This window comes from Haematobia irritans, chromosome 4 (genome assembly GCF_050003625.1).
Source record: "Haematobia irritans isolate KBUSLIRL chromosome 4, ASM5000362v1, whole genome shotgun sequence".
NCBI lineage: Eukaryota > Metazoa > Arthropoda > Insecta > Diptera > Muscidae > Haematobia > Haematobia irritans.
Genome location: NC_134400.1, coordinates 75,879,957 through 75,940,904, shown reverse-complemented (window position 1 = coordinate 75,940,904; position 60,948 = coordinate 75,879,957). Strand labels below are relative to the sequence as shown.

At 34.6% G+C, this 60,948-nt stretch overlaps 2 protein-coding genes and 3 long non-coding RNA genes across 5 annotated transcripts; 3 read left to right on the top strand and 2 right to left on the bottom strand.

Annotated features, from left to right (window-relative positions):
* Positions 1-4,651: 4,651 nt before the first annotated feature.
* On the bottom strand, positions 4,652-5,034 carry LOC142232717 (uncharacterized). Its single transcript, XR_012721181.1, has 2 exons — positions 4,939-5,034; positions 4,652-4,871 (listed from the first exon to the last, which is right to left on the bottom strand). It is a non-coding gene; the product is annotated as an uncharacterized LOC142232717 (long non-coding RNA).
* A 1,194-nt stretch (positions 5,035-6,228) lies between these two features.
* LOC142235163 (uncharacterized) lies at positions 6,229-7,352 on the top strand. Its single transcript, XR_012721815.1, has 3 exons — positions 6,229-6,574; positions 6,639-6,744; positions 6,810-7,352. It is a non-coding gene; the product is annotated as an uncharacterized LOC142235163 (long non-coding RNA).
* A 3,351-nt stretch (positions 7,353-10,703) lies between these two features.
* LOC142236637 (uncharacterized) lies at positions 10,704-11,185 on the top strand. The gene is made up of 2 exons (XR_012722132.1): positions 10,704-10,930; positions 10,988-11,185. It is a non-coding gene; the product is annotated as an uncharacterized LOC142236637 (long non-coding RNA).
* Positions 11,186-15,584: 4,399 nt separating this feature from the next.
* LOC142235603 (uncharacterized) lies at positions 15,585-18,698 on the bottom strand. Its single transcript, XM_075306865.1, has 6 exons — positions 18,555-18,698; positions 17,048-18,109; positions 16,989-16,996; positions 16,194-16,642; positions 15,847-16,061; positions 15,585-15,599 (listed from the first exon to the last, which is right to left on the bottom strand). The coding sequence occupies exons 1-6, from the start codon at positions 18,696-18,698 to the stop codon at positions 15,585-15,587; spliced, it is 1,893 nt and encodes a 630-aa protein (XP_075162980.1).
* A 14,818-nt stretch (positions 18,699-33,516) lies between these two features.
* Positions 33,517-34,260, top strand: LOC142235602 (uncharacterized). Its single transcript, XM_075306864.1, has one exon. It carries the CDS (start codon positions 33,517-33,519, stop codon positions 34,258-34,260), a length of 744 nt encoding a protein of 247 aa, XP_075162979.1.
* Positions 34,261-60,948: the final 26,688 nt, after the last annotated feature.

The following is a 60,948-nucleotide window of genomic DNA, read 5'->3' as shown; positions in this document are numbered from 1 at the left end:
AAATACACGTATGAAGTACATTTTGTACTTTATGATATGCTGCCCCCCATCACAGTAGGATGGTTGTAGTGACATTTACGAGTCTGTGGTAGCGATGAAGATGAAATGGAACTTTGAAATGCTGGCAGGGTGGTGGTCAGGACACTATTTCCAGCGCTGAGGCCAGGAATGGACTTCGTACACAAAAGTGACAACGGAACTTGGTAGAGGACATCAATACCTACAATTTGGTATACCACATGTATCTGGAAAACGCCGAGTGTAGAACAAAATTTTCCAGAAACTGTTGGACGCACTGGTGGTCAAGACACTATTTCAAACGTTGAATAAATAAACATTAAACACGAAAAGGAAAACATAACTTAAAATGGGATTTAATAACTTAAATTCTTTCATATGTACAAAGATCATTTATTACATATTTACAATTAATATCATGTTTTTTCTTTTCAATAATTATTGTTATGACATGTCGATCGTGCAAAGGGTGCATATTTAAAGCACGTGTTTCGTAAGTTATCTTGGTAATGCGCTTTACAGATTATCAGTTATTCCGGACGACAGTACTCGTGTCGAACATATCCCATATATTGTGCACATTATAAGTTAGGTCCGAAGGCATAATCGATACTGCTGCATGTTTATGGGATCGATAACACATTTACCGATTATTTCGTCATCGCCGACATGTCGTACCGATCCGACACACTGTAAGATTCTTTACAAACACCGACATTCCGTCCGGAATAACTGATACACCCAGAAAAAAGTGCCTTCGAAACTAAAGGAAAAAATTTTCATCAATATAGTTTATCCATTTCATTTCCATTAAGGTACATTTTTGTGAAAAATAATAAAATTTACTCGTTTCAGTAAAAAAATGCTAAACTGTAAGCAGTTAGGAATAGTTCATTAACTAGAATAAGGCATGGAATTTTACTCATACTATTTTCTTCGCTGGGTATAAGAATTTACTACTGAAAAAGAAAATTTTATTCACCGATAACAAAGCATTCGTAAAAATAAACAAAAACCGAACTAAAGCCAAGTTTCCTCAAAATTAGTAAAATTTCTTATAAAATGATAATTGCGACTTCCTTTATAATAGAAAGTTTTTCATACATACGAACAACACTTGGCATAGAAAAATATTTTAGTTCATTCGTACTAAGAAGTATGCAATCCTTTCAAAACTTAAGGAAACACACTTGTTAGAATATAGGAAATTTTCCTAAATTTCTATTGTCTACCTGTAATCGATACCTGTCATCGTAATCGATGTGTTTGCGCGTGGGTGTAATCGATATATTTGCGCGTCGGTTGTTTTTTTAGTTGGAATCGCGTTGTTTTGGTATACGGAGAGATTGTTAAAAAATAATATGGTAAAATAATATAATAAATAACAAATAAAATATATAAAATATTTGTTATTTTAAATTAGTGAGAAAAATTTTCGTTTTTTTTAAATAAATCTATCAATGTTCGTGATAGTGTATAAAGAAAGAAAACACCAGCAGAATAACAACCCTTTCATTTGTCTTCATTTTGGAATCTTCAATTATCAGGTAATATTCAGTGACGCTAACCTTTTGCAACAAAAATGTTTTATGATTTTTTATATTTGTAGGTATTGAAATTGTAAAAGGAGGACAAAATCGTTAGGCAGCAACTTATTAAAAGTGAAAAGTGCAAGAAGAAGAAAAAGTGCGTTTTACAGTTGATAGTATCACACGGAAATTGGAAATAGTGGAATAATAAACTAATATTTCAAAGAGATTCGATGCTGTTGATTCTTAATAAATATATTCAATATATTAATAAAACATGTCTTTTATTGAAGATAAAATTGCTTATAGAAATAAATAAAATTGCATTTAAAAACGAAGGTAAGCAGTTCTAATTATGAAGTAAAAGTTTTACCACAAATGTGTAAGATTTGTCGAAATGAATGAAAAAATTTCAATAAAATCATTCCATATATGAATTCAAATTAGTTAAATTTTTTCATTCTGTAGTATAGTGGTATATAAATATAGGAAAATGTTAACTAATATATGGAATGCATTATTCCTAATTTCTACGAAAATCACATCGTTCAAACAAATAAAAATGTCTTTGGCGCTATACGAAGTTCAACTTTCTTCACAATGAGTTCATTTTAACTTAAAGAAGGGGTCACTTTTTTCTGGGTGTAGTCTGTAAAGCGCATAACTCTGCTAAAAGTGTTATAACACATAACAAAATGGCGGACTGGTGTATAACAGATTCCATGGCATATGTGTGTAAGGTAGTTGCACTTAAAGAGCTCATTACACATATTTTTGTTTTCATTAAAAATGTAGATTATTAATTGCACATAAAATAATAAATTGATTTATGGGTAGAATAAACTACATTCATTAAAAATGTAGATTATTAATCACACATAAAATAAATAAATTGATTTATAGGAAGAATAAAATACTTCCTGCGAAAATTGAACAAAATTGTACTTCACATTTTGAGATTTGGACAAAGCGTTGTTAAAACTAGGAAAATTTATTGCCTTGGTGTACTTTATAACTACAACTCAAGAAATTGTACTCTCTCATAGAAGAAAAACTGAACCAAATGTAAAGGAAAAACTATTAGCGCCAAATCATTACCATTTTTACCATACAGTAGTTCTTTCTGACAACTTTTGGGAACCGTACTAAAAATTCTTTTGCTTTAGTTCATATTGAACTTATATGTACGGTCATTGAACTTTATATCCACGTTTGGTTCATAAAATGTTTGATACATACTTAAAAAAAGTAAAAAATCATTGGGCTGTGGAAAATTTCCAAAACATAATAAAATTTAACTACAAACAAATAATTTCTTTGCACTACAAATAAGTTAAAAATAAGTTGTTTTGCTAAGACAGCTTAAATTTACAAATAAAAAAATTATTAACAATGTGAACGTAGTATGATTCTACGTTCACATTGTGATTGAAATCTTTCGTTTTCGAGAATTTTGCCTTTCAATACAAAAGTGAGATATCAAATTATATAAACATTCATATCTAGTGTGAACATAGTACAGTAGTACGTCCTCATTGCAATTTTACTTTTTCGAGATTTGCAAATAGCATTTTCATATTAATACTATGTTCACATTATATGTCTACTTACAATGGATTTCAGTTGAAATATCTACGGATTTCAGTAGTTTTGCAATTGGATTTCAACAAAATCCACTGCACTGTCATACACAATTGGTGATCACATCAGATGTAAAGTACAATGCCTATGTATCAATTGCAATCAATCAATGTATCAATTGCATTTTGTTCGTATTTTGCCAAAAATAAAAACTTCATGATGTGATCACCAATTGTGCATGACAGTGCAGTGGATTTTGTTGAAATCCAATTGCAAAACTACCGAAATCCGTAGATATTTCAACTGAAATCCATTGTAAGTAGACATATAATGTGAACATAGTATTAATATTAAAATGCTATTTGCAAATCTCGAAAAAGTAAAATTGCAATGAGGACGTACTACTGTACTATGTTCACACTAGATATGAATGTTTATATAATTTGATATCTCACTTTTGTATTGAAAGGCAAAATACTCGAAAACGAAAGATTTCAATCACAATGTGAACGTAGAATCATACTACGTTCACAATGTTTATAATTTTTTTATTTGTAAATTTAAGCTGTCTTAAGGCCGGTATGCACCTCTAGCGAAATTTTCGGTAGCAAAAAATTATTTAAGTCTACAACAAAAAAACAGGGCTGTGTACACAAATTTTAAACCAGCTAATCGCTTTTAAAAATTGTTAATATATGTTCCAAATATTCCTCAAATAAATTGTTTATTATTTACAGACCTTTTAAAACTTTTACGCACACAATGATTGTAATAAATTAAACGTTTGCTGCCAAAATATGCTTTTGACAACCCTGTTATTTTCATTAGAGGTGCGTACCAGCTTACGAAATTGAACGCTACCGAAAATTTCGTTAGCATAAATATCAATGCATTTCTTATGGGAATGAAATTTTTCGCTAGAGGTGCATACCGGCCTTTAGCAAAACAACTTATTTTTAACTTATTTGTAGTGCAAAGAAATTATTTGTTTGTAGTTAAATTTTATTATGTTTTGGAAATTTTAAACAGCCCAATGATTTTTTACTTGTTTTAAGTATGTATCAAACATTTTATGAACCAAACGTGGATATAAAGTTCAATGACCGTACATATAAGTTCAATATGAACTAAAGCAAAACAATTTTTTAGTACGGTTCCCAAAAGTTGTCAAAAAGAACTACTGTATGGTAAAAATGGTAATGATTTGGCGCTAATAGTTTTTCCTTTACATTTGGTTCAGTTTTTCTTCTATGAGAGAGTACAATTTCTTGAGTTGTAGTTATAACCCTGCCAACATTTTTTGAATTTGGGGGCGCTTCTGAGAATCCCCAGTACGTCGAAAACAATCATATACGATATCAAAAACTCGTCGGAAAAGCGCCGTCACTATTGAGAAGTTGTACCACGCCAAGTTACTACAAAAAGGTTTCGCATGAGTGCAATTATTAGGTGCCTTTATAGATCAATTTAGAACGACGCCAATAAGAGACCCTCCAAACAATCAGAAAAAGCACATTTTAAGATAGTGGTAAAAGAATCATTGTGGTCGAGTAAAACACGTTTGTTTAGATATTTATTAATTTGATTAATCATTTAAAAATTCTTTAAAATATAACATTTATACCACTATCACATCACATTTAACATAATTTTTTGCATTAATGATGATGTAGAGTTACAAGTAGCGAGTTACATGTTGCAGCGTCTATCAGCCAGTGTTTTTATTCGATGGAGGCAGCGTCTCTGTAAAATATTTGAAAAACAATCACTTTATTCCATTTGGAAAATCAAAAATTGTTCACCAATATACCTTTCACAATTTTAAGCGTAAAATCTATGTTTTCAGAACTTTATTTTCGTTTTTATTTAAATAAAATATAACAAGCTGGTTGCGCTTGGCGTTTCACAAAAAATAAAGTGGCTTTTGTAAAAGTAGTGATGGCAAAATACATGTATGAAGTACATTTTGTACTTTATGATATGCTGCCCCCCATCACAGTAGGATGGTTGTAGTGACATTTACGAGTCTGTGGTAGCGATGAAGATGAAATGGAACTTTGAAATGCTGGCAGGGAAAGTACACCAAGGCAATAAATTTTCCTAGTTTTAACAACGCTTTGTCCAAATCTCAAAATGTGAAGTACAATTTTGTTCAATTTTCGCAGGAAGTATTTTATTCTTCCTATAAATCAATTTATTTATTTTATGTGTGATTAATAATCTACATTTTTAATGAATGTAGTTTATTCTACCCATAAATCAATTTATTATTTTATGTGCAATTAATAATCTACATTTTTAATGAAAACAAAAATATGTGTAATGAGCTCTTTAAGTGCAACTACCTTACACACATATGCCATGGAATCTGTTATACACCAGTCCGTCATTTTGTTATGTGTTATAACACTTTTAGCAGAGTTACCAAGATAACTTACGAAACACGTGCTTTAAATATGCACCCTTTGCACGATCGACATGTCATAACAATAATTATTGAAAAGAAAAAACATGATATTAATTGTAAATATGTAATAAATGATCTTTGTACATATGAAAGAATTTAAGTTATTAAATCCCATTTTAAGTTATGTTTTCCTTTTCGTGTTTAATGTTTATTTATTCAACGTTTGAAATAGTGTCTTGACCACCAGTGCGTCCAACAGTTTCTGGAAAATTTTGTTCTACACTCGGCGTTTCCCAGATACATGTGGTATACCAAATTATAGGTATTGATGCCCTCTACCGAGTTCCGTTGTCATTTTTGTGTACGAAGTCCATTCCTGGACTCCACATGGGAAATAGTGTCCTGACCACCAGTACCCAGTAATAACCAAGCTAAATAACATTGAACAGGCACATGTGGCACATTAAATTGTAGGTAAATATGTTCTCTACCATATTCTGTGTAAAAATCGTTGTTTTTAAGCACGGAAATACATACATTTCATTAAATATTCTGTCTGTCCGTCTCATATTAATACAGTTTTTGTCGTCTCTGTGTCACCCTGTTATTTTTTCGATAACCCTGTTATCGAAAGTTAGCGACGTCGCTATCTTCACGCAGGTAGAAAACAGGCCTAACGTTTGATGGAATAGAGATTCCCCAACAAACACAGGATGAGCGTTTTTCAAATGCAACAACTTTTCAGTTTGAGGGTAAATATAATTTTCAACATAAATTCAACTTGACTTGAAATAGCTCATCTTCAATACACCTTCAAATTGCTTGCGAATTACATCCAATTTGCCAAAATGTTGACGAAATCTTTGAAAAGGTGTTGAAGATAATATGAGAAAACTTTGACAAAACACTACCCTAAAATGCAACGAAAAAACCATGTGGTTTTCAATACTTATTTGTGCAACGAAGTTCGTGGTCAATTGCAAGAAATAAAAAAAAATGGAAAATTTTAGACAAATAACCAAATAGTTTATTAAAATAAGTAAGTGAAAATAAAAAATGAAATAAAACTTTAAGGAAGTCACTAAATGTATATCTCTTTGCAGAAAACTAAAATTATGGATTCTACGTTCTTGAAAACATTAAAAAGCTGACCGATGAAAAGATGGTGGACAATTAACTGGAACTGCTTCAAATAGTTTATAGTAATTGGTACGTCAATATGAAAAATTAAATCAACACTTTAGAGAAGTCACTAAATTTAAATCTCTTTGCAGAAAACTAAAATTTTTGGATGCTACATTCTTGCAAACATTAAGAAGCTGACCAATGAAAAATGAGTGGCTTATCGACAAGAAAAAGTTTCCAGAAACATTACAAGTACAACCAATTAAAATTGTTAAAAACAACTAATTGTTGAAATCAACAACTTCTGGATGAAAATGTGCATCACATCGTCAGTTTAATTCATATGCTATTATCACTTTAAAATGGATATTTTGTGAATTCCTTCTGCTGGAAATCAATTCCAACACGCGGTCCAGTACGTTCCTAATTTCAAATTGCCCGCATGTTAATAAATTTTAATGCTGTTTTATGACACCAAAAGGAAGGAAAACGAATTATCAATGCAAAAGTGTTTACTAATAATGTTTAAGATATTTAAAGTTTTGTTGTTTGTTTTTTTTTTGTTCTTATTTGTTGATATGTTTAATAAGATTATTATTTATCAATTGGTATTGTAGTGTATTATGTAGTGTAGTGTATTATTATATATTTTATTTCCATGAAAATGAATAAATTATACAAAATTCATAGAATTTAGGCTTTGACTTTCAATTTGAAGTGGGGATATCATTCATACAAATTTAGGTTGAAGGCCGGTATGCACCTCTAGCAAAAAATTTCATTCCCATAAGAAATGCATTGCTATTTATGCTAACGAAATTTTCGGTAGCGTTCAATTTCGTAAGCTGGTACGCACCTCTAATGAAAATAACAAGGTTGTCAAAAGCATATTTTGGTAGCAAACATTTAATTTATTACAATCATTGTGTGCGTAAAAGTTTTAAACGGTCTGTAAATAATAAACAATTTATTTTTGGAATATTTGGAACATATATTAAAAATTTTTAAAAGCGATTAGCTGGTTTAAAATTTGTGTACACAGCCCTGTTTTTTTGTTGTAGACTTAAATAAATTTTTGCTACCGAAAATTTCGCTAGAGGTGCATACCGGCCTTGAAAAGTATTTGCAACGATGTTAATTTTGAATTTGACTCGCATCGAAAATTGTTTGACAAATTATTGAGTAGCGATGCATTTCAATTTGAGAATAACACTTGAGATAATATTGCTAATGTGTTGAATTTCACTGTTGAGGGTAATGTCTGTTTTTTGTTGAGAACGCGACTTTCTCAACAATTTTTAACTGGAATATTACCCTAATCCTTTGAAAAAATGTTTGAAAAATTGTTGAAATTTAGCATTTTTCAAACGTTTGTGTTTATTCCCAATAAACACAGACATTACCCTCAACAGTGAAATTCAACACATTAGCAATAATATCTCTCAAGGTGGGTACTATGTTTGTTGGCACGAAAAAAAACTTCACTTAACCATTCTTTCGCGTTGAAAAATGAGAGTGTTGACAATAGATTTCGAACGAAGAAAACAGCTATTTTGGAACTATTCTGCGTTTATTTCTCAGCAATTTAATTGACAACATCGCCAAACGTCATAATATTTTTACGTATACATAGGCAGCAGCTGATTGTTTACATACACGCATTCATAATAATTTTTTGATGTGTTTTTCTACCAGTTTTTGAATTGTTTTGCAACCAAACCTCACACAGCACTGGACACTAATAATTGTTAAGAATATAACGCTAGCCGCTCTACTCCTGGTGTCTTACCACATTCGGCAACAGCTTTAACGACATGTGGTACATTGTCGTCTTCTTCAGCTTTTCCAAATGGATACCGTCAATTTGTAACGCCCATCTAACAAACATATAATTCCGGTGTTATGCTAACTTTTACATCATGCGCAGCAATGGACTCATTCATCAACAAACTTAATTCGTTGGTGTCCACAATATCCACACAATCGCATTGCAATACCAGCGGACAAGAGTGTACTTATGCCCATGCTGTTGCCGCCTCACTAGCAATTTCAAATCCAGTGGACACCACCACGGTTCCCACAAAGGATAATAACGCCATTTCATTTGCCAATGTTGTTACCTCGGGGGGAACAACATCATGGGGTGACCAGTTAAAACACGTACACCATACAATAGCTATAGTCAAAGTGAAACTTTTTGTTCAATCAACATAAGCCTATAACTCACGTTCAAGGGTAGTTCCTAAGCAAAAGTCACTGTTCCAGACTTATATTTCGCAAGATAATTCGTCACAAAGGGATGTTAGTGTTCTATACCAGGAACTCTTCGTTGACTGAAATTAATACATTGAGATGCAAAGTGGCTGGTTTACTGAAGAATGTTTCTTGTTATACTCTCCCAATGTATAATTTTATAACTATTTCAGTCACGTTATAAAATTCAACCAGTGTTTTGAATCGATAAAATGCAAGATATATGCATAATTAATTTTTGCATTTTATTTTTGGAACATAGCAATTTATTCTTGTGATTCCATTCGTAGCTACCATAGTACTGCAACATCAATCGCACTGCCTTCTTTATAATTACGATGCACGGCCAGCATGTGTGTTTATTATCCCTATACCCAGTAAAAAGAAACGATTGTAAAATGAAATTCACTAAATAGAACTTTATTTTGTTAACACTTTTCTATAAATTTCATGGTATGTACATTATTTCTATTCTATCATGTAGTAGGGAGCCGCTAGATAGATGGTGGCTTTATTACGAAAATACCACTCCAAGTTATTTTTATTTTGTCAATTGATCTTATTGCATTTTTAAATAACAATGCGAACCACATTTGTATTGTAATTTCACACAAATCATTTGAATAAATAAATTATTTCTTAATTCACATTGCAAATGGCGCCATGTTTTGAAACTAACTAATCTCAACATATGGAAGGATTTAACACGATCTAATTAGGGACTGTGCGCTTTACGTCAGTTTTCAACTCGAAAAACACAAAGTACCACAAATGAACAAATATTTCGGTAGTTTTTCGCATTTTTGGTTTTGTATGGGATTTCGCTGCGGAAACCGAACATAGTACCTACCTTCAAGTGTTATCCTCAAATTGTCAAACAATTTTCGATGCGAGTCAAATTCAAAATTAACATCGTTGCAAATGCTTTTCAATCTAAATTTGTATGAATGATATCCCCACTTCAAATTGAAAGTCAAAGCCAAAATTCTAAGAATTTTGTATAATTTATTAATTTTCATCAAAATAAAATATATAATAACACACTACACTACATAATACACTACAATACCAATTGATAAATAATAATCTTATTAAACATATCAACAAATAAGAAAAAAAACAACAAACAAACAACAAAACTTTAAATATCTTAAACATTATTAGTAAACACTTTTGCATTGATAATTCGATTTCCTTCCTTTTGGTTCCTTCCTTTTATTAACATGCGGGCAATTTGAAATTAGGAACGTACTGGACCGCGTGTTAGAATTGATTTCCAGCAGAAGGAATTCACAAAATATCAATTTTAAACTGATAATAGCATATGAATTAAACTGACGATGTGATGCACATTTTCATCCAGAAGTTGTTGATTTCAACAATTTGTTGTTTTTAACAATTTTAATTGGTAGCACTTGTAATGTTTCTGGAAACTTTTTCTTGTCGATAAGCCACTCATTTTTCATTAGCCAGCTTCTTATTGTTTGCAAGAATGTAGCATCCAAAGATTTTAGTTTTCTGCAAAGAGATTTAAATTTAGTGACTTCTTTAAAGTGTTGATTTAATTTTTCATATTGACGTACCAATTATTATAAACTATTTGAAGCAGTTTCAGCCATTAAAAGCTGGCCATTTTTCATTGGCAAGCTTTTAATGTTTTCAAGAACGTAGAATCCATAATTTTAGTTTTCTGCACAGAGATATACATTTAGTGACTTCCTTAAAGTTTTATTTCATTTTTTATTTTCACTTACCTATTTTTATTACTATTTGGTTACCCTGCCAGCATTTCAAAGTTCCATTTCAACCTCATCGTTGCCACAGACTCGTAAATGTCACTTCAACCATCATGAAAAGGTACATCAAAAAGTACATGCAAGTAATTTGCCATCCCTACTGTTAAAAAAGCCATTTTTTTTTGTGAAACGCCAAGCGCAACCAGCTTGTTATATTTTAATTAAATAAAAACGAAAATAAAGTTCTGAAAACATAGATTATACGCTTAAAAATGTGAAAGGTATATTGGTGAACAATTTGGTGATTTTCCAAATGGAATAAAGTGATTGTTTTTCAGATATTTTACAGACACGCTGCCTCCATGGAATAAAAACCCTGGTTGATAGACGCAGCAACATGTAACTCGCTACTTGTAACTCAACATCATCATTAATGCCAAAAATTATGTTAAATGTAATGTGATAGTGGTATAAATGTTATATTTTTAAGAATTTGTAAATGTTTAATCAAATTAATAAATATCTAAACAAACGTGTTTTACTCGACCACAATGATTCTTTTACAACTATCTTAAAATGCACTTTTTCTGATTGTTTGGAGGGTCCCTTATTGGCGTCGTTCTAAATTGATCTATAAAGGCACCTAATAATTGCACTCATGCGAAACATTTTTGTAGTAACTTGGCGTGGTACAACTTCTCAATAGTGACGACGCTTTTCCGACGAGTTTTTGATGTCGTATATGATTGTTTTCGACGTACTGGGGATTCTCAAAAGAGTCCCCAAATTCAAAAAATGTTGGCAGGGTATATGTCTAAAATTTGGTTATACGTCTAAAATTCTCCATTTTTTTTATTTCTTGCAATTGACCACGAACTTCGTTGCACAAATAAGTATTGAAAACCACATGGTTTTTTCGTTGCATTTTAGGGTAGTGTTTTGTCAAAGTTTTCTCATATTAACTTCAACACCTTTTCAAAGATTTCGTCAAAATTTTTGCAAATTGGAAGTAATTCGCAAACAATTTGAAAATGTATTGAAGATGAGCTATTTCAAGTCAAGTTGAATTTATGTTGAAAATTATATTTACCCTCAAGGCCGGTATGCACCTCTAGCGAAAAATTTCATTCCCATAAGAAATGCATTGCGATTTATGCTAACGAAATTTTCGGTAGCGTTCAATTTTGTAAGCTGGTACGCACCTCTAATGAAAATAACAGGGTTGTCAAAAGCATATTTTGGCAGCAAACATTTAATTTATTACAATCATTGTGTGCGTAAAAGTTTTAAAAGGTCTGTAAATAATAAACAATTTATTTGAGGAATATTTGGAACATATATTAACAATTTTTAAAAGCGATTAGCTGGTTTAAAATTTGTGTACACAGCCCTGTTTTTTTGTTGTAGACTTAAATAAATTTTTGCTACCGAAAATTTCGCTAGAGGTGCATACCGGCCTTCAAACTGAAAAGTTGTTGCATTTGAAAAACGCTCATCCTGTGTTTATTGGGTTGGGTACCATCACATTTTCGAATGTAGTATCGGCCTGTAGATTTTAAACATTTGTTGTAATCGTTTCCACATCGATAAAATTTTGACAACAAATAATTGGGATATCGATTACTGATATATTGTGTTTAACAGTGTATCAGGCATTTCGGTCGCTATGTTTGCTAATTGAAATTATTGAATATTTTTGCAAAGTTTTACAGAAATGCTTATATTAAAACCACTTTTTAACGGAAAAATTGTGTAGAAAGTTCATTTTATGATATACAATTTATAAAGTTGACAAAATGAGAGCGATTGAGACAGTTTTATGCAGGAGTGTGTTTTTTCTGACTTCAATAAATGTGATTTATCTTATTGTTTTTGTATTTGGTTGTGAATGTAAAAATTCTAACGTCGAAGGTAAAGTATAAGTAAACTTTCATAGATCCTTTCAGTAATTATTTCCTACAGACGATTAAAAAGTTGACGCCCTGTTCGTATTAACGTTTATTTATACTTGAGCATTCCTATCATCATTTCAGTACGTTTGTGGAGGGTATACACACAAAGAGTTTTAATATATTCTTTTTATGCGATAATTTCTGGTTGTTTTAAATGTGTTTTGACCCGATTCACATTCATGGACTAATTTAATGTTTATAGTGAAATATTGTCTGGCAACGGGTACAGGTTGTTAACTGACCAAGTAAAAATATTTGTCATATTTCATTCTATCTAAAGATATTGGGATTTTCCTTCCAACAGTCTACGCTCTTTAGATTTATTGTAGAGTTGTTAAATCATTTATTTTTCATCTTGGCTTTCGCACAATTGGTACTATGTATATAACTCGAGTTGCAAAGGCGTGTTTTCATGTACGGAGTATTTTAATTTTCTTTACGGCCATCGGTTCCTGTTTTCTTAACTCTCTAGATTGTCCGATGATTAACTCGCTGCATTATTTACACTTCAACATATCTTAAAACTAAGTTTTTCAGTCATAGATAAATGCTTAAATGTCCACCGAAAAATTACTGGTGCATTAATCTTTCCCACAGGAATATTAAACACTACAATGAGACCGTTTATTTAAACTACTAGGTCGATAGTCACAAGTTACTAGTGCCCTTATAAAAGATTATTAAAATTTGTGATTCTAACAACTTAAGTCAAATTATTAAACAAAATCAATTAGACATTAAATTATTTAATAATAAAACGAATGAAAGTTAGAGCATTAATAGCATTTTCTTCAATATTGAGCAATTTTCCAACCGACGCACTTTGTTCGATAGTCAAGGGCGATTTCAATACCACTACTTAGGTTAGGTATAGGGGCAGCCCGATATTTCAGGCTCACTTACACAATTCAGTCCATTATGATACCACAGTAGTAAACTTCTCATGTATCACTGAGTGCTGCTCGATTCTATGTTAAGCTCAAGGACAAGGGACCTTCTATTTATAGCCGAGTCCGAACGGCGTTCCACATTGCACTGAAACCACTCAGAAAAGCTTTGAAACATTCAAAAATGTCACCAGCATTACTGAGAGAGGATAGTCCACCGCTGAAAGACTTTTTTGACTTTTTGCCATTTCCATTTTCTCCCCTTCGGCTAATTTATTTTAATCTCTATTAAGGATTATATCGCGATTTTTTCGTATTCAAAAAAATTTTTACTTATAGGCGGAGCTTTAAATTAAAAAAGTTAAAATTTTTTCCTTCACATATAAAAAGCTTTATGTATACTTACCAATCCCCTAGCCAAATACGTCTGGGGTTATTCTGAAGTTTGTGAAACAGTTTTAATTTTTACCAGGAACTCGGAAGTTGAATGCAGCGTTGCCTTTATTGGCTCTAAAGAGCCAATAAAAAAAGGTTTTAAGGTTGGGTAGAAATTTGGTTGTATGCTATGCTAAATAAAATCCCAAATATGTTCCATATTGGATGAGTTTGTCATTTATGAATTTAGTTAACAAGGCCGCATTCAAATGTATAAATTTTATACTCGCTTTGACATACTGCTTACAAGCTTCCGACTGGTTTCATCTAAGTTTTCATTACCATGTAATCTTCACAAAATTCCAAAGTTGTTGTTTATTTTTAAATGTTTCATTCCCAATTCTGTGTTTTAACTCTCCCCAAAGGTTTTCAATGGGTTTAGGGTCTGGTGACTAAGTAGATCAATGTAGAAGGGTTATGTCATTGGATTGGAACCAATTTTTAATAAAGCGAGAAGTGAGTTTAGGATCGTTGTCTTGTTGAAACACCCACCTTAGAGGTATGTTTTCTTCTGCGTACGGCAGCATTGTGTTCTCCAATATATTTCTATATTCGAACAGGGTCATTTTGTAAGTAACGCGATAAATTCGACCTAGGGCATACCAGAAAAAACAGCCCCATACCACTATGTTCCCGCTCCCATGCTTGACCGTCATTTTTGTGAAGCGCATATGAAATTATTTTCCTTGGGGTCGATGAACATTACGACTACTACCATTTCGGAATTTTTTTTTTAGTTTCATCGCTCCACAGGATATTGCGCCGTTTTCTCTCACTTACCGTTCCTGACCACCTATAATGTTTTCTGATGAGGCATAGTCTCATCTTACAAATTTTTTAGCATAGGAACTTTTTCCGCAGCATAGGAACTTTTCTGACTGTTCGGCCGAGTAATTTGGCATGCATTACTCGCTGCCCAAAAGATCATGCAGATATCACATTTCCTATTTCAGCAGAAACTTGTCGGGATGATTTGAAAGGTTTTTTTTGAAAGAGTGACAAAAAGATTATCTGTTATTCGAAGTATCTTGCTTGGTTTTCCACGTGTTTTCGCAGAACTTTTCTGTTCTTTTCTGTAAGGCACAAAGTAATGATCTCTTAAAAGATTTGACGGTCGTTCAAAGAGATTTTCCCTCAATTCTTAGACCTAAAACCAGTCTTTTGTTTTCTACTACAATGACTTTTTCGGTTTATCTATCGAACGATCCCATCGCCCACTTTCCCGCCCCTTCCGACCGTGAGGGCCTCGTCCCCATGACGTAGGGACAGCGTACACACCATGATCGGACCATGGCGGGATGGAGGCAGGGGGATTTGACGAGCTACAGAGAAGGACTCATCAGCCGGGTATATTAAAACACAAGATCAAATATTAGGTTATTCAATAAAACTAATGTATTAGTTATCCAAATATGCTAAAATTCTAGACTACATCATATCAAACTAAGGTTAGTGTCAACTAGATGATAGATTGAATTAAAATAATGCACATCCTACGAATAGGCTCCACAGGAGAAAGAAACTGGTAATTCCTAGATGCCCTAAAAGGAACATTTATCCTACTCCAAGATATCAATTCCGAGCATGGAATGTCCCCACTAACTAACCTATACATCATCATGGAGCTCAACATCGTCCGTCGGCTCCTAAGAGTAGGCAAATTAATCAGCCTCAATCTAGAAGTGTATGAAGGAAGAACAAAGTCACTGTTCCAATGAAGATGTCTCAAAGCGAACAACAAGAACTGCTTCTGAACCGATTCTATCCTATCAATGTAAACTTCATACTGAGGATCCCACACGAGAGAATTAACTCTAGAATGGGTCTAACAAGGGCAGTAAAAAGCCTCTTTGTAACATAAGGGTCCGAAAACTCCTTCGCCCAACGCTTTATGAATCCTTGAACCCCATACGCCTTACTCACCATCGAATCAATATGACCATTAAAATTTAGCCTACGATCCATAACAATGCCAAGATCAACAAAAGAATCAACCTCTTCCAATAACGAGCCCCGTATACTATATCGAACATCAATAGGCCTAGACCTAAAGAATCGCATAAACTTGCATTTCATCAAGCTCAAATCCATCAGATTTACCCTACACCAATCATCAAAGCTGTCCAAATCACCTGCACCTGATCAGAATTATCAAACGAGGAGAATAACTTAACGTCATCAGCATACATCAAAATCCTAGAGTTAACCACGGACTGAGGTAAATCGTTTATAAATAACAAAAATAAGACAGGCAGGCCCCAAATGATTACCCTGAGGCACACCTGATGGGACATCAAAGCACCTTGAATAGGAATCACCAAAAGACACAATCTGCATACGGCAATCAAGATACGACGAAATCCAAGCCAAAAGTGCACTGGCCAATCCAATCCTATCCAGCTTATATAACAAGAGCTTATGATTCACCCGGTCAAAAGCCTTACTAAAATCCGTATAAATAACATGAGTCTGATTCCCAACAACAAACTGATTAATAACATGAGAAGTAAATTCCACCAAGTTCGTAGTAGCCGATAGGCCCTTACGAAAAGCATGCTGGCAGGGATCAAGTATCGAAGAAATGCCATGCGACAAAACATCAGTCACCATCTTCTCAAAAACCTTGAGAATAGCACTCAATTTTGCTATCCCCCTATAATTACCCACATCAAAGGGGCTCCCCGACTTATGAATTGGTACGACAAAAGAGCTCCTCCATCTTAGAGGGAAATAACCGAACCTCAATGAACTATTAAATAACATCGACAATGGAGCAGAGAGACATTCGGAGCAAAACCTCAGAATTATCCCAGGAATCCCATCTGGACCACCACTGGTGGACGCCTCAACCCCACGCAAATACCCAGACACAGACAGACTATCAAATAATGGAATTGCCACCCTATCAAGCGACTTAATAGAATAGGGATATGAACCATCAGCATCATAAGAACCCTTTCTATAAACAGATTCAATATAGCCCGCGAAACAGTCCGCAATGGACTGGTCCCCATAAAAGTCAACACCATTCCTCCGGATCTTCGAAGGCCTAGTCGAAGACTTACGTTTCATCCTAAAAAAATTCATAAAAAGAACTCGGGTTACAATGAATGTCACCTCCAACCTTATCAATGTAACGAACATAACACGCTCTTGATTCCATATTATAAATAGACCTAGCGACAGAGTACCGAGAATAATCAAAATCAGATCCCGTCCTCTTATAACGTCTAAAACATCTATGCCTATCATTCCTGAGTCTTGTCAACACAGGAGCATACCATGGCCGATTCCTAGGAACAGTCCGCGACACAAAACCGTCCAAAACTTTGTAGAAATTATCAACAGCCATATCGATATCAGACAACCGATCACACCTACAAACAGAGCCCCAGTCAACACCCGAAAGAAGCGAATTCAACAAATCGGAATTCGTCTTCTTAAAACATAGTGAAAATACCTCATCCCGAGCAGCAACCACTTGAGACTCATGAGCAACATCCAAGAGGCAAAGAGAGAAAGCAGGGTGATACCTATCCTCAGGATAAGAAACAGGATCACATCTGGACAAATCAAAATTATAAGAATCGCCTACAAAAACCAAATCAAGAATCTTCCCAAAGAAATTCAAAACTCCATTTATCTGGCACAAACCATCATCAAGAAAAATATCCAAAAAAGTCGTCACCCATTCCGATCCACCAGAAGTAGTCAGTGGAGTCAACGCCTCCGTATCAGGCAAGTCGAGGCAAGACACCATAGGCAAATCAAAATCGCCCAAAACCACGATCCTGTCCGAACCATTCATTCCAGACATAATACTATTTATTGCCACAAAATGACGCTCATAAATAGAATACTCAGAAGCCGGAGGTATATATGAGCATGTGACGAATAACCTAAATTTCAGAACATCTACCCTTACCGCAAGGAATTCAATACCATCAACATCGTCCAGAACAATTCGCTCAGATGGGAAGGTGTCAAGGGCACCAATTAGTACTCCACCACCAATCCTACCCATACGATCCTTCCTGAACACCAAGTAATGACCACAAAGAATCTCAGAATCATATACCGATGGCCTGAGCCAAGTCTCAGTCATAACCAAAACCGCAAACTCAAAACCAAAATTAAAACTATCAGCATACAGCCTCGATAATTTCGTATTCAACCCTCTGACATTCTGATAAACAATAGAAAAAGAGCGACTCAGTTTTTTGGAGATGGAGGAGGCCTGCTAAGTAATCTAGCTAAGTTATCAGACCGATCAACAAACTCCTTAAAGAATGCCCTAGGAGGCCAAAAATCACGATTACACAGGGTATCGAAGAGATCAGCATCGACAATAATCTTAAATGAAGATCTATTCTCAGAGAACTGAGACTTCAACCTAATAGTCCTAAAACCCGATATACTATCGACCCTAGACCTAATATAACAATCAATGTACTCAGCCGTCGTCTCCGGGGAAAAACGAGAAACAACAACTACCCTCTTTGAGGCAGCCATATTGAGTCTCTTCGAGCTTTTTCCCCTTGGTTGAGGCTGAGGGCAATCCGATAAAGTAGGCGTCGCGAAACTTATGAGAGACAAAGCCCACGACTCCGCGAAGAAGTCGAGTCAGTCACCAAAGGAATCGGCGGTACAGGAGCTTGCGTGGACTGTTCAGCTACAATACCTGGAAGAGGATCACAAGAAATAGGAGCAGTCACAGCCGCTCGGGGCAGTGATGATACGGCACCAGCTTCCAACGTACCGGAAACACTAGGCATCGCATTCTTCGTACCCCTTACAACCGCTGACGCACCCCAACCGTTGATGATCCCACACCAGATTTCGGCAGCCCCGAACCAGTCCTAACAACCTTAGTACGACCCTCCTTCGGCGACGACTTTTTCGAAGACCTCTTCCGTTTCGTACCCGATACAGGAGAGGCAACAAATGACGAAAGATCCGCAAACCTATCAAACAACGTCGAAAATTTCACAAAGCCCGAATACAGCTCCCATAAGTCACGCGTCAACGTAGTCACCTCAGACGCATAATGTACTTATTTTTTTGACCAACCAAATAAAGCGCTTCATCACAAAGATAAAACAGTCAACAAAAATAATGACATTTTTGCGTTTTTGTTTTATTGAATCAGTGCTGCCAATATTGAACTTTAGTTACATGACGTAGTTACAACACCAAATGAAAAAATATGTTAGAGTTAGGACAAAAAAGAAAAAAATGCCAACGTGTACTTATTATTATAAAAAATATTCTTAGTGAATCATTATATCCAAATGTATGCTAAATTGTAGCATATACAGTGACAAAAATATTCGTTTTTTGTTTTCTTGAAATCTAATATATTTTTTGTAAACCGTTCAACATTTTTATTAAATAGTTTTATTGAAATGTTTCCATGGTTTTGTTGAACTGCCTGAATTTATTCTAATAATTCGTTGATAGTTTTGCTGCAAGTAGAGGATGCTGATGAGGAATGTGGTAATTCCGAAACGTGCGTCCATCCAACCATCTTGCAGGCTATACGGTTTTGCCCAAATAAATTTGACAAACATTCTTTTCCACTGGTTTTAAACTGAAATCAACAACAACAAAATTATTGAAGAATAAACCAACAATAACAAAACAAAATTATTTTTTAAGATACTAACCTGAAGGTTGTGTTTTCTCTTTTCGTCTCATATGCTATAAGACGGAAAAGATGTACGATTTCATCCCTGTTGCAATCCACAGGATACACTTGAAAATGGAAGTACAATGATTCAATATGTATACGATTGAAAATTTGCGTTTGCCAACAACTTTCTTTTATCATGTTTTTTTCTAAACACACACCAAATGACTCAATGCCAAGGGAAATATATGAAACATTTCGCATTTCCGCTATAAATTCTACATTTTCAAATATCCCAATAAACACAAACGTTTGAAAAATGCTAAATGTCAACAATTTTTCAAACACTTTTTCAAAGGATTAGGGTAATATTCAAGTTGAGAAATTGTTGAGAAAATCGCGTTCTCAAAAAAAAAAAAAAAAAAACAGACATTACCCTCAACAGTAAAATTCAACACATTAGCAATAATTTCTCAAGCGTTATCCTCAAATTGAAATGCATTTTTTATAATTAGTCATTTTCGTCAAAATAAAATATCGTTAGCTTAATGTGTAAAAGTGCTAAGTCAAGTTTTTGAAATTTTACAGGAGAGGCAAAAAACTTAATAAATTGTGAAATAAACCTATTTTCGAAATACTGTAAGTGTAGTTACCATAAATGCTTTCAATGCAAAATCGCACACAAAAAAATGGCTTTTAACATTTTTTAGCAAAGCCCACATAACCTAAAATTTGATTTATCACGTGTTTTTCAACAGGTGCTGTCTTGGCACTTTTACACATCATTACCAAACTGAGATAAAAACAGATATTTAATATATATATTTTTTGTTGGTAAACTGTGTTTACACATTAAGCTAACGACATATAATAATACACTACACTACATATTACACTACAATACTAATTGAAAAAAAATATCTTATTAGACATATCAACAAATAACAACAAAACTTTAAATATCGTAAACATTATTTGCAAACACTTTTGCATAGATAATTCGATTTCCTTCCTGTTGGCGTCATAAACAGCATTATGCGGACAATTTGAAATGAGGAACGTGCTGGACCCCGTGTTAGAATAGATTTCCAGTAGAAGGAATTCACAAAATATCCATTTTAACCTGATAATAGGATGTAAATTAAACCGATATGGAATAATATCAACTTGATATTATGAAGTTCTTTAACAATTTTAATTGGTTGCACTTTGAAATGTTTCTGGAAACATTTTCTTGTCTATAAGCCACACATTTTTCATCGGTCAGCTTCTTAATGTTTCCAAGAATGTAGCATCCAACGATTTTAGTTTTCTGAAAAGACATTTATGGTATTTAAAATAAAAACACGTAATTTGTCAGAGATTTTGATGCACTCTCTAGTGCAGTCTGTGAATATGCCTTGTCAGCAGGTTCGAGTCCTGTCACGGTCGCCATATGGTATTTAAAATAAAAACACGTAATTTGTCAGAGATTTTGATGCACTCTCTAGTGCAGTCTCCTCTTTATTAATTAACCAAAAAACAATTTACTTATCAACTATCCCTAAGTTATAGTTAGAGGTGCACACCTGTGAATATGCCTTGTCAGAATATTCACACGGTTGCACATAGCGAGTGTGCATATGCGTGAATCGAGTTACAGTCGTAGACGTCTGGCTTATGCATATGCGTGAGTCTAGTTACTGTAGACGTCATGAGCCGAGTTACAAATGTAATCGTCTGGCATATGCACACTACACCTCCCTTTTCAAAAAAAAAAAAAAAAATGATTTTATCAGTTTTTAGTTACGATTACAGTTGTTTTTTTTACTAATTACATAATAGTTATCATTATAGTAATGTGTATTATTATTATATATACATATTTTATTTTATTAATTTTACAGTTTTTTTTTCACTTATTACAAAAATAGTTATTATTAATTATTATATATACATATATTATTTTATTACTAATACAGTTTTTTTAATTATTGCAAAAATAATTATCATTATATTATTAATTATATAGTTATTATTAATTATTGTTCTTATAATATATCTATATATTTATATATTCGGGCCCTTTTTCTAATCCCTATACATTTTTAACCTATCACTGTGCACAGCATTCTTTTTCCTATTGCTACCTCTTATTATTACATTCCCATTACTACCTAACTCTTCTACTCTAAATGGTCTTACATATTTATGATCTAATTTGTGACCTGCCTCATTTCTAAGGAGCACAGAATACCCTATTTTAAAAGTTGGTACGTACTTTTTCGTATCATACCGCTCCTTTCTCTTCATTTTTGAAGTTTCAAGGAGTTGACGAGCTCTTTTGTATGCCACTTCTAACCTGAATCTTACTTCTTTCGAATAATCTTCTGGGTTGTACAAGGGCTGAATATTGTTACTTTGATTGAACATCTGAAACCCATGCGGAATTCTTCCGAATAGTAATTCAAAAGGACAATATCCATGCGAAGTAGATGGTGTTGTATTATAACAATAGGTAAAATACTTTAACCACACATCCCAATCGTCTTTTTCAACTGATATGTATGACCTTACATATTCGTTAAAAGTCCGATGACTTCGCTCTACCGTCCCAAGGGTTTGGTGATGATAGGCCGTGGACGTTATATTATTCACCTTTAAATATTTACATATATGTTCTATCAAACTATTTTTATATTCCGTGCCCATGTCAGTGACAAGAGCTCTCATAGGCCCGTATGTTAATATATGAGACTCAAAAATTGCCTTGGCCACAGTTTTTGCATTTTTGTCCGGTATTGGCATACTCGTTGCCTTGCTCGGACTTCGGAAAAGGCCCAATGGTATCAACGAGTACGATATCAAAGGGTTTTGGTGGCGTAGGCGTCAGGGTCATTGGAACCTTTGTATGTCGGGTAACCTTTGAAAGCTGGCAATTTTTGCAAGTTTTCACATGCTTGGTTATGTCCCGAACCATACCTTTCCAGAAAAAATGCCTTTTAATTTTGGCGTATGTCCGAGTAATTCCCGTATGACCACCTTCAACAGGATCGTCATGATACCTCGTCAAAATATCCTTTATTTCTTTTTCATTATTTTTGTTTATGATGGTCACCATGGGTAGTAGCTCTACACTTACATTTTTTAAAATCTTATTGCCCATTATTTTGAAATATTCAATGGGAACAAATTCAAATATTTGTTCACTTGGTGCCATTTGTAATTGTGTAATATTAAGTATGCCGGCTTCTTTATCAAGCCTGTGGAAGAATTGAATAATATCAAATTTTCCATTAGCATACAAATCCACAATATTTATTCGTTTTAAAATTGTTTTGCCACGTTTTAAAGAAGACTGGCTTATGGACAATTTTAATTTTACGAAATTTTTAACGTCATTATAATTAATGACTTCATAAACATTGGGCTTTTTTAAAGGTTTTTCAAGGATATTGCTATCCGTGAGAATTTTACTATTTTGACGAGTCTCGGATCTGGTCATAACTTTAGTTTGGTTAATTTGTTCTTTCAAATCGTTTAGAGTAATGCGGGATAGAGCATCCGCTACAACATTTTGTTCTCCCTTGAGGTATTCTACAGAAAAATCATATTCCTCTAAATCCAATCGTATTCTAGTTAGTTTCGAACTTGGATTTTTAAGGGAGAACAGATAAGACAAGGGCTTATGGTCTGTTTTGACCAAGAAATGTGTTCCGTACACGTACGGTCTGAAATGCTGAATTGCCCAATGGATGGCGATTAGTTCTTGTTCGGTTGTTGATTTATTGGCCTCACCCCTTGTAAACGTTTTGGATGCAAATGCTATCGGAAGCTGTTGGCCATCGTGTTCTTGGCTTAATACTGCTCCGCATGCATATTTACTGGCATCAGTTGTAATACAAAATTGCCTATCAAGATCGGGGTATTGCAACAATGTAGGCTTTAACAATTGCTCCTTCAGCTACTCAAATGATTCATTACACTGTGGAGTCCATTCAAATTTTACGTTTTTCTTACATAGGCGAGTAATATGCCTAGAATAAAACGAAAATTTTTTTACCAATCTTCGATAATAATTGCAGAATTTGTTTATCCTAATATCTAACTGTGTCGATCCCAACGATTTAATTGTTCCTTGACCAATGCCACTTATAGTTGTAGTATTGGTCTGATCTATTTGACGATATTTCCTATTAAATTGTTTTAATAGGGATATGTCAGCACCAGTGTCCACTAAGAATGTAAGCTCTGACTTACGTTTACTTTGAAAATTTTGGACTTTTGGACTATTGTTCCCCCAAGGGATGACTCCAGTTTTCCGAATTATTACCTTTGTCAATGACTACTCGTACATTATTATTGTACGAGCCACGGCCTCTATAATTACCGCGGTAGCTTTGGCCACGTTTGTTGCCATTACTTTGGCCACGATAGTTGTTATATCTACGGGCTTGATTGTTAGCGCGCCCACGGCTATATCCTTGTCCGCGCCAATTTGTGTTATAATACCTTACGTCGCTTTCTGATGAAGATTCGGTACAAGTATTAACAAATTTTGATACCGCATCATTCATATTACTAAAGTTGCCTGCAGCCATTATGAGGCGAACCTTTTCGTTTGACGCATTTTTCGTCAAAGACTTTACAGCCGTTTGGGTCGCATATTTTTCTGCCAGTTCTTGTGATAAACCATCAGATATGTATGCTGCAGAGAGAGCCTTTGTGAGTTCCTCCAGTTCACGTACAAACATATTTGCCAATTTTTTCCCTTGCTTTACCTTCATAATTTTTGCAGATAGAACTTCAGTCGACTGGCCTTTTACGGCAGATTTTAGCCGATTGGCAATATCCCGTATTGAAGACTCATTAGATATCAGGCTTCTAGCAGTGCCTTTCAGTTTTGTCCTAATGAGACTTACTGCTATGGTCTCATGGGAGTCCTTTATGGATTCCACCAAATCCAACGAGCCTAAGAAGGGTTGTAAGTTTTCGGGGTTTCCATCGAAGTCGGGAATAATCTTCGATATTAATCCAAGAAACTCGGAAATTGTTTGAGACATTTTACCGATATCTTCTGATGAGTTTGATTTTAATTCTTGAATAAGGTGGGTCGGTCATTATTGAGGCATTTATACGATTTATCAAAAATTTCCTTTAAGAATTTCACCTTTTTTAAAATATCCTGCCATTCCATTTGTAAGAGAAATATACGCGGGGAATTGGGAACAAAAATGTTAACGGAAAAATTAAAAATAAATTTCTAAATTATTTTCTATCGTATAACAAATTGAGACAAAAAAAAGGAAAAATTTATATTTCGGCTATTGTTGATATTTTTTGACTCTTTAGTGCCCATTTTATAACGTACATATACAATTGTTTTGATTTTTTAATTTTGTTTTGTGGATATTCTTTAGTAATATGTTATAATTGAAGTATATTTAATCACTTCATATGCAATTGTTTAAAATTGGTTTTTGTTTGATTTTTCTTTAGAAATATGTAATAATTAAAGTATACTTAGTTACTTTATATGCAATTGTTATGAAATTGGTTTTTGTTTGATTTTTTTGGATATTCTTTAGTAATATGTAATAATTAAAATATATTTTGTCACTTTATATGCAATTGTTATGAAATTTGTGTTTGTTTGATTTTTTTTATATTCTTTAGTAATATGTAATAATTAAAGTATAATTAGTCACTTTATATGCAATTGCTTTGAAATTGGTTTTTGTTAGATTTTTTTTTGATATTCTTTAGTAATATGCAACAATAAAAGCATTTTTAGTCACTTCAATTTTCTGCAGCATCATATTTTCCTTCCTCCAGATTTATTGGACTTCTCTTTATTTATTTCAGATTTTAGAGATTGCACCTTATTTTCCAAACCATTGATGTTTTCCAAATGCTGTTTGTTTGCTTGTACGTTCTCTTCCTTTAATTCTTTATGCTTACTTAGTAAGAGTTTTTGGGCTTGTTCCAATTTTTCGTAGCTCATTTGTACTTCACTTGTCACGGTCGCCATATGGTATTTAAAATAAAAACACGTAATTTGTCAGAGATTTTGATGCACTCTCTAGTGCAGTATGTGAATATGTCTTGTCAGCAGGTTCGAGTCCTGTCACGGTCGCCATATGGTATTTAAAATAAAAACACGTAATTTGTCAGAGATTTTGATGCACTCTCTAGTGCAGTCTCCTCTTTATTAATTAACCAAAAAACAATTTACTTATCCTATCCCTAAGTTATAGTTAGAGGTGCACACCTGTGAATATGCCTTGTCAGCATATTCACACGGTTGCACATAGCGAGTGTGCATATGCGTGAATCGAGTTACACTCGTAGACGTCTGGCTTATGCATATGCGTGAGTCTAGTTACTGTAGACGTCATGAGTCGAGTTACAAATGTAATCGTCTGGCATATGCACACTACACATTTAAGTTTAGTGACTTCTCTAAAGTGTTGATTCAATTTTTCATATTGACTTGCCAATTATTATAAACTATTTAAGGCAGCTCCAGTTAATATCCAACATTTTTCATCGGTCAACTTTCTAATGTTTTCAATAACGTAGAATCCATATTTTTACAGAGATATACATTTAGTAGGTTAGGTTAGGTTAGGTTATGTGGCAGCCCGATATCAGGCTCACTTAGACTATTCAGTCCATTGTGATACCACAGTGGTGAACTTCTCTCTTATCACTGAGATACATTTAGTAACTTCCTTAAAGTTTTATTTCATTTTTTATTTTCACTTATCTATTATTATAAAGCATTTGGAGTAAATTCAGTTCTTTGTCTAAAATTTGCCATTCTTTTTATTTCTTCCAATTGACCATGAACTTCGTTGCACAAAGAAGTATTAAAAACCACATGGTTTTTCGTTGCATCTTAGAGTAGTGCAGTGTTGCCAATTTAGCTTTTTCCCGCTAGATTTGGCTTTTTTTGAAGACGTTTAGCGGGAAAAAATGCATTTAGCTTTTAGCTTTTTTTCTGGCTTTTTTTCATGACCCTTTTAGCTATTTTTGGCTTTTTTTATTTTCGACATGTTTCTATTGAAATATGGATAAATCGGCGTTTTTATCTAAGCCTTGCTACAAGTATAAGGGTTTCCACATATTTCAAAGCTCAGTTGAAACATTAATAATGAGTCCAGCCATTATGCGGGCATTTTTGTAGCAAATACACCTTGTAAAGTTTTTTCATTATATACATAAAATTTATCGTAAACTTTAAATCTACTATTACCATACAAATTTGTTAGATAAACTGTCAGTAAATTATTGGGAATATTATCATTTGACTCGTTTATCCTTTTTATGTTATTATAATATTCTAAAGTTATTACGATATTACTAAATTAAAATAGTAGATGTGAATAGCTTTGTGCACTGAAAAAATATTGTCTCCTTAAAATACGAACACGAATTTTGGTTATAATAGCATTTGTGAATTTCTTTTATATAAACTGTTTTCCTTGTCCAAAAGACAACAAAGTCGTTTTGTCCTTATAATTAAGTGATTCAACTTAAAAATGGGTATGTTTTCATGAAAGAAGGAAGAATTAATGAAATAGTCTTTAAATGTGAGGAGTTTTTACATCTTAACCACAAACCAAAATAGCGTTAAAAAAGAGAAGATGTTTTTCAACACTTTATTTTATTTTGGCAAATAGGAAGTAATTCGCAAACAATTTGAATATGTATTGAAGATGACCTATTTCAACTCAAGTTGAATTTATGTTTAAAACTATATTTACCCTCAAATTGAAAAGTTGTTGCATTTGAAAAACGCTCATTCTGTGTTTATTGGGATTTTTTTAAAACATTAGGGTAATATTCAAGTTGAGAAATTGTTGAGAACATCGCGTTCTCAACAAACAAAAAAAACAGGCATTAACCTCAACAGTAGAATTCAACACATTAGAAATAATTTCTCAATTGTTATCCTGAAATTGAAATTCATCGCTTCTCAATAATTTCTCAAACAAATTTCGATGTGAGTCAAGTTAAAAATTAACATTGTTGCGAATATTTTTCAACCTAAATATGTACAAATGCTAACCCCTCTTCTAACTGAAAGTCCAAAGCCAAAATTCTATGGATTTTGTATAATTTATTCATTTTCGACAAAAAAAAAAATAGATAATATAGTTCTAAGCAGATTTATCCAGATTTGATGAGACAAAATTGGTTATAATTATGTATAATTCCATATATGATGAGATCTAACATCAGATCCAACTATATATATGGATCGATATAATTATACCTAAGACATTAGATCTAGGCCAATATTGAGATATGATCAGATCTATTTCCATAGTAATTAGATACGATTAGATCTTACCATTTTCCGGATCTAATCATATCTAATCGTATCAAGTTAGATCTCTCAATTTTTATTCGAGTATGGAATGATTACTTATTGTTGAAATTGAACCAAAATAGAAGGTATAAAAATATGTGATGTTTGCTTGCACGACTTTATAAATATAAATAAACAAGGAATTAGTTTAAAAATAAATAAAGTTCTTTTGTGCTTTCTTTTCTCAAATGGCGTCCTATTTTGGCTGGCGAAAAAAGTTTTTTTTTTTTTTAAGAAAGATCATAACATTTTAGATTTTAACCATGTTCTTTTACATGGGAGAAAAACATTTTTGACGAATACCATAACATTCTACATCGTGACCACTGTCCTTTAATTCAAAATCCTTTTTATCAATATAATAACATTTTCGATAAGGCCAATTATATTTTTCTTAGAATTATTTTCACTGAGCCAACATGGTTGCATGGTGAAATATAGCTCATATCATGTTATTTTGCACTTCGAATATGATCGTTACAAACATGTTTCTTCTTTCACACATCAATAAATCTTGTAAGGCTTAGTTATGCATTTAAAAATGTAACGTAGCCGTAACATAACGGCAACGTGTGATATTTTGAAATTTTTGAAATTTAAGCAACGTACCAAGAACGTGCAGAAAAAGGTTAATTTTTTACACTTAAAATTAATTTTATGAATAATATTAGGTTCTCATAGTCAATTTTAACCGAAAACAACACAATAATATTTTTTATCGAAATGAATTTTCACGTTATTCAAATTTTTCTCTCTTTCAATCGATAACGCTTGTTTTTCGAGTTGGGATGTGTGTGTGTCGCTTGTTTTTCGAGTTGGGATGTGTGTGAAGATAAATTCGAATTTGAAATTTGCAGCAAAAACTTACAGAGACACAAACCAGCACCAAAAATATTTTTCAAATTCGAATTTAGGATTTCATATTCGAATTTGGATTTTTAGTATTTGGCTTATTATTTAGGCCGCGTGCGATATAGAGAGTAGGCTCATTGGAAAGGGCTTCAGCTCTGCTTTCATAATCACAAAAGTCTTCATTAGAAATGTATTTGTGAAAAGCGAAAATTTGAAAACTGTACACAGTTTGACCGCCACAACCCGAATGGCGTCCTCTTTTATTTCATCATATTTCGTTTGCTTCTTAGTAATCTATTACATACGTACATGGTTGTATTTGTCATGATAAAAGTGAATCTATTTACAATATCCTTGTTCCCTAATTATATCAACTACAACTCGGCCAACCTGACAGTAGTGACGGCCCCGGCCCCCTCGGCATGAAAGTACTTCTAGTCTTAAAATAATCATCTAAATACTTATATTACTTATGCTAGCATATATACTCTACGGGGCAGAGCAGCCCTGGGTCCCTCTACCTGGGTCATCCGACTTCCACAATCTCATATTGCAAGCTTCTATAACTCCTTCATAGGGAATTTGAGTGATCTGTCAATTTTCAATATCACCAACTACACAACGATCATTTGGTAGCACCTTGCCCACAACGTAATGACCCTTGCATTTCGGCAATAATTTCTTGTTGACCCCCACCGTCGTGTCCACATTCCTGACTACAACAAAATCGCCAGCCCTGAACGAATTAACCTTATAACCCTTTTCCCTGGAGCGTTGCTCATTGTACTCCTGCGACCTAGCAATAGAGGCCTCGGCCCTATCCCTAATCTCCTTAATACCCCCCGGGGCGGAAAAATCCCTCTTCCAGGTACTCTGAAAGTTTGTCCATTATCTCCCCTCGTTGATTGACCCCAAATAAAACCCTTCTTGGGGTGTCCCCAATAGACCTATTCACCATATTATTAAATGCAAACTCTACCTTGCCAAACTGTTTCACCCAATCCGCATGAGCCACTGGCTCACTAAGTTTAGCTAACATTCCCACCAGAGTCCTGTTCACCCTTTCAACCTGTCCATTCGCCTGAGGCGAGTGCACTGCTACCTTAACATGATCTATATTCCTTTCCGCTAAAAAGTAGAAAAACTCCTTTGACGTAAAGCAACTGCCCCTATCAAAATATTTCAACAGCGCCGCCTTAACCTCCTTAGTACTCGTCGTAAGAACAGGATAAAGCCTGACAAACTTCGTAAACGCATCGATGATACTAAGATGTGTTTCCTTTCGACTGCAGCGCCGGTAATGGGCCCAAATGATCCAAATGGATTGTATGAAAAGGTCTTGGTTCCTTTGGAATACTGTGTAATGTTCTCGCATTAGGTTTATGAGGGACAGAATACATAATACACCTCAGGGAGTTTCTCCGGTATCTGTCAATCTTCTGTCTCATCTCCGGAAATCAATAGTGGTCCTTCATCTTCAAATAGCACTTATCCACTCCTAAATGGCCCAACTTCTCGTGTATATTCCTAATTACCTCGGTCTCCATCTCCTTCGGCACAAAAAATCTCAAGACATCATTAACCTTCCTGTATACCACACCATTCACCATGTCGTATCCTGTAGGACATTTGTACTACCTGGTTAAAAAGCACTTTATAACATAGAAATATTTTTGTAATAGTAGCTTTAAAATAGTTTTTGATCTGAAATTTTTTTTTAAATATATATACTAAATTTTTCTTCTTGTCAACTTGACTATTCTGTATTCACATTTTCTATGAATTAAATAAAACTTTATCACATTTGTTTTAATAAGTTCGCTGGCTTTTTTTGTTAACCCGAAAGGATAAAGTTTTACTATCCAATAGGTTATGGGCCCAGTTAAGTGAATGAATTAAAAAAAAATTAAAAGAAAATTTTGCGAAAATGGAAGATGTGAAATCCTGTATCAAGAAACTAAATGGAGATAATTACCAAATCTGGAAATACAAGCTAGAACTGTTATTGATAAAAAATGATTTATGGGATATAATCTGCTCTGAAAAACCTGCTGATGCCCCTGATGCATGGGTGACTAAGGATGGTAAAGCTCGTGCTACTATAGGTTTGTTGGTTGAGGACTCTCAGTTAGTACATCTATGTAATTTAAAAACCGCACGAGAGTACTGGGAATCGTTGAGGAAAGTCCACGAAAAGCCAACATTGTCGAACAAGGTTATGTTATTAAAGAAGTTATGCAGAATGCAGTTGAGACCTGGACAAGATATTGAATCGCATATATCAGAAATGCTAGATACGGTAGACAGACTAAATAGTCTAGGAGAATCGTTGGCAAATCATCTTCAGGTTGCATTTTTATTGGGAAGCCTACCAGATGAGTATAATTCTATTATTACAGCCCTGGAAGTTCGACCAGATGCAGATTTGACTTTGGAGCTTGTCAAAGAAAAGTTAGTACAAGAATTCAAACGTAGAAATGAGGCTAATCAAAACATAAATTCATCAAATTTGGCTCTGAAATCAAAAACGAAAACAGCGGTAAAATGCTTTAATTGCGGAAAGACCGGCCATTTTAAAAAAGACTGTAGAATTAAAAAGGAAATCAAGTTCAATGCTATGAAAACATCAGAAGATTTTAGCTCGAGCCAATTTTGTTTAAACTCGATTGTCAAAATTAGTCCAAAAAGGTCTGGATATCACAATCAAGGAAAAGAAATGTGAAATTTTTAAAGGCAATAGAATTTTGGCAACAGCAAAACTTGTTAATAACTTGTATGTGTTACAACAAGACAATATTGCAAATATAGCACATTCTAAGGTCGTGGAATGTATACATACATTTCATCGTAGATTTGGTCATCGCGATATAAATGCCATAAAGTATGCTATTAAGGAGAATTTAATTACTAACGTCAACTTGAAATCATGCAATTGCTCAGACAATTGTGAAACTTGCTTGAAGGGGAAGATGTCTAGACAAGAATTTCCCAAGACAACTCAAAATAGATCCAATGAGATTTTGCATACGATTCATGCCGATTTATGCGGTCCCATGCAAGAAGTTACACCGAGTGGGAACAAGTATTTCCTAACAATGATTGACGATTATTCAAGATATTGTATGGTGTACTTTTTAGCGAGCAAAGACGAGACATTTGAAAAAATAAAAGTGTTCATGAACTATACTGAAAATTTCTTTGGAAAAAGGATTAAAATACTAAGAACCGACAGAGGAGGAGAATTTCAAAGTAGATCATTTGATCAGTACATAAAAAATAAAGGCATATTCCATCAATTTACAGCACCTCACACACCCGAGCAAAATGGTGTCGCTGAGCGAAAGAACAGAAGCTTAGTTGAAATGGCGCGAAATATGTTAATATATTCAGGACTACACCTAAAGTACTGGGCTGAAGCTATTAACACTGCAAACTACTTACAAAGCCGGCTACCCTCCAAAGCTGTGAATAAAACCACTTATGAAATGTGGTTTTCTAAGCAGCCGTCAATGGAACATGTTCGTATGTTTGGTTGTAAAGCATTCTATCACGTAAATAAAAAATTTCGACAAAAATTCGACAAAGTATCGAAAAAGGGAATTTTAGTAGGATTTTGTGAAGAATCGAAGGCTTATCGAATCTTAAATCCGGAAACGAATAGGATTGTTATTTCGAGAGACGCAAAGTTTTTAGAAGAAATTTACCACCAGGATTCGGAAGATGATGTTATTCCGTTTATGTTCTCAAATTCTGACCAACCAATCATTGCTATGGACACATCTATCAATCAAGAAAATGAGAGTTACGATACTGCTGAAGAAAACGAGGAAATACAAACAGCTGGAAATGGTTCGTTAACAGAAAATACATTGGTCCAGAATTCTTGCGATGTGGAGCCAAGGTTAAGACAATCTTCGAGGACTACCAAAGGGAAATTACCGGAAAGGTATGTTTATAAAATAACTTCAGTATTCGAACCAAAGACTTATCAAGAAGTTATTCAATGTTCTGAAAGTAAAAATTGGCAAAATGCTATGGAAGATGAAATTCAGGCAATGTACGAAAATAACGTTTGGGAATTGGTTGAATTACCAAAAGGCAGAAAAGCGGTTGGAAATAAATGGATTTTCAAATTAAAAACTTTAGGAGATGGAAGTTATAAATACAAAGCCCGACTAGTAGCGAAGGGGTTTTCGCAGAAATATGGTCAGGATTATGACGAGGTCTTTGCATCAGTAATGAAACAATCAACTTTTCGAACACTTTTGTCAGTGGCGTCATATAAAAATATGTTGGTCCATCATATAGACGTAAAAACGGCTTTTCTGAATGGAGATATTGACAATGAAATATATCTAAAACAATCCGAAGGATTCAAAACGCCAAATAAGGAGCACTTGGTGTGCAAGTTGAATAAAAGTATTTATGGTCTCAAACAGTCGGCCCGTTGCTGGAATCAAAAACTTAACGAATTTTTATTAAGTTTAGGATTCAGAAGGGGTAAAGCCGACTGCTGTCTATATACAAAGGGAGAATTGGATGATACCATATACTTACTGGTTTATGTCGATGACATACTCATATTCGCCAAAAATGAGAATGCAATTGAATCTACAGTGCAACATAATTCATCAAAATTTAAAATTAATAATTTGGGTCCATTAAGCAATATCTTGGAATTCAAGTGGAGAAAATAAACAACAAGTATGTAATTCATCAACAACGTTATATAGAAAAAATTTTGAATGAATTTGGAATGAACACATCTAAAACTTCAAAAATTCCATTAGATGTTGGGTATATAAAGAATAGTGTAGAGAATTCGGAAATCATGGATTCGAATGACTTATATAGACGTGCTATTGGATCGGTACTCTTCTTATCGAACAATACAAGACCAGATATAACCGTTGCGACATCAATCCTAAGTAGAAAAGTTTCATGTCCAACCAAATCGGATTGGAATGAAGTAAAACGCTTGTTAAGATACCTAACTGGTTCAAAGAATTTGAAGCTCTGTCTAAATTGTAGCAACTTTAACTTGGTTGGGTTTGCTGATGCGGATTTTGCTGGAGAAATTAGTGGTAGAAAATCGACAAGTGGCTATGTTTTTCAACTGGGCGGAGCAACTATATCCTATTCTTCTCGTAAACAGAAAATTGTAACATTATCTTCTACCGAAGCTGAATTCGTTTCATTAGCGGACGCAGCCCAAGAACTTATTTGGTTAAGAATGCTTTTTCAAGATATTAAAATTGACGTTAAAGACATTTCTATCAAAGAAGATAATCAATGCTGCCTTAAACTATTAGACGCTGAGAAAATTAATCCACGTACGAAACACATTGATGTTAAATATTATTTTGTGCGAGAACTTAAGCAAACCAAAGAAATACAATTCGAATATTGCCCCACGGATGAAATGCTAGTGGATATGTTAACGAAGCCTCTGCAACGCGTAAAACTAAATAAATTCAAAACTATGATTGGACTTATTTGATTTCTATATTATAAATTGAGAAGGGGTGTAGGACATTTGTACTACCTGGTTAAAAAGCACTTTATAACATAGAAATATTTTTGTAATAGTAGCTTTAAAATAGTTTTTGATCTGAAAAAAATTTTTTAACATATATACTAATTTTTTCTTCTTGTCAACTTGAATATTCTGTATTCACATTTTCTATGAATTAAATAAAACTTTATCACATTTGTTTTAATAAGTTCGCAGGCGTTTTTGTTAATCCGAAAGGATAAAGTTTTACTATCCAATATATCCCTCCACCGTTCCCTTCTCCAACCTCAATCTCAAATCGCTTATCTCTCGGTCCCTAGACTGTCCGCACACAACTATATCTTCCGCCTCAATAGTCGCCACCACATCACAACTCTGATCAATTCTAGACAGTGCATCAACAAGCCCCATCCTCGCCCCAGATCTGTGCACAATAGTGTAATTATAGTCCTTCAGCTCCAATGCCCATCTTGCTATACGGCTATTAATGTTCCTCTTGGCCAGTGTCAAAGCGAGGGAGTTACAATCCGTAACAATTCGAAATCTTATTCCCTCCAAATACGCCCTAAATCTCCTCAAGGAATAAATAATAGCCAATGTCTCTAGCTCGAAGCTATGATACCTCGTCTCCGCATCTGACGTCCGTTTCGAAAAATAAGCGACCGGATGAAATGCACCGTCGTCCTGTCTTTGCATCAAAATTGCCCCAAAACCTGCACTCGCGTCACAATGCAATTCCGTTTCCCTGCGAGGGCTATATATCGCCGGTACGGGGCCAGACACTAGATGCTGTTTAAGTACCTCAAATGCCTTCTTACAATCGTCAGTGAACACATACTCGACACCGTCCTTAGTCAGCTCATATAAAGGCTTCGCTATTAAAGAAAATCCTTTTACAAATTTCCTAAAATATGAGCACAGACCCAAAATTGCCTGCATCTCCCGAACATTCCTTGGTACCGGATACCTCTTGATCGATTCTACGTGCCCTCCCGAAGGCCCAATGCCCCTTCTCGATACTCTGTATCCCAAATACTCTATTTCAGTGTATGCAAATTTGCACTTCTGGAGCTTAAGCCTCAAACCATACATAGCCAACCGATCTAAGATACTCCCTAGTAATACAATATGCTCCTCCAATGTCCTCGAAGCTATCACAATGTCATCCATATATATCACCATCTCGTTCCTGTCCAAAAAAGTCTCGAAAAATTCCAGCTATGAACCGCTGAAATATTGCTGGTCCATTCTTCAGCCCAAACGGCAACCTCAAAAACTCATACTGCCCATTGGGAACCACAAATGACGTATACTTCACAGAATCCTCATCTAGTCTAACTTGATAAAATCCCGACTTCAAATCCCTTCCCCTCTAAGTATTCCAAGCAATCCTCTATTAACGGAATGGGATAATTGTCCCTCACTATTATCTTATTCAAAGACCTATAATCAATGCACATCCTAATCTCCCCACTCTTCTTCTTAGTCAACACGATAGGTGACGCATAAGGAGAATTACTATGGCGTATAATCCCCTTGTCCAACAAGTCGGCTATGATTCTGTTAACCTCCCGTTTCTCCGCAAATGACAATCTCCTCGGCGAACAATAAGTCGTGTCGCCCGAATTCACCAGTATCGACGCTCTAAAATCCGATATCTGCGGATCCTCACTAAACTTGTCAAAGTAACTCTCCCGAATCACTCTCTGAATCTCCTCTCTGTCCTGCAGTCCCAATGATGGGTTAACATCCCATCTCTCTCCGTCGTCCTCAGTTTCGTCACTACACATCGCCCGCAGACGAGCGTCTTCCGCTATTTCCCCATCCCCCTCCCCATCATCAACCACCGAATAAACATTACACAATCCAAGATTCGTTTCATCCTTTATTTCCACAGTCCTTGAATTTAATTCAGCTCTAGGAGCCGCGTATAAAAACAAATTAACAGAATTCATACCGGAATTATCATATAATCCATTGGGATCCGGGTCCCCATTTCTAATACATAAAATAACAGAAAATAACTCTAAAAAGTCCCTCCCGAGCAATAAGGAGCAAGGGGCACTGTCAACTAAAATATTCAAATCCATTTTCCTTCTCCTCCCACCAAACTCTAACTCAGCCGCTATTCGCCCACACGTCCTCAACCTTCCTCCATTTAAGCTTCTAAAATGCGAAAAACTTTCCTCTTCTATCATAATCCCTGGGGACAACGAACGAATTACTGCACTGTTTATGAAGCTACATGGGCTACCAGTATCAATTAAAGAAGAGACAAAACAGAAATTAGACCCAGATAAAGGATGACCTAAAGCTACTCTTACCTTCATATTCCAGTTTAACTCTTCTTCTGACACTGCTGCTACTGTTCTGAGGGGGCAATTCATCCTTAGATGGCCCATTCCTCCGCACTTGAAGCAAGAACCCTGCGGTCGCTTCTCCTTAGGACAGCTGGTGGCATAATGGCAGTTAAAACATCTGACATCTGCCAGCGTCTGCCCAGTTGAACTGTTTTTTAATTGTCGCTGGCTTCTTTCCTCCAATAATTTTTGGTATTTTGGAATCATCTTCTTAAATTCGGCCACCGTGTTCACATTAAAAAATATAGATGAAGCCATCGATTTATCCTGAAGTCCCTCAACGATAAATTCTACCAATTCACGTTCATTTATCGGAGCGTCCTCTGCTATTTCCTGCATGACCAAGGCGTACCGATGCAAACTCTCTTTACCATTATGAAAAAAATATTCTGCTTCCAAAATTTTAAGTTTACTGTTTTCCTTTCTTTAGCGAAGTTTAGTTTTTTTTCTTTCTTCAGTTCGGGTTTCTTCAGTTTGATTTATATTCAGTTCCAATTTTCTTCAGTATAATTATTTCTTTAATTTTGCAACGTAGGTTTTCCGCACCTGAAGATGTACAGAGTTTGACCGCCACAACCCGAATGGCGTCCTCTTTTATTTCATCATATTTCGTTTGCTTCTTAGTAATCTATTACATACATACATGGTTGTATTTGTCATGATCAAAGTGAATCTATTTACAATATCCTTGTTCCCTAATTATATCGACTACAAAACAAAATTTTCAAAAAAAATTTACAACCCACTGTGCCAAAACTAAGCCGCGTGCGATATAGAGACTAGGCTTGAGCTCAGCTTTCATAATCACAAAAGTCCTTATTAGAAAAGTATTTGTGAAAAGCGATTCTAAACGAATAAAAAAACAGCAATAAAGAAACTCAAAATATTTTTATTTTTCCTTTATTCCTTAGGTTAGGTTAGGTGGCAGCCCGATGAATCAGGCTCACTTAGACTATTCAGTCCATTGTGATACCACATTGGTGAACTTCTCTCTTATCACTGAGTGCTGCCCGATTCCATGCTAAGCTCAATGACAAGGGACCTCCTTTTTATAGCCGAGTCCGAACGGCGTTCCACATTGCAGTGAAACCACTTAGAGAAATGTCACCAGCATTATTGAGGTGGGATAATCCACCGCTGAAAAACTTTTTGGTGTTCGGTCGAAGCAGGAATCGAACCCACGACCTTGTGTATGCAAGGCGGGCATGCTAACCATTGCACCACGGTGGCTCCTTCTTCCGTTCTAAATAAAACAACAAAAAACTCAAACAAAAAGTAAAGAATTCAGAGAGATAAATAAACATAAAACAAACAAAAAAAAAAAAACTACCATGGCTCAATTTTGCACTTTTTGATGTACTCTGAATAAAACCAAAATATACCGTTAGTTTTTTTTTATGATCAGTAATACAACTTTGTGTTTAGACATGTGTTTGTTAGTAAGAGTTGAAGATTTATTCGAAGTGTACTGCAATGATATCAAGTAAAATGAAAAAGTTAACGCGCGATGTGGAGGACAATATAGTTTCTTTAACTTATAATGGGTCTTCATCGCGGAAAATAGCCAAGGAACTAAATATAAGTCCGTCTATGGTCATGATCGTCCAAAAACGACGAAATACTACTCCCAAAGAGCAAACCAGAGGCCGCCGAAAACTGTTGACCGAAGCGGACGCTCGCCTTATGATGTTAGAAACGAGACAGAACAAGTCCGTAACGCCAAAAAATACTACTGTTGCCAAAAATAAGCAAGTTAGTGAATGAACAGCAAGACGAGCGCTCCACAACATTGGTTATGTTTTAGCTGTAAAAAAATAATCCTGCATTGTCCGAAAAGAATCAAAAGGCGCGAATGAAGTGTGCAAGAGAGCATAAATATTGGACGACAGATGACTGAAAACGTCAGATGAATCAAAATTTAACCGTTTCTAATCGGACGGTAAACAATATGCCTGGTGATACCATTCAACGCCACCATGTTAAGCAAACTTTTAAGCATGGTGGTGGAAGCATCATGGTTTGGAGCTGCTTCACTTAGTGGACCATTTTGCAGACTCATCTTCCGAGTTTGTTGACAAGTGTGCCTATCCTGAAAATGAAGTCGTATTTCAACAGGATGGTGATCCGAAGCATAGTGCAAAAATAGTAAAAAAATGGCTTAGTGAGCGAAAATTTCAAGTGATGAATTGGCCAGCGCAAAGACCCGTCCTCAACCCGATTGAGAATTTATCGTGGGAAGACGGCAGGGATTGCACAAATCAGCTCCATCCAAATTAGAAGACATGTGGGAACGAGTATAGCTTGAGTGGCAGAATATACCAGATGAAATTATACAGGAATTGGTTGAAATTATGAAAAAACGTATAAATATGAAAAAGAAAGTATGAAAAAACGTATAAATAAGTAAAGGGTTAATGACCAAGTACTAAAAAATGTTCCAACTGACACCGGTATAGAAAAGTGCAAAATTGAGTACATGCGAGTTTTTTTGTTATGTTTATTTATATATCTGAATTCTTTACTTTTTGTTTTGAGCTTTTTGTTATTTTATTTAGAATTGAAGAAGGAATAAAGGAAAAACAAAATTTTTGGAGTTTCTTTATTACAGCTTATTTTATTCATTTAAAATTAAAAAAAAAAAGATGTACTCATTTCTGCACGCCACTGTACATTGCATATCAAGCAATCCAAGTCCATCTACTGGGGAACTAACTAAAAACATGGAAAATGGTTTACCAACACCTTAAACATAAATACGAAGGGATCGGAAGATATATCAAAAAATACAGAAATTAAATGTAGAAAATCTTGCATTATTCCAAAGTTTATAAAAATTGCACCAAAGCACACATATACCATATTCCAAAATCAACAACACCTTACAGAAAAAATGCAAAAACCTTAAATACATACCTACGCAACTTCCATACCAAAATTTTAAATCTTCTTATAAAACAAAAACACGAAATGAGAAAACAACAAACTGACTATCAAAAGGAAGCGCAGCGTCGTTTACTTCAAATGATGGACGAAGAAGACGCCACAAAGTTTTTCAAATGTGAAAGGAAACTCACAAAAACGTTAGAACGGACATTAAAACGGGACACATGGTTTGTTAATTTGAATAACACACAAATACCAAATGATATTACTTGGCTTCTCTCTCACGGTAAAAAGTTTTCTTTGCCACACACACGCGAAACTTTCCCTATGCTTAAGTATAGAGCGGATGGAGAAGAGTGCATCAGAACTATTAGCGACAGAGAAGATCGAGAAACTAATTCACGACTATGATAGAGAGTCACACAAACAACAATTAACGGGAGAAATATTATCTACGCACCGTGGAACATACACGACGTTTTCTAAAGGGGATAAAGTGAATGTTACAGTGGGAATGGAAAAAACGGATTATGGCATGAAAATGGAGAAACTTGTGAATGATATCATGACGTATAGAAAATTAAAATCGGATCCGACTAACAGGCTTCCAAGAGAGAGTAACGAACTTGTGGACGAATTATTCAAATACAATCTTATCGACGAATCATCCCATATGCTCATCTATTAATTCCAGTAGGCTGTGTAAACTCTTGACAACTATTTTAACGGATAATTCAAAAACTCCATGCAATTCAGATCAAAGATACAAGACATCACGATAGCTGAAGACGAAACGATGGTATTTGTTGACGTTGTGTCTTTATTTCCCAGCATACCCGTGGACTTAGAAGAAAAGTGACACATTTGGAGGAAAAATATAAAATAAATAAAACAAGTTTTTACCAACAAAGAAAAGGTTTACCCATGACAAACTGTGGTATTAGGCCTAAGATACTTACTAAGTAAGTGGACGACCTTTTTGGGATTGTAAAATCAAGCGCAATAAACCACCTCTTGGCGACATTCAATAGCTTTAACCCTAGTATAAAATTTATATTGGAACATGAAAAATTGGTATCAAAAGCCAACGTCTTCCGGCAGATTGGTTAACTTTTGCTCTAACTACCAGGAGAATTATACAAAATACGGCCAAAAATTTTGTGAACAGGGTATTGAAGATAAGCAGCCCAGAATTTCATAAGTCGAACATCGAAAAAATTCGGAAAATACTCCAAAAACAGCTCCTAATAACACGCTACAAAAAGTATTTACGAATCTAAAATCAAAAATTGACAACATGGAAAATCTAGCCTAATATACGAAATACAGTGCAATGGGAATGAAAAAATGGATGTGACAAGGTTTAGATAGCAACTACGAAGAACAAACTAAATACTCGTTTATCTGGCCATAAATCAGATCTAAAACATCGGTTACAGAGACCTATACAAAAAACGGCACTATCAACACATTGTGCAGCAGAACATCACCAACTTGATATAGAGAGAGCGAGTGTGCTACAGTGTGAGAGTAACTGCAATAAGTGACTAACACTGGAGATGTTACACATTCTCAATACACCAACAGAAAAGAGAATGAACTATAAGACAGACACTGACAATTTGGCGCAAAGCTCTGATCTCTGATCAGAAAAACAAAGGGGCAGAAGAACAATAGTTGGTATGACAACAGACTCTGTGTCCTTAGGTTCTACTCAATAGTGGGAGTAATATTTTTGTTGTTTTCGTAAGTGTTTTTAATGTAACATCAATTTTGTGCGAATTTCAATGTTTGTGTATATATTTTCTCTTTGTATTGTGCTTGGTGTCGTTACAACCCTTGCAATTCTTCCATCGAACATTTGCACTCATAACAGCCTTCTCACGCAGTAAGAGCTTACAGGTACCTAGAGGCACACCAACAGATTCCCCTGGAATATGTATGGAATTCCTAGTCTTGCCAATTCATCCGCTTCGCAGTTCCCTGGTATGTTCCTATGGTCAGGCACCCATATTAGGTGAATATTGTACTGCTCAGCCATATCGTTGAGAGATTTGCGGCAATCGATGGCAATTTTCGAGTTAAGGAACACAGAATCCAAGGATTTTATTGCAGGTTGACTGTGAGTATATATTAATGCCAACATTTGTTGGAACATTACTTCTCAGCCAATTCGCCACCTCTCTTATTGCTAACACTTCAGCCTGAAAAACACTACAGTGATTAGGTAATCTTTTCGCTATTCGAACTTCCAGGTCTTTAGAATATATTCCGAACTACACTTGTCCATACAATTTGGAGCCATCAGTGTAGAAATCTATATATCGTTTATTCCCCGGGGCCTGTGTGATCCACGCCTCACTGTTGGGAATTAGAGTTTCAAACTTTTTGTCGAAAAGTGGTTTCGCCAGTGTGTAATCCACTACGTTTGGCTATTCTGGCATTATTTTGAGGACCGAACTGTGACCATACCTTTTTCCGACCACAGCGACAGCTCACGCAGCCGCACAGTTGTTGTTGCAGTTGACTGTTTGGCCAAAATGTCTCAAGGCACTAGATGCAGCATGACATTAAGGGAATCTGTTCCTGTCTTACTGAATGCGCGTGAGATACACAAGCACGCCATACGCTGAACTTTGTCTAAACTTGTCGGCTGCTGAAGCGCCGGACACCAGACTACAACACCATATAGCATTATAGGTATAACCACTGCCGTGTTTATCCAAAGCACAATTATCGGTTTTAGTCCCCACTTTTTTCCTATTGCCTTTTTGCACGAGTACAAAGCTACCGTTGCTTTTCTCGCACTTTCTATCGATCATCCTCTCCAGATTTTTAAGTAGGAATGAGTATAAGCTGATTGGACGAATATCCTTTGCTCTCGAATGAGAGGCTTTTCCCGCTTTAGGTATAAAAACGACTTTTGTTGCACTCCACTTTCCTGGATATATGTTCGCTTATTACTCGACAACAAAATATCAAGTGACTTGCTTTTCGACATAGAGGAACCAAAATCAATTTTCTTTCGTTTGGAATACGAAAGAAAACTTATGTTCGATATACAGGAACAGGCCTTAAGAATGACGAAATGTGTTTAACTTATTGGCTTAAATCTACTTTAGTACAAGTGGTCCGTTTGGTCCAATTTTTGGCCAGCATGTAGACTTTTCGATTCTAAACACAAAAATATTATATCCCCCCGTGTAAACATTGGGGGATCTGATTTGATATGGTAAGATCTGAGACAAAATATGATCAGATCTGAGCAGATCCGCAAAATGGTTATATCTGGTCAGATCTAATTACTATGGAATTGGATCTGATCAGATCTCAAAAATGAGACACATCTAATCAGACCTAAACAGATCCAATTTGATATAATTGTATATTATTTGGTACTTTTGTATCTTTCGAGATCTTTGAACAGCATAGGATACCTGGTAATAATAAAAACCCATAATTTGTATATAAAATGAGATCAATTGTTTTATTTAATAGTACAAACAGTATATGCATAATAAATATATTTAACTTGATTGATCCATCAAAGATATTTAAGAGGTATTGACAGTTGAGTTGGAGTGTTGTCCAGGGTTTTTTTTACTGCTTTAGACTTAGGCACGCGACTAAAATATTACATCGTTTAGTTAGGCAATCTGCAATGAAATAAAGTAAAAAACATGTCCCGTTCCAATCAAAATTACCCGCCAAGATATTGCGATTAAAAATGTTCTAACTAAAATGTGAATTACTATCTCCGCGTGGGACATATATTAAAAAAGACGACTTGTTCAGAAATGTTATTGCAGACTCAAAATCTACTAATTGGTTTTAATGAGTACAATTTGACTTTCGTGGTCTTACTGCAGTATTAATTCTACTATTTCAGCAAACTACTGACTTTTGGGGAGTATGTCTGTTATTCCAAACTAACAGATTGTTTGCTACTTAAGCAGTTTGCTATTAACAGCAGTAATTTTTTCTATGAGTATATTCAAAAATAAAAACCAAATTCATTTTGTAATCTACTTAGGATACTAAAACTTTGGACGAAAGGTTAATTATACTCCAAACGCATGGGAACGACAAATACTAAATGAGTGTTTTGATGAAACACACACTTTTTCTTACTATTCGAGGTGTCAAATAAATAAAATATCTTCTATATAAAAATACCAAAACTAATAACTATACAGAACAATTAATAAACAAGTATATACGGCCGTAAGTTCGGCTAGGCCGAAGCTTATGTACCTTTCACCATGGATTGCGTAGAAACCTCTACTGAAGACTCTCATCCACAATCGAATTACTTGGGCTGCAGTATCACTTGCCGATGGTACGGTATCTTAAAACTTCCTAACACCGTCAATCAATTTCAAACTGCTATACCAGTTTGGCAATAATTTAGTTCAGAAAATTTTAACCAAATGTAAATTTGATTGTAAGATTGGTTGTACAACTAATCTCATTACCATTCAAATAATGCGTCTTGCAGACTATAAGTTTATCCGGACGACAGTGGTCGTGTCGAACATATCCCATATATTGGCCACATTATAAGTTAAGTCCGAAGGCATACTCGATACCGCTGCATGTTTATAGGATCGATAACATATTTACCGATTATTTAGTCATCAACGATTTGACGTGTCGATTGGATTCTTTACAAACACAGACATTCCGTCCGAAAAACGTATAGTGTGTAAAGGGCATAATTTCAAATTGATTTTATAATGGATAATTATGCGCCGCCGAATGGACATATCGGCTTAGTCGTCAAGCCGCCGGAGGCTAAAATTTAATGTCAGTTGCCGCCGAACAACTACACAACGGAATAATAAAACAAAATACACATACAACCTTATACAGTCCACTCATCTCATACAGGGGATCCCATCTATCACATTGGTTCTCAACTGTCATATTGCAATCCCCCCACACACCTGTGCATGGAAGATCTGGATTGCATTGTTTCGGAATCGTTCTATATGATGATACCGTAAATACCAGATACAAATACCACAAATATGAGCACTGTGCAAGATATCGAATACGCAGTGGAGCGGATTACTAAGGCCTTCAACTACTCACTGAAAGCTGCATGCCCTAGAGGGAAGCCAAGGGGGAAAATCGACCACCATGGTGGTCTACGGAGTTAAGTAATATGAGGAAATCCTGCAGACAGCTCTTTAACAAAGCAAAGTCCACCAGAGCTCCTGAGGATTGGGACGCTTACAAGAAGAATCTGAAAGAATACAATCGAAAGGCTCAGCACAACTCTTGGAATGATTACTGCAGCAGTATTGCGAATACGTCCGAGGCTTCCAGACTACGGAAGGTACTAGCATCCACTAACTCCGCTCCATGTTTTATTTAAACATCGGAGGGCAATTGGACAACCCTCCGGCTCAGCGGTCATTTCCTATCGAGGAAATTGTATCGGAATCTAGAATAAATGGGCGTTAAATAGCTTTGGACCATTCAAGTCCCCGGACCTGATGGAATTACTCCGACGGAGTTACAAGCAGTGACTGACAGAATTACCCCCTGGTTGTCGGCGATATATAAAGGATGTATCAACTTAGCATATATTCTTGGAAAGTGGAGGGAAACAAAAGTCGTTTTCATACCTAAAGCGGGAAAAGCCTCTCATTCGAGTGCGAAGTATTTCCGACGAATCAGCTTATCCTCATTCCTACTTAAGACTCTGGAGAGGATGATAGCTATTTATCTTAGAACGACAGCATGAATACTCGAAGGACAGGTCTACTGAGACCTCATTACATGAACTAGTCAGCTTCATTGAAAGCTCACTATCTCTCAATGAATGCACAATCGTGGCGTTTCTAGATATCGAAGGGGCGTTCAATAACGCCCATCCGAGCTCGATATTAAATGGACTGGCAACTCTGAATGTTGATCCAGGTATACTTAGGCTGTTAGACGAACTTCTAATGAAGAGACGTATTTCACCCACACTACGGAAAGCAAACATACAAAGGTAAGTGAACAAAGGCACTCCCCAAGGAGGAGTTCTATTACCTCTTCTTTGGAATGTTGCTATAAACAACCTTCTGGTTTCCCTAGAAAAAGAAAGAATAAAAGTGGTGGTATATGCAGATGATGTGGCTCTAGCAGTCAGGGGAAAATTCCCATCCACAATTAGAGACATTATACAAAGTGCCCTCCAGATGACTGAGAAATGGGCGAAAGATAATGGTCTTGAGGTAAATCCTGCAAAGACGGAACTAGTCATGTACTGCGAAAATCGCAAAACTCCCAAAGTTAAGCTCATATTGAAATTCCCTTTGGTGAGTGTGCAAAATACCTCGGCGTTGTTTTGGACAGGAAGGTGAACTTTAAGCTTAATATTGAAGAAAGGGCGAGAAAAGCAACGGTAGCTTTGTACTCGTGCAAAAAGGCAATAGGAAAAAAGTGGGGACTAAAACCGAAAATTGTGCTGTTGATAAACACGGCAGTGGTTATAACTACCTATAATGCTATATGGTGTTGTAGTCTGGTGTCCGGCGCTTCAGTAGCCGACAAGTTTAGACAAAGTTCAGCTTATGCGTGATTGTGTATCTCAGGCGCATTCAGTAAGACAGGAACAAATTCCCTTAATGTCATGCTGCATCTATTGTCTTTAGACATTTTGGCTAAACAGTCAGCTGCAACAACGGCTGTGCGGTTGCGCGAGCTATCGCTGTGGTCTGAACAAAGTTACGGTCACAGTTCGGTCCTCAAAATAATGTCATATGTGCCTAACGTAGTGGATTACACTTTGGCGAGACCACTTTTCGACAAAAAGTTTGAAACTCTAATTCCCACCAGTAGGCGTGGTGCACACAGGCCCCGGGGAATAAACGATATATAAATTTCTACACTGATGGCTCCAGATTGGATGGACAAGTGGGTTTCGGAGTATATTCTAAAGATCTGGAACTTCGAATAGCGAAAAGATTACCTAATCACTGTAGTTTTTTTCAGGCTGAAATATTAGCAATAAGAGAGGTGGCGAATTGGCTGAGAAATATGTTGGCATTAACATATACTCAGACAGTCAACCTGCAATAAAATCCTTGGACTCGGTGTTCCTTAGCTCGAAAACGGCCATAGACTGCCGCAAATCTCTCAGTGAGATGGCTGAGCAGCACAATAATCACCTAATATGGGTGCCTGGCCATAGGAACATACCGGGGAACTGCGAAGCGGATGAGTTAGCCATTGGCGCGAAGTATAATGACTATTGTATGAGCTGTCATGAGGCGGAGGAAAAGGAATCAATTAAACACCTCTTGTGTGAGTGTCCTGAATTTTGTGTAAGACGTAAGCTTTAGATTACTGGCGGACCTAGAAAACGTTAACTTAAGCAGCCTGCTAATGTTTTTGGAACAATCTGGATGGTTCAACAGAAGAAAATAATCGAGGAGGTTCAGTGGTTAAAACTAGATGTGAACAGTGAGCATGAAAATTAATCGGGCTGCAACTTTATCCTAACCTAACATAACAACATAATAAAGACCAATAATTTGTGTATAAAATGGGATCAATTGTTTTATTTAATAAAACAAAATATTTAAAAATATTAAAAAAACATTTGATAATCTACCTAGGGTAGTAACTAATGCTTAGTTTAAAATTTGCCGCTTCTTTTAGACGTTTTATTTCGCCCAAACGCTGCGACATCGCCCTCTCAATTTCCCGCTTTGTTTGCGGGTCAATATGTTTTTCACTTGCTACTTTAATTTTTTGTTTTCTGTTGTAAACATTTTGTTTTATAATTATTTTTTTTAAGGCACCAATTGCGAATATTCCAACTTCAAAAGCCTTTTTAACGTGTTCATGTGATGATATTGTGGAACGTGTTTAACCCCATATATAGTCAGATATGATGTTATATATACCATATCTTATTAGATATAGTGATATACATGGACCTATCCAAGCAGATATGCAAGATATAGTTTGATGTTATACTATATATGACGAGATATGTGATTATATCTAACCAGATCTAGCACCATATATAGCATATCTGTGCAGATCTAATTATGTCGGAATCAATATCTGAACAGATCCAATTAGATAAAATTTGATATTATTAGTAGGATTGGATCTTCCAATCTTTACACGGGATACAACTTTTTGTCGGAAAGACCTGTTTTCGGAGTTACGGTCCCTAAAATTTTCTTTATCACGTATATTGGATTTAGTATCCATCGCACATAATCATCCTAAAAGTAATATATTTAGAATAACATGGACCCGGAAAAGTCTTGGGTTCGCGTTAGCCCACTTAGAAGAAAGCCTCAAACTCCACTTTGAGTTCGCGTTAGCTCACTTTGGACTTTATCCATAGGAGAAAGTCTCAAACACCGGCCGAAGCCTGGCCACTTATAAGCCAATTTTAAAGGGTCGGTATCTCGAAAACTACGCTCTTCCGACAAAATTTTTACTTAATAGTTTCTATTTAAAATGTATCATTTCACCAAAAATGCAATTTCATTCATTTCACGCTGCCAGAATTAACAAAAATATAAAAAATCCAAGATAACATCAAACTCTGTTGGGTATGACAACATACATCCGAAGTTCTTAAAAATCATTAAAAACAGTAGTTACCCCAATAGCTGGAAACATTCAAAAATAATTCCTATACCAAAACCCAATGGAGAACTACGAACTACGCAATTCTATCTTTCTTATCAACCGTGGTGCAATGGTTAGCATGCCCGCCGTTCGATTCTTGCTTCAACCGAACACCAAAAAGTTTTTCAGCGGTGGATTATCCCACCTCAGTAATGCTGGTTTCACTGCAATGTGGAACGCCGTTCGGACTCGACTATAAAAAGAAGGTCCCTTGTCATTGAGCTTAACATGGAATCGGGCAGCATTCAGTGATAAGAAAGAAGTTCACCAATGTGGTATCACAATGGACTGAATAGTCTAAGTGAGCCTGATACATCGGGCTGCCACCTGCCATCCAAATACGGGACGCAAGCGTAGCGTGGCGTGTCAGCTGTTTGTTTTTGATATACGACAGCCCATACAAACGATTACCCAACGTTTCCACAACATAGACGTGTCGTAAGATTCAGAAAAAAAACAAAAATTTACGTGTCGTTATAGTGTCAACTGATCAAAAAACAAGCGTCGTCGATTGAAAGAGAGAGAAAAATTTTAATAACGTGAAAATTCATATCGATAAAAAAATATTATTGTGTTGTTTTCGTTAAAATTGACTATGAGAACCTAATATTATTCATAAAATTAATTTTAAGTGTAAAAAATTAACCTTTTTCTACACGTTCTTCTTTTTCTACACGTTCACACGTTGCCGTTATGTTACGGCTACGCTACAGTTTTATACCCTCCACCATAGGATGAGGGTATATTAACTTTGTCATTCCGTTTGTAACACATCGAAATAAAGTATATATATTCTGGGTCGTGGTGAAATTCTGAGTCGATCTGAGCATGTCCGTCCGTCCGTCTGTTGAAATCACGCTAACTTCCGAAAGAAACAAGCTATCGACTTGAAACTTGGCACAAGTAGTTGTTATTGATGTAGGTCGGATGGTGTTGCAAATGGGCCATATCGGTCCACTTTTACGTATAGCCCCCATATAAACCGATCCCCAGATTTGGCTTGCGGAGCCTCTAAGAGAAGCAAATTTCATCCGATCCGGCAGAAATTTGGTATATGGTGTCAGCATGTGATCTCAAACAACCATGCAAAAATTGGTCCACATCGCTCCATAATTATATATAGCCCCCATATAAACCGATTCCCAGGTTTGGCTTGCGGAGCCTCAAAAAGCCAAAAATAATCTACCAAAATTTTATTGCCATAGAAAATTTTGTCAAGATTTTATTTCTATAGAAGATTTTGTCAACATTTTATTTCTTTAGAAAATTTTGTTAAAAAATTATTTCTATAGAAATTTTTTTTCAGAATTTTATTTCTGTAGAAAATTTTTTCAAAATGTTATTTTTTTAGAAAATTTATGAAGCTCCTCTTAGTTAGAGAGGAATATTTTTCAAAATCATCCAAGCAAATTTCATCCGATCCGGCTGAAATTTAGTACTTAATGTTGGTATATGGTCTCTAACAACCATGCAAAAATTGGTCCACATCGGTTCATAATTATATATAGCCCCCATAAAAACCGATCCCCAGATTTGGCTTGCGGAGACTCTAAGAGCCAAAAATATTCTACCAAAATTTTATTGCCATAGAAAAATTTGTCAAGATTTTATTTCTATAGAAGATTTTGTCAACATTTAATTTCTTTAGAAAATGTTGTTAAAAAATTATTTCTATAGAAATTTTTTTTTTTCAGAATTTTATTTCTGTAGAAAATTTTTTCAAAATGTTATTTCTTTAGAAAATTTATGAAGCTCCTCTTAGTTGGAGAGGAATATTTTTCAAAATCATCCAAAACATCAAGCATTTTACCAATCAGTAAAAAGTCTGTCATTTTTGGTAGTATCGTGTTCATAATTGTATATAATTCCCATATAAAGCGACCCCCATATTTCAATTCTGGTTTTATAATTACCGCACAAGTGTTCATATCGGTTCGCAATAATTTCTTCCCTATATATACCGGCCAAGAACTGAATATACGTATTTATTCGGCCTTTGTTATGCCTAATATATATCCCGCATGGACTAACTCACAATTTAAAACATGATGTTGAGAAGTTTTACGATGCCTTGCCTTTGGATGGAATAACGGCGAAGAACTAGTATTGAAGGCTTTTAATTTTTACGTACCCCTCAAAATGCTTTTGGGGTTCGCAGAAGATTATAATAAAGTCATTTTGCATAGTAAACACGAGCTTATACTTCTTCGAAGTTCAAATGATAACAATGTGTGTTACTCAAAAGTTCCCACAGAAACTGTTAGTTTGACTATTTCGAATATTACATGGAGAATTCCTCATGTACGTTTGTCCGATGGAATGAAACTCAATATGATGAAAACTGTAAGGGACGGTATTTCATTACCCATAGCTTTCCGTAGTTGGGACTGTCATTTTAATCCAACGTTTGCTGGCTCAACCAAAAATTACTGGAATTAAACTTTCAACGAATAGAGAGAGGCCACGCTTTATTCTGTTTGCATTTGAAAGAGATGAAAATTTTACCCATTGCAACTTAACTAATTTTAAAGTACATTTAAATTCAGAAACCTATCCATACGATGACTTAAATTTAAAATTTGAAGAAAATCGGTATGCTGTCCTTTACGAAATGTACTCTACATTTCAGGAAAATTACTTTTTCCGTGAATCACAACCTATTCTTTCTTGCGAAAAATTTAAAGCCACTCCTATAATTGTTATCAATGTCAACCATCAAAATGAAACGATTAAAAGTGGACCCATAGATGTAAAATTGGAGTTTGAAACAAGTACACCAATTCCAGAATCTACCCTGGCTTATTGTATAGTTATTCACGATCGATTACTAGAATACATTCCACTTAACGGAATTGTTCGAAAAATTGTATAAAGAACACTTTTAAATTTTATTTTATTTATTGTTTTTTTTTCTTCATTTATTTATTGTTAACAAATAGAGTTTATTACAGTAATCCCTCGATTTACGTCGTCTCGGTTTACGTTGTTTCGATTTACGTCGTCAAATTTTTTGTTCCATCAAACTTCGATTTACGTCGCCATTCGATTTACGTCGTCGATTTTTGGGCCCACTTTATCAGAAACGCCTTCCATAAGTAAAATAAGTATCAACGATGATGACATCGAAATATTTTTTTCTGAAATTCATACCGAAATGACTGAATTACCTTTATTTTTGAAGTTTTTTATTATGTACACGCACATACATACATAAATGGATTTACGAGTAAGTATGAACCATTTTTAATTCGGCTTACGTCGTTTCGATTAACGTCGTCAAATTCCGGAACCAATCACGACGTAAATCTAGGGATTACTGTATTTATAAATAAACAATTAATTATATGTATAATTTATAAATGTGTACTATCTTAAGAGTGCGAAATAAAACATAACTTATTTGTAATATAAAACAAAAAAATATTCATGTTCTTATATATATATATATATATATATATATATATATATATATATATATATATATATATATATATATATATATATATATATATATATATATATATATATATATATATATATATATACATATATATATATATATATATATATATATATATATATATATATATATATATATATATATATATATATATATATATATATATATATATATATATATATATATATATATATATATATATATATATATATATATATATATATATATATATATATATACTATTCTTATATATATATATATATATATATATATATATATATATATATATATATATATATATATATATATATATATATATATATATATATATATATATATATATACTATTCTTATATATATATATATATATATATATATATATATATATATATATATATATATATTTATTTATATATATGAAGTCAATAAATCAATTACAAATCTAAATCACCTAGTTCTTCTAAAGTTGCAAGATCACTGATGTTCATTATATCTAAGTTAACATCGAATTCCATAGGTTCAATAGAATTTAAATCTATGCTTACCACTAATGCAATATTGGAATTATAATGTCCCCATGCATACGTCGTCACTCCATCAGGATTGATAAATCTTTTATCATCCGAATAGCTTAATGTAACCTTCTTTACTTTATTTGTATATATTTGGTGTTTTACCGACCTGAATGTGATCATTTCATCTCTGTAAAGTTTTTGTCTTAGCAGACAATCTCTATAAGAATCAATGTTGTATTTTTTTAAGACAGATTTCTTAACACCCTTTGCCTTTTTTACCTCTTTGTCCCCTTCTATTTTAATTGCATACATTTTGGGTCTAATACCAACGAACTCTGTCATAATACGACCGCAGTTTTCGTCCTTCATCATCCCTACTACCTTTTTGTTGACAAGTGGTATATTAAATCGGTTATTAATGGGATAATTGGATGTGTCAAATCTTTCCTTTATATCTGTCACCGACAACTCTTTATAGAAATCTCTCCCACGGAACTCAAGAATAAACGAATCTGTGTCAATGTATAGCAATGACACGTCACGTTAAAATTTAGATATAAGAAAATTGTAATAGAAATCGTACATAAACCATTTCGACGCTTCTAATATGGCGAAGCCCGTAAAAATAGGTTTATCATATGCTTTAACTTTATTAAGTTGAATGGCAAGCGTTTCATCCGAAAATTGTGCAAGACTATTGAAATTCGGTTTCGCTATTAAATCTCTTGCACCTAATCTGTTTCTGTCTGTCCGTTCCCAGTACTTAACTAATTTAACGTCCTTTCGTTTGTCAACATTTTCCATAGTTTTTCCATAGACTACGTTATTTAGAAGTTTGAAAAAGTCCTTCTCAAAGGGATTGTCAGTTGCAGCTCTACATTGACTATTTATATCTACAAATTTTTGCATATAATTACTTTGTACAAACGATAAAATTCGATGAACCTTTTTTAAAACAAGACCTAGGGCCAAAGCTTGCTGTAGATTTCTATAATGAATTATATAGAATTCCTTGTCAACAAAATCCGTTATAAGTTTACAAAACTTTGATCCAAAAGCTTTTTTATTTTCGGGACATGGAGGGAAATCATTCAGAAAATCGTGAAACTGTTTAGGGCAATGAATATCTACCTCCAATATATAACCAATTTCGGAATCGTGTGGGAGATTCGCAATGTTTTCTTTATAAAAAATTTAGAAGAAAGTGCTCATCACCAACAATCCAATCGAAATCTTTTTGAGGTAGGCTTTGGGACATCCCATATCCGTACAAGTTGTTGGCATCTACGTACATATGTATTATTATTTCTATAAGTGCATCATAATTTTCCATATACTCATTGTTAGCTACCGAATGTCGTTTCGAACACTGAACAATGTCACCACGTATACCCTTCTTAACAAAATTATACATATTTATGTCCGTTAAAAGATGAATCTCAATTTTATCCAATGTAATGCGTCTAGTAAAAGCCCCCCATGCCATACCTGGCGACGTAAAAAAATTACATGGATCAAGTTTATGAACTCGAATAAATATTTTTCTAAAATTCTCAAATATATCAGATAACAACAATATATCTGTTTTCAAATACAATTCCATATAATCTTTCAAGGAATGACAGCCAAAGTTTTCCCAAACATCTTGAGCATGTTTATAATCCTCGGCTAAGCATTCACTATTTGTTAAATTGTCAAAAAAATCTGTTATTGGGGGTAACCGATTTTCTGACAGTTTCTGAAATGAGGATATGTAGTCGTACGGAAAAACACCCTTCCTCTTCATCAACAGAAAATCAGCTGGTTGTGGAAAATGTATTTTTGTGTTATGAAACATATCATCGGACAAATTTCGGGATATGGAATCTAAGCTCGCGGACATAAATCTGAAACTATCCAGAAAACGAAGTTCTAGACGATAATTTTGGTCCATTGGAATAAAGTGCGACATAGCAATATAAACTTCTTTATTTAGAGGAATTACCGTTGTCTCACCCTCACACTCAACCAAATCTTTGACAAATAGATGACAATCATAGGAAGAAAAATTATGGAAAAATATTGGAATGAAATGTGGTATTTTGTATTGAAGATTACAATTGGAATGTGCTGCACCTCTATATTTTCCAGTTAAATGACAATGATCTTGAACTTTATCTTCACCTCATTCCTGCTCACATATATGACAGTAAATACTTCTATCAAAATCTTCTCCTCAAACTTTTAATCTCCGCAAACTTTTTAATCTCCGCAAGCGCCAAAGGAAACTGTAGACCGTCAAAAATAAGCTCTATACCGGATGGTAGTTGTATTCGATTTTGACTTATATCTACTCTATAGGTTGTTGTCCGATTAGCATTGTTAAGAGGCTTTACATATAAAGCTGCAACCAGACACCATTTGAAACAGAAGTTATCCTCTCGATTTTGAATATTAAGACAAGCGTGTTTATTAGCCAAATTTTTTGGCGTCTCAATAAAGTGTGATCCACGGGTTAGACAAGCTTTGTTTACGTTAATTTCTAACTTAATGAGTTTCTGCAACGCCCATCCAGAATTTCTTTCCTGAAATTCTGATAGCTTGGTCATTAAGCGATCTAACGGCTCATCAAAAGCTGTTTCGACGTCATCAGCCTGTGTAAGCAATTTCATTTTCGCAGAATGGTTAATAATTGTCGGTTCGCTTACACCGTCATTTTTGCTGTGGCTGGATGACGGACCTTCGGAAATAGCCTCCACCACTGGTTTCACATATTCCGCTGTTAGGTCTATGTTGAATTTTAAACAGATGTGTTCATCTAGTTTGGATTTTAGGAGTCTAACCAGTGAATTTTTTGCCTTTCTCAAAAAGTCCTCCGGTAGGAGAATAGATCTCTTGTTGATATATTCGTACGATGTAATTCTCCCATTGAAAGAGGAAAATATTTGGTTGACGTTTTCTTCAATTTTTTTGCTAATTTTTTTTTTATGCTCATTTGTCCTTTCATGAACTTTTTTCATGGGAACATATACACTACACTCTTCGCAATAATGATTTTTCTTAATCACTTCATCATTTATTGCAGCAATTGTATTGCTCCCATCTTGAACACTATTTTTTACGCCGTGTTCACTTTTTAAATGATGGCGTAATGTGTAAAAATTATTAAATAATGCGTTACACACAAAACAATGTTTTTTGTTATGACGTATGTACTCTCTTTTCACGTTGAAAGTACACTGACAAAAATTACAGTTATAACGCACCATTTTTCTAATATTTTTAACTTTTAAATTCAAAAAAAACTCGAGAAGACCAAAAAGCCGTGTTTACAGACCGACGTCAAAATCACAAGTAAAAAATAAAGAAAACTCCTTTTATAAATTCTTCTTACATCAGGCATAGTACATAGTTTTTTTTTAATTTTCAAGTATTTATTTCAAAGAAGTGCTATCGAAAGTGACACAAGACCTCACCCAAGGAAAAATGTATGTTATAAATTTTTTGTGGTTAATTTTTTTTTATTACTTCAATGACTTATATAAATTTATATCTATATTTTATTTATTTTTTTTTTAATTTTCTAGAGAGCTTAACATACAACTAAGGATTAAAAAAAATCTATAATCTCTATATAAAATTTTATTGCCGCGTCCACCGTCGCTGGATATTGGCGATCATACTCCATGAATGTGTTCATGAGATTTCCCCATTCTGTGTCTATCTCTATTCGATTTTTCCAAGGCGGTAGTATGATGACGTTGGTAACTACCGCCCTTTCCGGTAATTCTTCCCTAAGGCTGTCAAACCACGATTCTGTGAACCGTTGTCCACATTCCGCAAGGCCTGGATCCTCATCCATTTCCATTTCCATGTCCACCTCCTGTGACATGGGTACAGCGCACCTTACACTTTCTGGAGTATTGTCCTCCTCCATGGATGTCTCCACGCTATGGGAATTGACAATTGGAGTTTCATCCAACTCCAAATACTTCATAAATCCTGGTGAGTGTAGGGCAGCATTGATGGCACCATCAATCTCGCTTTGTAGTTGGATGGATGTCTCTACACTATGGGAATTGACATTTGGAGTTTCGTCCAACTCCAAATACTGCATAAATCCTGGCGAGTTCAGGACATCATTGATGGCACCATCAATCTCGCTTTGCAGTTGGGAATTTTCCATTTTTGTTCTTAACTGCACTGGGATTTAAATGCGAGTGAATTAAGAAAAATATTTTTCCTCACATGAAGATTTTTTAATAAGCCTTTCATTCGGGATATGTATGACACTTTTTCAATATTTGTTTAGAAAACACTCTTAATTTCATTGCATTGTAAGTGGATTGTTTCTTTTTAATCCGGTTGCAATAGCAGACATAAACAATTTTTTTTTGGAAAGAACTAAACATTTTATGAATTCAGATGAAGTTAGTGGAAACCCTTCCCTCAATCAATTGTCGTGAACCAAACAAAACAAACCCAATACGCTTTTTTATTTTTCATATTTATTTCTTTATTTTTGATTTTTTGTTTTTATGATAAATATGGCGAAAAAAATGAATCTTTATGAAGCATTTGTCTTTACTCTAGCTTAAACAAATTCTTATCGCTTCCTTCACGGAGGGGCGTTTTAACCACAGCAAACGAGTCATCACTCAGGAGTTTCATAACATCGTCACCAAGGGAAGTAAATCTCGCTGGTAGGTATAAAATGCTGTCATCCAATTGTAATACAATTTTTTCTCCATATCTCGTAGTCGTCTTATAGGCTCCTTTGATAGCATATTCAGAATATGGGATCATATCCTTTATGCTTAATATATTTTTGTAACTCAATGAGTTAAATGTTTCCACCAAATTCTTGTTGGACGTCATATTTCAATATCTAAACTGAATTCTCCACCAAATTCAAGCAACTATTTATAGCAAATAAATTACTTGGTATGAGTGATTAAGATGATAACTGTACCTAATTTTCAGTACATTGATTATAACCACTCATTTTGTTCTTTAGTATGAGCTCAATTATATTTACTATGTCAAGGTCATTAACGGATCTCAAAGTAACACGTAAACAATACTCCCTCTCCTTCTCACTGCGTGGACAATGAAGTTACTACGTCACACCAAATTCATTTTTTTTTCAAAGGCCACAGCACAAGTGAACAAACAAATTCCCAAGCACACACACACATTATTTATTTATTTCCCAAATGTGTGAGAGATCAATACGGTCTCTGGTTCCAATCTAGATTCCAAAATATAAACAAATAACAAAATTATATAATTTCTTGCCCAAACAAATAGAAGCCCAATATTAAAACCCCTTTCCCCATCAATTTATTCCCATTGCTCATATTTGTTTATTTCCTTGATGCAGATGGACAGAGGCAAAAAGGTGTCGAATTACTCCAAAGTGATCACCAAGGGTAAAACTATAAACTCATAGAGGAAAACATCCAGACGGACAGAGGCAAAAGTCTTGTGGGCAGAGGCAAAAGTCTTATGGGCAGAGGCAAATGTCTTAAGGGCAGAGGCAAATGTCTCATGGGCAGAGGCAAAAGTCTTGTGGGCAGAGGCAAATGTCTTAAGGGCAGAGGCAAATGTCTCATGGGCAGAGGTAAAAGTCTTGTGGGCAGAGGCAAAAGTCTCATGGGCAGAGGCCAACAAGGACAGACAAGACCACCCACATAGAACTTATTTGTGGACCAAGGGGTGTGGGGAGGGGAAAGGAGATGTGTAATTCGACACCATTTTGCCATCAAGGGGGGTATGAGAGGGGGAGGGGGAAGTGTAATTTGATACGGTTTGGCCATTCCTTTGATCCAGAACTCTCATTCCCATAGTACTAGTAGATCATGACATTTTGATAACAAAACTTAAGTACATGTTTCGCTTTTCGGAATCGGGCATTAGACTAGTTCAATTATATTTTACCAATAGATATCAATCAACTTTTGTAATAAATACCCGATCAGAACCACTTAGTTATTCGGGGTGTACCTCAAGGGTCCACACTGGGACCCCTTCTATTCACTTTGTATGCGAATGATTTGCCAAATCAATTACAATTTTGCAAAATACATCTGTATGCCGATGATGCTCAAATGTACTTAGCAGACGATATAAACAAGTTACAAGAAACTGTTAGAAACATAAATTTGGATTTGCAAAGGGTCGATCAATGGTATGCGCAAATGGCTTAAGCTTAAATCCATCGAAGTCAAAGTGCATTTTAATAAAGAAAAAACACTGAAAATCAGTTTGAATGTTGACTTAATTCTAAACAACGAAAGAATCGAAATTGTTGAAAATGCCAAAAACCTCGGAATATGTTTCAATTCGTCACTTACATGGTACACTCATATTGGAAATATAATTGGATCAGCATACAATAAACTGCGCGTTCTTTGGAATACACAATATTATACACCACAAAAAACTCGAACATTGATTATGAAGTTCTATTTTTCAAACGCTGACGCAAACAGCAAGCAAAAACTCAATCTTCTATTTAATAACATAATATATTCGAAGAGCAAAATAATATGATAGGAGCTATTTTTGCGGCGACCATGTAACATTTTCACCTGCTCAGTGAACATGATTCTAAGAAAAATAAAATTGTCCTCATCTAAAATGTTGTGGTATTCGTCAAAAACGTTTCTCTTCCATTTAAAAGAACATGGTTTGTGACCAATGTTTTGATCTTCATGAAAAACCTTTTTCGTCGTCGAAAAAGGACGCCACTTGAGAAAAGAAAACACAAAATTAACTTTATTTGTTTTTTTTTTATTATTTATAAACTAATTCATTGTTTATTTGTATTTACAATGTCGTGCAAGCAAACATCACATATTTTTACACGCTCTATTTTCTTCGTGCCCATCAAATGTACCAACGCAAACATCATGCGAATAAAAATAAATTATACCATATATCAAAATGCAGAACAAAAAACAGGTACATTTTTTTCAATTAAACTTTCCTTTTTTGTGTTCACATAAAACCACGTGCCACTTCTGTAAAAATAAAACACAGTAATTCCGTATTCTCCATCCATTCCAAGACACAATCAACACACGACTGAGTGATGAAACTCACGTGTACCTGGTCAATGTTTTATAAAATTCTTTTCATATTTCATGTTAGCCTGATACCGAAACAGGCAATTAACGTCCAAATGCATTATATCTAATTTTACAATTATTAATCGAGCTTTATGGACAGATTTAGATTAAGAAACATGATTAATAGAGTCATTGAAAAGAAAACGCCAGATACAAATCTATACACGCCTGGGCTGTACATGTTTCGATTCGGGCGAATGAATCTTTCCACAGCCTTTAGTATAGATCTGGCTGGGAGAGATAACTCAATTTTTGGGCCCTTTATGCTAACTCCTTATGGAGAAAACATTTGGGAATTTTTCCTCTTACAAATTGAATCATCTTTTCTCCCACTGTACATCATCTTTTCATATAACTACAAGTCCCCTAATGTTATTTTTATTTCGTTTTGTTACACAGTAATGCAACAACACGAAATTTATTTTTAGAAAGCTAATTTGTTTGAATTCACCTAAGTGGTGAACAATCGAACAACGCTTTTTGTTTCTACAGTCAACAACAACATGTGACAACTTACAGAAACTGGTTTCAAGGAGACAACAACAATTCTAACGCGTACATTAGTAGTGTTTTTCCTAGTTTTACGACGGGCTCTTCGTTGCTTATTATATTTCATGTTAGCCTGATACTGAAACAGGCAATTAACGTCCAAATGCTTTATATCTAATTTTACAATTATTAATCGAGCTTTATGGACAGATTTTAATTAAGGAACATGATTAATAGAGTCATTGAAAAGAAAACGCCAGATACAAATCTATACGCGCCTGGACTGTACATGTTTCGATTCGGGCGAATGAATCTTTCCACATTCACGTGAAATGACGTGACACAAGAATAATTTCATGACTAATTTACCTGAGGGCGTTATTGAAGTCTTAACACCTCGACTCACGCGTGAGTCACAAACATTTTCTTTGTGTTTGCCTTAAAATTTAATCACCCTTTATCTCAATAATATGCCCATTAGGCAACAGGTTTATATTTAATAGTGTCACATAGATGTGTGTAGTTTCACATTATATTTTTCGGACATTTTGTCGCATACATGCATGGAATATGCGTTAAAAATATTTACTAAATCTATACTTATTTTAATTTCAGGTCTGCTACCGGTCAAAGTTGGAGAAAATATTACAATTAATTGTTATTCAAGTTATAAAAATGTGACGTGGAAATTTAAGAACCAGATGATTGATTTAACAAAAAACAGGTAATATATGAAATATATATAATATATTAAAAAATGCCACAGTATGGCGTTGGGTATAAATAGAATATGGAATTTGAAATATTACGATGACATTTTAGGAATTTGAAAAAGAATCATTTTTTGGAAATGCGCAAAAAGCAATTTTGTAAACGTCAAAACTTGGGGTTTTGGCTCTGTTTTTTAGTTTGTAGTACCACTTCAAAACATTTACCCCTTAAAACATTTATTGTTATTTTTGGGCTTTTAAGGTAATGTATTTTAAGGCGAATAAAAGATTAATTTATTCCATTTTTGTCATACAACGTTTCGCTGGGTGTTTCCAGCTTCTTCTGGCATTATATATTATATCAATTATTATTTTTAATTTTACATCATAATATCAACTTGTTAGTAAAAGGATTTACATTTAATCTTTCGTCATTGCACTTTTAACGTTTTCTTATTCTGTTTAGTTTTGATAGTTCACCTATGGAATTTT

Coding starts and splice junctions, on each gene's coding strand:
- LOC142235603 (XM_075306865.1), bottom strand. CDS start 18,698: ATGCCTAGTGTTTCCGGTACGTTGGAAGCTGGTGCCGTATCATCACTG. Junction 18,110..18,554: donor CTGTACCGCCGATTCCTTTG/GTGACTGACTCG, acceptor ATTGTTTATCAG/AATGTCAGAGGGTTGAATAC. Junction 16,062..16,193: donor CCCATCAGGTGTGCCTCAGG/GTAATCATTTGG, acceptor AATTCTGATCAG/GTGCAGGTGATTTGGACAGC.
- LOC142235602 (XM_075306864.1), top strand. CDS start 33,517: ATGAACACATCTAAAACTTCAAAAATTCCATTAGATGTTGGGTATATA.